Source organism: Mauremys reevesii, linkage group 1, assembly GCF_016161935.1.
Source record: "Mauremys reevesii isolate NIE-2019 linkage group 1, ASM1616193v1, whole genome shotgun sequence".
NCBI classification, from domain to species: Eukaryota; Metazoa; Chordata; order Testudines; family Geoemydidae; genus Mauremys; species Mauremys reevesii.
The window spans coordinates 357,163,851-357,224,798 of NC_052623.1; the positions used below are offsets into that span (position 1 = coordinate 357,163,851).

Below are 60,948 nucleotides of genomic sequence, written 5' to 3' on the forward strand. Positions count from 1 at the left end.
TGTTCCACTACCAATTTAGCAAGGAGGGTGGGCTCCTCAACTAGCCCCCACCCCTCCTGGTCCCTTTCCTTAGACGTTTCTTTCAAAATTGTGAAATCACCACAATATCACCCACAAAAAATACCACACTGCCCAGACTCCCATGTCCCTCAGAGTTTGGTTTAACAGAGCAAGATCTGTTTAAAGGAGGAATCTCTTGAAAATGCTTCCTCTTTGGAGTGCTTCCTTTTCAACATTGTTACACAGGTGCTCCCACTATTTGCCCCCACTCCTATGTCCTTCAGAGTTGAGTCTCACATAGAAAATACGGCCTGAACATATTTCTTTATGAATCTCTTTTACCTTTATAACTCTTCCGGGCCCACGCTCGTGCTGGGACTTACAAAACACAAAAGTTTATACCACTAAAAAGAATTCTGCCTGACAGAGTAGGAGCAGGGAATGCTAGGCCCTTCCCTATGGGGCTCAGTCCTGCTACGACCAAGGGTATATTCACCTCTGCAATTTTTCCCCGACAGACGAGTCCGAGGGAGGACTCTAATCCTCCCCCTATTGCCCAGCACTTCTCTGACCGGAGGTGTGCACACCTGAAAGATCAATCACTTTATACGTGTGGTATAACCTTTTAGCAATCTTTAGCAGTATGTTCAAAAATCACAGTGCATGTCTTCCCCTTCTCACAATTCTCCACCAAAAATCTTATGCGTATAAGAAGCACACAGGATCTTTTTCAGGGGAAAAGGCAATATGCTGTGTTTATTGGAAATACAATTAGCATATCTATTCAATCACACACACAGACACAAACACACTGTCCCGCCAGTCGATGTTATAGTTACCAGTCCAGAGTCTGGGTCAATCTAGTGGCCAGGTCGGTTGATCACGGGTAGGGAGGAGTCGGGTTCCATCGGTCGCAACACGATTCTCTGGGGAAGTCTTGGCAGGATGAACCCAAATTTTCATGGCAAGGCCCCCTGTTTATATAGTGATTTTCCTTCATTGGAACCAATAAGTTTTGCATCGTCAAGCTGTAATCAAGTGTTGTTCGACAAGTGCTTGTTTTCTTAAATTGTCCCTCTCATCTTTTATCTTGTCCTTCATCAAGTTCCTCAGGGAGTTATCCCATGCTGGTAATGATCACAGCTATCTTGTCCCCATTGATAGGGGCCTGTCTCATCTTTAGAGTAGTCAATCTGCCCTCCTCTGACATTTCAATGGGGGTGTGTTGCAGCCTTCTGGCGCCCTTGTGTCTGTCTCCAGTTCCTCCCTAGAACACCTGGTTCGGTGATGGCCTTCTTAACACACACATTCCTCATTCACACACAAAACAGAACTGATTTACACAGAACATTTTGAACAGGAACATCAAGTTGCAATGCAAAAGAAAACAATCATGGCATTCTTTTACTGATTTTAAAATGCTAAACCTACAACAAAGTGGTGACCTTAAAACATCTGTTACCGCCTTGAAATCACCCCAGACACAGATTCTGGCTGATGCATCTTTACCAAATGGCCATTAAGCCATTCCTTTTTGCTATTCAAAATGGGTGGCTGGCAGGATATGATTAAATCATACACTAATAAATTTAATACACTCTACATTATCTTATTATTCTTTATCCTTCATTCTAAATCATACAAAATACAAACATAAAATCCTATTACTACACCTCCACCAGCTGTCATGACCTTCCCAGGTGCAATTCTCAGTTCTTTCCATCAGCAAAGCAGATGGGATCCTCAGGAGCAGCTGACATTGGAGGAGGTAATGGGGGCACTTGTGACAGAGGCTTAGAATGTTATGGAGGATTATATGGTTACGGGGGTGCCTGTGGTTATGGGAGGTTATACGATTATGGGGGTCCATACGGTAAGGAGGGGCTCTATGATTACTAGGGCCCATATGATTTTGGAGGATAATATGGTCCCAGGGGTCCACATGGTGTTGGGAGAATACCAGAGTTAGGGGGAATAGTGATGGGGCCATCGGTACCTTAATGGAAACTGTGGGGCAGGCTAAACCCAGCAGGCATATCCATGGGAAAAGGATGAAGCAGGAAATGAATGGCACGATGCAGATTCATGTCTGAGTGTGTTGGCCTGACTTTGAGAAGTGTTGAGTCCACCGAACTCTTCTGCATTTAATCAGCACCTTTGCAAACATTCATCATGTTTCCCTTGTTACACTTGGTGGGTTTCCTCTATTGCCTTCCTGGCTATGGGCTTCCTCTATTATCAACCAACGGGCCTGATTCTCAACTCCACGATGGGTCTTACACTTCTCTGTAAAGTGCAAATGGAGCAGTGGACATAAGGTGGATGTTGCCAACATCTACATTGACTTCAATGCCTCTTTCCCAGGACAGACCAGTGTGAAAATACTTTAGTGTTGTTGAGACTCTCCTATCCATGAATATGGACCATTTCTTTCTGCCTTTTAACTTTCGAACACCAGCTACATAATGGAGAAGGTTTTTGAACTTCTGCTTCTATTACAGTTAGCTTTAGTTGAGTCTGACCAGGGTGAAACAAGTAATTAAAAATGGTGGGAGACAGACTTGAGTGTCAAACTCTACAGCTGCAATAAAGAAGTAAGAGATCTGTGTGAGAAATACTTCACTTTGGAGCTGGGGATAAGATACAGTTCTTCCTGAACCCATGGAAATATAGTCCTGATACTCCACTTTCTTTCTTCATTCTTAATTTTGACAATTTTCCACTCCCTTTTATTTAAAATTAAAATATATACCACATCATACTATGGGCCTTCTGGTTTAATTGCTATTTCATTCGTTATCTTTTAATATCATCAAGGCTTCCTCATTGTTTTACCAGTTTTGGATACCTCCTATGTTGGAGCACAACTCGGGAAAGCTTGTGGCCTGTTATAAGAAAATGTTGATTACAAACAGCTCCCACTAGTTCAGTGGGCATTTTGAGAACTCAACACTTCATAAAAAGGGGCCTGCAGCCTCTCATGCCAGACATATAAAATCAACGGCTTCATTGGAAAGAAGTTGGCTTAGCTGCGTCTAGAAGCGTGATGCTTGGAATTTAGCCCATGTCCAATTCTGTTAGGTCTGGAGTCTTGCATGAAATGCTCTCACTGGAATTGAAAGGATCAGAGTTGCTAGGTCTTCCAATTCAAAAATGGAAAAAGAACTAAGTAGATTGCTTAAAGTGGAAGCTTGGTGATATTTGGGCATTTGTTCTGTATGAAGCTTGTAATCTGGCAGTGAAAAGCTCATTGCTTAATGGCAAAAGGTTCATTCTTCAGCAGTTCCGGTCTTGAAATTCATTATTGACAGTTAGGAAGTTTATCTTAATATCCAACCTAAACCTTCCTACCTGCAATTTAAGCTTTTTAATTCTAATCCTGTCCTCAGAAGTTAGGGGAAACCATTTTTCTCCTTCCTCCTTCTAACAACCTTTTATGTATTTGAAAAATGTTATCATGTCCCCTCTCGGTCTTCTCTTCAGAATAAACAAACCAATTTTTTTCAATCTTCCCTCATAGGTCATGTTTTCTAGACCTTTAATCATTTTTGTTCGTCTTCTCTGGACTCCAATTTCTCCACATTTTTCCTGAAATGTGGCACCCAGAATGGGATGCAGCATTCCAGCTGAGGCATAACCTGCTCAGAGTAGAATGGAAGAATTACTTCTTGTGTCTTGCTTACAACACTCCTGCTGTTGGTACCTTTTCTCCTGTGTAGCCGTACCATAGGAGAGGGGTCTGGTAGGGTCTCCCTTGGAAGCTTGTTCCAATACTCAACAATCTTTATAGCTAGCAGGTTTTTTCCTAATATCTCACCTAAATCTCCCTTGCTGCAAATTAAGCTTGTATTGTCCAGGAGAGGCTGAGCAGTACAGGACATCTATTTATGTGGGAAATATAAGACTGGGTCTGTGCTGGCGTCACCCTGCAGTATGAACAAGGCTGGTAAGAGCTGAGCTGTGCCTGGCTGCAGATCACACACACACCAAGCTGGAAGCGGCTGACGTGCTGGAGCCTGTTGGGGAGCAGCCCAGGACTGGAGGCTACAGAAGCAGAGCAGGGTGCAGGGCACCCCAGGTTAGAGCCCGGGTGACACAGCTACTCACTAGTCTAGACTGTGCCCTGGGTCTGTCACACTCTCATGGCTTTGTCCTGTTCAGGTACCGTTACAATAGGAGACGCCCATGGGCTTTCTGACTCAGCGATTACCCCCGTTTCACCCAGGCTTTGCACCTCCTCAGGAACTTGTTTCTGCATTTCCCCTTCAGCCGGGGATGCTCTGCTAGGAGCAGGGCGGGGCCCTGAAGTTTGCCTGGAGTCTGCAATCTTGGCAGTTAAACCTGGCGAGGAAAATCCCTGGTTGTGGTGCTTCGAAAGGGCCAGCGTTTCCTGCTTTGGGGGTGGATCTAAACCCTCCCTGAACTCAGGGCTTTCCAGGGGATTCTCTGCCCTACTCTCCCAGACCAAATCCATTAAAGGGACACAGAATGTTTCTTCATCTGCACAACAGATTAAATTTACTGCCATCTCCCTTTCAGTGTATGTTTTAATCTATTGATATGCACGATTTGCACCATTCCTCTGCTGCTGAGCTTCCTTACATGATATGTGACGGCCTTCACCCCTTCAGTCTCCTTAAACGGTCCTTCCTATAATCCTGCCTTTTGTTTTCCCTCACTGTCTGCTCTGAGATAAAGCAACCGTTACTGTGGAATGCTATGTGTGAGAGAGAGAGGTGGTGGGAGTGGGAGTCTGCTGCTATCTGAACTTACAAGACAGCATGTGACATGCTCTCAGCCCCCAAAAAACCCGCTCTTTCTCCCCTCACACACACACAACACACTTTCAGTCACACTGCACCCCACCCCATCCCAATTTGAAAAGCACGTTGCAGCCACTTGCCAGCTGGGATAGGTACCACAATGCACGGCTTTCTGTGGCCATTGCAAGAGTTGCTAATGTGGCCACGCCAGTGTGCTGGCAGCTGGCAGTGTGGACAGACTACAGCACTTTCCCCATTGCGCTCTACGAAGGCTGGTTTAACTCAAAGCGCTCTACATCTGCAAGTGTAGCCATGCCCTTAGTTTTTTCCTAATATCTAACTTAAACCTCCCTTGATGCAGATTAAGCCCATTTCTTCTTGTCCTAACTTCAGTGGACATGGAGAACAATCAATCCACATCTTCTTTATAACAGCCCATAACAGATGTGAAGACTGTTCTCAGGTCCCCTCTCAATCTTCTTTTTTCTAGACTAAATGTAACCCACGTCCCTAACAGGGAGCTGTCTCTTTAAGAGCTCTCTGGTGGGGCAGGGTGGATAGGATTGAGTTGTGTCTGGGTCATTGTTGCTAGGCAGATTTCGCACTCCCCAGCCAGAAGCTTCTGGAATTGGGTGTGGTCGTTTAGGGGCTGCTCCAATAGGTTCCCTGGTGCTGGGCTCAGACCCCATGAGGGCAGCAGTCAGGGCAGCTGCTTTGCACCAGGCCCTGTGTTCTGTGCGGCAGGGAGAAGCTGGGCCCAGGAGCAGGAAACAGGCTGTTTGCCCGAACTCGGAAGCATTCACTACGTTCCATATTACCAGTCGTGTATAAAATCCCCTGGATGTACCACGGCTTGATAGTGCAGGAACTGTAGAGAAAAAGTTACATTTCCCACTACATTTTTCTTCAACATTTTTGTGGCTCTCAGTTCCCAGAAGATGAATATTTTCCACTAATCAGTTTTCTGATTTGACAACTCAAAAGGAAAAATGTATCCAGACCATCCTGACTGTTTAAGGACACAATACAATACTCAGGAGGGGAGGGGAGATTTAGCTGTCTGGCTATGGGTTTTGTGGCCACTTTTCTTTTCCTTACGTAAACCTGGTCACTTAAAGACTCACACAGACACTTACTGCGAACCATGTGATTCGGCTTTTTGAAACCAAATTAAAATGTACATACTTAAAATGAAATTCTGGCTAGTCTTTACAGGAAAAGACTATTTGCTAAACCACATAATGCAAGGAGGAATTCCACCTGGGTACTCAGGGCCTGCAGAATGCTATCAACCAATATAAGGGCTGGATTATCCTATCACACCAGGGCTTTGGAAGGTGCAACTTGAAAAGTTCCTGGTGCTGCTGCCTCCACAGTGAGGAATTTTGTCCGGTGCAATGTTTAAAAAAAGACAAAGAAACAAAGAGAACCAGAACACTGATATTATGATGCAGCAGAATTTTTAATGCAAATGAAATTGGCAGTACACAGTTACAGGAAGAAATACTACAGAGCAGAAAGAATGTATTTCCAGTGTTTCAGGAGAACTGCAGGGTCAGTGTAAACAGCCTGCGTGTAATTCAGAATGAGTCCACAAGAGAAAAAGAGAATCAACACATGGTTGGGAAAGCCTTGACAGAAAGAATCACAAAGCATAACATTAGAAATGCAGCATGGCTGTCAGCCCAAGGTGCTGAGCACACACAGCTCCCACTGAGTTCATCTGGAGCCCTGTTTGCCCAGCACTTCTGAAAGCCATGCCCAAAAGATCAGGGGTGAATCTGTATCTTGCTGTTCATTTCCTGGTTCTTCCTTCTTCCATGAATATTCCTGGCAGGTTTAACATGGCCCAAAGCTTCCACTGAGGTACCTATGGCAAGATACCCCGGAACCACATAATCCCCCATAACCATAAAGGCCCGGGTAACCACAGTATCCCCCATGGCCCAATAATCCCCTGTAACCGTAAAGACCTGGGTAACCGCAGTGTCCCCCATAGCCCAATAATCCCCCATAACCGTAAAGGCCCCCGTAACCACCTAATCTCCCTAAACCATACAATCCTCCGTAATGGCCTCCATAGCCATACAATCCTCCCAAACCGAATGAGCCTCCGAAACCGGCTCCGACCACAGGTGCTCCTACGGCTGCCACTTCGCTCTGCTGAGGGAAATTGCTGAGAATTGGTCCGGGGAGGGTCACAACAACCGGTGAGGGTCTGATCACCACTTCGGAGTCAGGGCACTGCCTAACGCACGGCTCGTTGGCGCTGCCAGTGACTGGACTGGGTCGGGCCACCCCGCATTCTGGATAGTACAGGCTGGAGAAAGTCATCTTTCTGGGGTGGAGGTAAACCTGCAACACACAACAGGGACTAGATTAAAGAGAAGGTAGAAGTGCTGGTGGAAGAAAGGCTTCAGAGCTCGGTTACAATTGTAGTGAGCTCTGCATAGGGACTAAGACAGAGAGGAGAAGCAGACTTAGTCTCTTTGTGTGTGGCCATTTATTTGTTCCTATTTCCCTTTCTACGCCTCTTGTCCACTCGCAGTAAATTTCCCTCCCAACTGGCCACTTTGATCCCCTCTCAATGACTTTGTCTGAAAAACACCGACTAGAATAAATGTAACTATTTGCATGATGGACACCTGTGATTCTGGGACCATTTTAGACATTTCTTAAAGAGAACATGTCTGGAATCATGGTAATCACTTCCTTTCGTTTGAGGATTTAACCTCTGCGTGCAAACCAGTTGAGTCTGCTACCACACTGTGACTCTTTGGTTTCCCAAACCTTGGGAGTCACCAAAACTTGCTGATGAATAAACAGAAACTTTACTTTTCTCCTAACAAATCACTAAAGACAAACTCCTCAGCTGGGGAAAAATGGTTTCAGGTCCACTGACTTCCATGGAGCGACGTGAAATTACACCATCTGAGGAGAAGCACCTTCAATGGGTATTTCTGCTCAGGAGAACATAGGAATTGCTCGACTGGAGCACATCACTTGTCAGCTTCATCCATTCTCGTGTTTCCAATAGTGAGGAGTAACAGCTGCTTCAGAATAAAATAGATGAGCACTGAACTGGCTCTTTCTGGACTAACCTGGAAAAGTTTCTTTCTAATCCACCTAAGTGAAAAGTTACTAAGGGACTTTCTATAGTTTAAAAGCCTCAATTCTTTTTCCAGTTAATAGGAAATATGTTTCCCAATTGCATATGTTGTTCTTAAAAGCTCTCCTTTAGCTTCAAATCATAAATCCAGCAGCGCCTACAACTGAATAATGACACACAATAGACAAAAATAAATAAATAAAATAAAAATAATTGTACAATTAATAAATAATAATACATATACATATAATATAGATATTATATATATATATATATATATAAATATAATTAATAAATAAATAAAAATCACAGGGAGTACACGCAAGATTCTACCGTAAATGAAAAAAAGGCCCTACTGTGAAATCTCTGGGGTTAGAAAGAGATCTTGAGTGGAATTGGACTTACCCAGTTCACCAAGGAAATGAAGTCTGAGGAAGTGTTTAGAAGAGTGCTGAGTCGAGAACACTTTTATACAGTTCCTAGGACTGCCTGGAGAATCTGCGATGCTGTTTGTGGAGGAGGTCCTAATTAGTTACCAAACAATCTTGATTGCCTTGCTAAATCCTTCTTTGCATGGAGCTGTTTTCCTCAGCGTTGGTGATTATTGGACTAATCTCAGCCTCAGAGGGCGTGACATGCACGTTGGACTCTTCATCTTTCTTTCATCTTAAAATTGTATGAGCCAACTGCATTTCTTGTGTCATTTTACTGACTTTATAGGTTCTGCAATGAGAATGACTGTCAAGGTGATTCTAAGCAGCATCAGTAGAACAAGTGGGTGTCATAAGGAATCCATTTGGGTCCTTTCAATGCATGCTGGCCATAGTTCAGGGGCATGAGGCAGTTCATTCTAAACATGCTAGGAAGCAGGGAACCATTTCTCTCCATTCTAACCACCTTCCTTCTGAGCATTTGAGATCCAATTCCCTTTTAAATCAATGGGAATCATCCATTGCCTCCAGTATGTTTCCTGTCAAGACTTTAAGACTGAACTTCACCCTTTGGCAGGAGGACAGTACAATGCCTATGAACAATGTTAGTCCCATCTTAAACTTTCAAACTTGGTCTTAGCAGGGACTTAAGTGGACTTTGTGATGGCCGTCTGCCCAGGGCTGAATCTTACCTATGGTGAGTAAAATGTGACCTAACATTGGACCTCCACTTGGGTCACCAGTGCTATTTCAAAGGGCTTCCTAGAGCAGATTTGCTCATGGGTCAAGGGGAGGGATGGCGGAGAGGGAAAGGAAGCAGTGCTCTTTTACAGAAAGATTTTGAGTTAAGTCTTGGAACCTCTACTCTACTAGAAACCATCTCTCCATCCATAAGCAGCCATGAAACTGAAGTCTTGTAAGACAATGCAGCTGACTGAACCCACTAGGAAACCCAGGAGAGATTAAAATGACACATTCTCGGTGAAGGAGGAGATGGCTGTGGGATGAGATTTGACATAAAGTCTGACCAGCCAAAGGGCATGTTGCAGAAAACATTCCTGCCTGAACCAGAATGTTGTTTCACATGTAAAAAATATCCCCACGAGTGGGTTCCATATCCAAGGAAGAGGGCAGAAGTGTTTTGCTTTGATTTTAAGGTCCTCAGCTTCTTTGAAGGTGAAGCAACTGAGCTGATTTACACCAAGGGAGCCCCTTCATTTTCCAATAAAAAAATCCCTCCAAAATTGAATGAGCCCCCAAAACCAGCTCTGACCACAGAGGCTCCTATGGTCCCACTTGGCTCTTCTGAGGGAAATTACAGAGAATTGGTCCTGCGAGGGTCACAGGAACCAGTGAGGGTCTGATCACCACTTCAGAGTCAGAGCAATGCCTAACTGTCAACTCCTTGAAGCTGCTAGCAACTGGACTGTGCCATTCTATTCCACACAGTTTTCAAGAAATACCAAATTCAAAACTACATTTGAATGAAAATGAAATAGCCCCAAATTACGTGGCCTTAAATCATGACCTGATTAAGGGAATGACACGAGAGAGCTTGGCCTCCATTTTGTATAAAGTGACTGTACGACTCAGTGCAGAGGCATCTAATCCCCACCACAATGTATTGACTACAACCCTTTGCATGTGTTAAACACCAACGAGTGTTCATGAGGGGCTTTGAAATCTTGAGTTCTAAGGACACTGAAGAACTTCCAGCCTTAACATCCTTACTCTGTCTGTTTGATAGGCCTAGAAAAAGAGGTACATTGAGGTGAAGGTCACATGGGGTCAGTTGCAGAAACAGAAATACGACCCAATACTTTTCACACATCCTGACACAGACTGAACTCTAGGTTGATCCCTGTTACACTGTGTTACAAGACAAGGTTAGTAACATGTATGGTTAAAAAAGGTTTGCATTCTTGAATCTCAGCGTCAACAATAAATAACTGGCTAATGTTTTGATCCACTTTAACTGTGGCTTTTTTATACTTGAGGATAATACTTCTCCAAAGGAATTACAAGTCTGTCAATTTTCCAAAGGTGCAGTAGCCTTGTAAATATTAAGTTGGGGCATATTTCTGACTGTGCCAATAGCTCCCTGTCTGACCTTCATCTGAATGTGCCTCGATTTACCTCTGTGGCAAACAGGTATAATTGTAACTTTCAGGGTGGATTGTCTGAGGCTTCCTCCGATCTAAGCATTTCAAAGCACTTCACAAACACTCATCAAGTGTTATGCAGCCCAAGAGATGAATTACTAAAGTAGTAATAACTTTTTACTGGGATTAGATCTTCCAACACTGAAGTTTAGATTCACTTTAAAAATGCGTGTCAAGGTCACAGATGTCATTCCAGTGGTCAGTTTGTAATTCCCAGCCTTTGAAATTGGGGCTCTTTGATTTTTGTTCCATGTACCTTTGCATTACCCTTTTATATATATATTGAAGTGTAAGGGTAGATACTGAACCAGTATAATAGGGATCAGTTTCATCAACTTCAAGTTGAAGGAATGCACTTTAGCTAGCCCGGGTTAGAGAAACCTTATTGGGAGTGCATCTCTCTGTTGGGAGTTCATCTCTCTATCCAGACTCGATACCTCAACCCCCTGGTACTCAGAGCCAGGGAGGATGCCTGAACCTCCAACCGGGAGAGGCTACCCCCTACCCCACCCCTTCCGCCAAGTGTCCTCCATTTCTGCCCGAGGCCCTGCGGGAGCCAATTCCCACCCGCCCCAAGCCAAGAGCCAGCCTCCACCACTGCGGCCACTGACCGAGTTCTGCGGCTAGCCCCCCAGACCCAAACGAGATCCAGGAGGGCGGCAGTGCGCGGCCTCAGCCTCCCAGCCACGGAGCGTGGGAGGGCAGATGGCGAGCAGCCCCAGCCCCATAACGCGGAAGGGCGGATGGCGAGCGGCCCCAGCCTCCCCAGTCCCGGAGTGCAGGAAGACAGATGGGAGCGGCCCCAGCCCCAGATCAGTAGGGGACTGGACTTGGAGCTGGGAGGACTGGAGCAGCAACTGCACTTAGGGAGTGGCAACACCTCCCCCTGCCTATGCAACCCACCACCCATACTCAAAGTCAACGTATAGGGAAACCAATGGGAAACATCAGGTACTGCATCTCCACCCATGAGCAGCCAAGAGAACTGGGTCTTGTGAGAGACTTCAGACAACGAAGAAAAGGAAGACGCACAAGAAAGACCTAGGGCATTCTGACAGTTAAGGAGCTGTGGGATGAGACGAGATTAATTGCAATTCTGACCATCCTAGGCCATTCTGCAAGCCCTGTTTCCCACACAAAGCTTTTCAGCCACAATTAGAACAATTTTTGAAGTGGAAAATACACCCCCACCAGGATTTCATCTAACCCGAGCAGCATTAAACGCCTTCCCTCAGTTGTAAGGCACCGAACATCACTGAAGTCTGGGGAACTCTAGTGACATCCGCTGGCTCAGTATCTGCCTCTTGAGCTTTGTAAAGGAATGTTCACTAAAGAAAGGGAAATTCAAAGCTTTATTGAATGAAAATCAAACAGCCCCAAATTCAGAGCCTGGCAATCATCCACTGACTATTGGTTTGACATCAAAAACCTTAACATGGATTTGTAACATTCATTTAATCCAGTGTTTCTCTAATGAGGCCACCAGCAGATTTTTTTGCAGCTACGTCAGCCTCAAAAGCATGGGCGAGATTGTGGGGGTGCAAAGCAGGAGCCCCTTCTGGCAGCGCCCACCTGTTCCTGCTGAGTAGCTGTTACCAAAGGCAGCGAGATGCGCCGCATTGGTGTTTGCAGTGGCATTGCCAGCAGGGGTTGGGGTCCTGCACCTCACAGCCCCCTCGGGGGCTCCGGGCAGCACCTCTGGAGATGTGGGGCCAGTGTCCATGGCACGTGAGGCAGCTCTTGTTGGTGGAGGAGGGTGCAGCATCTGGTGGCCGGGCTGCTCCCTGGCTCCAGCCTGGATGGGACACGGGGAGCCTGGGACTCTGCAGGCAGCCTGTGAGTTCCCAACCCACCCTCCCCAGGGCAGGCTCTTGGTGAAGGCCACCAAAAAAATTGTTGTGAGAACCCTTGAATCCTAATCCATAATTTGGGAGCATGTAATCCCACAAAAAAAATCTGCTATTAAAATAATACAACTCTGTGTATACCCTCAACTTTAATGAGCCTGCAGTGCTTTGAAGTCCTTTGATTTGAGGAACCCTCTGATCATCAAGCATAATATCACTATGAGATCTGGTTTATGTGGAGGTGAACAGGCACATTAAGGTCAAGGTTACACAGGGAGAAAGTGGCAAAGTCAGCAATAAAACCAGTCATAGTGATTACTCACCCCATGCTCACCACTGCTCCTGACACGCACTAATTTAGGACAAAATATTGCACAGACACTGTGATTCTGACGTGTGGAAAGGGTTTGGGTTTTTTTTTCAATTTTTTTCTCTTATCAAGATGCAGGCCTTGGTATCTTCGTGCGTTAGAAGTGAAGGCCTGGATTTTCAGAGCAAGACATGCACTGGGGACACTAGAGCCTATTCATTTTAGTTGGAACTCGAGCATTGCAATCCCTTTGGGAAATCTGAAAAATCTCACCTCCAATTTTTCATTTAGGGTTTATGAAGAAACCCCCCAAGTTTCCTCCATAAAGGGCTAATTCATTGCTCTTCTGCAGTCTTCTGAAGCAGCCGGTGAGTGACACTCATTGAGACAGGATACTGCATTAGATTGGCCACTCCTCTCTTCCAGCCTGGCAACTGTTACATTCTCATGTGAAGCAGTAATTCTAGGTGCAGATCCTCGTCCAGCCTCACGTAGTGTAGCTCCAGTGAAGCCAGTGGAACAGAGCAGATTTACACCATGGGAGGGTTGTGTTTTGTTTTGATTTAAAAACCCTGGCTTTGTTCATTCATCAGCAAGGGTTGTTGACTCGCTGAGGTTTACAAACCAGAGCATCATCTTGTCATGCTGGACTGCACTCGTTTGTCAGTAGATGTCAGGGAATTGTTGGCCACTTACTACAACTTAGTGAGTTTTATTCATGGCCCGCTCCCAGTACCAAAAGAAAGGGGAAGGACCACTGAGAAATCAGGATTCTGAGACTGACAGTCCCCAGGGCCAGAGCCCAACACTGCGGGTCAGCCTGATCGACAGGGCAAGCAGGCCAATGAAGGAGTCAGGAGCCTGGGGTCCCGTCCTCCGTGTGAGCTGGAGCTGCCTCAGTGGGAAGTCAAACTAAGGTGAGAGCAGCGGCCAGAGCTGAGCGGAGCAGAGCCTCAGCAGCCTGACGGGGAGGGAGGAGTTGAGAAGTGTCTTTGGGGACCCGCACAGAATGGTGCTCGCAGCACTCTGGAGGAAATGGAGACTGAGATGGATTTACTGCATTTCTTCAAGTTTGGCAAGGGTATAAACCTTCAAGTCAGCGGGACTGCTCTGGTACCCGCATGGCCCCTCGGTATGCCATCATAGAAGATGCATTATCTTGGCCTCCCAGAGCCCTTCACCGAGAACCTGTCCTGGGGAGGGTAGGTTTGAAGTCACCGGCTGCCTGCAGAGTCCCAGGCTCCCCGTGTCCCATCCAGTCGAGAGCGGGAGAGCGGTCAGGTGACCAAATGATGCAGCCACCTCAGCTTTGTGGGAGAGACTTGAGATCAGCACTCACCAGGTCCCTTCTCTTGGCCAAGGCCAGCCAGACACTGCTGTCTCCTGGGTCTCATCCTATCAGCTGGGGGAACTATTTACCCACATGAAGCACTTTGAGTGCACCTCTGGCCCAGGGGCTGCTAGCTCTGCTGCTGCCTGGCGGGGCGGGGAGGGGTGGTGGTTTTCTAACTCGCTCAGGCTTTCAGCTGCTCAGCCTGAGGGGGCCTTTGAGAAACTCATTAAAGAGTGTGAATGGGGTGGGGCAGACAGAGCAATCCAGCCAGCTCGCCGGCTCCCAGCCCACACAATGGGGAATTGACATTGCCCAGGGGAGAGAGGAGCTGCTGATCCAGCTCCTCCGGGACAGAGGTATCAACTTCTTGCTCAGGGAGAAGTAAAAGCCTGCTCTGCCCTGGAAACAGGCCACTTTTACCTGCCGCGGGAGCCGGTTAGAAACTCCAGCCACACGCGCCTCATCTCAGCCCCGGAGCCAGCGAGCGAGCAGGCTGGGGTGGGGCGGCGCGGAGCCGAGAGCGAACCAGCGGCCGCATGCAAAACCCGGCTCCAGACTCCGAGTCCGGAGCCCTGTGTTGGCTGCGCAGAAAAGCGCCGCTTTTGGAAAATGTGCTGAGGGGAAGCGGCTGCTTCCCCTGCACCTCCCCTAGCTATGCTCCTGGCCACACCTGCTCTGTGGTCCCACTGCTGCCCCTCCTATTCCCCAAAGCCCAGCACCCCAGACCAAACCAAAGGTGGAGACAGGACAGGGAGCCCGGCCCCCCCATCTGCCACATCCCCTAAAATCTAAATCTAGAAAAAAGAAAAGAAAAGACGAGTGGTAGCCCTTCGGCAGCAGCTCAATCGCGCTGCTTCTTTGGCGGTAATTCGGTGGCGAGTCCTTCACTCCCTCTCTTCCTCTTCTGCAGCACTTTGGCAGCAGCTCAAAGTGGAAGAGAGGGAATGATGGACCTGCTGCCGAATTCCCACCGAAGACATGGATGTGCCGCCTCAATACCGGACGGAGTGCCACCCCTTTGTATTGGCTGCCCATAGAACCTGCTTCCTATGCTGGTATCTGGAGCTGGCCCTGTGCAGTACTCTGGAAGCACTGTGCTTCCAGAGCACTGCAAGTGTCTAGGAATCCTTCTGACTGTGCCCGTATCATCCTTAACTACAGAACGTTCAGAAGACTTAATGATCTGGAGGATGGCGTGGACTGCACTCTCAGCAAGCTTGCAGATGACACTAAACTTGGAGGAGTGGTAGATACACTGGAGGGTAGGGATTAGATAAATTAGAGGACTGGGCCAAAAGAAACCTGATGAGGTTCAACAAGGACAAGTGCAGAGTCCTGCACTTAGGACGGAAGAATCCCATGCACTGCTACAGACTAGGGACCGAATGGCTAGGAAGCAGTTCTGCAGAAAAGGACCTAGAGGTTACAGTGGACGAGAAGCTGGATATGAGTCAACAGTGTGCCCTTGCTGCCAAGAAGGCTAATGGCATTTTGGACTGCATAAGTAGGGACATTGCCAGCAGATCGAGGGATGTGATCATTCCCCTCTATTCAAGATTGGTGAGGCCTCATCTGGAGTACTGTGTCCAGTTTTGGGCCCCACATTACAAGAAGGATGTGGAAAAATTGGAAAGAGTCCAGCAGAGGGCAACAAAAATGATTAGGGGGCTGGAACACATGACTTATGAGGAGAGGCTGAGGAAACTGGGATTGTTTAGTCTGCAGAAGAGAAGAATGAGGGGGGATTTGATAGCTGCTTTCAACTACCTGAAAGGGGGTTCCAAAGAAGATGAATCTAGACTTTAAACTGGGACATTAATAAAGACAGGTTGTACGTGCTTGCAATGATTTTAATATACAACAGTTCATGATAATGTAATTATGTAGTTCATAACAATTTAATCATTATCAAAATAGTAAAGATACCAATGACAGACACATATTCAACAATTAGAAAATGAAAGAAGTGTAGAAATATGCTGAAAATAGCCTATCCCCAAAATTGTCCTGACCCCCTCTCCAAACACACGCAACTCTTCAAAAGAACCCACTGGCAAAAACAAAAGTCAGTGCATCTGCTTGACACTTCTTTTGCATTAACTTTGGAATGCTGGAGATGAGCTTATAAAATCTAGGGCAATGCGGCAGAAGTGGTTCAGCTTCATACTGAGATTTTGGATTTCATTGCACCAATAAAACTCAGTTAAATTAATCTTCTCATTCTATACCCTCATGTGTTTATCAACTGGACAGCAGCAATGTCCATTCCTTGGTCAAATGGCATGAACAAAAGTTGATTTCACAAGAATGTTGCCAACACACCTGACTGAGTCTGTTCTGCCCATATAGACAAATTACACTACGCCAACGTCATCTGCAGGAGTCAGGAATCTCACGTGTGATATGAGGAGATTCGTGCCCAGACCATTCATTCCGTACAAGAATCTCATGGGTTTTGAGGTAACTGTGACTCACTGTGCTCCATATTTTCAGCTGCTTTGCACCAGGCCTGGTGCTCTGTGCAGGCTGGGAGAAGCTGGGCCACAGAAACAGGCTGTTTGCCCAAACTCTGAAGCGCTCACTGCACTCCATATTACCAGTCTTCTATAAAATCCCCTGGATGTACCTTGACTCGATATTGCAAAAACTGCAGATAAAAAAAAGGACATTTCCCAATATATTTTTCTTCAATATTTTTGTGACTCTCAGTTCCCAGATGATGAACATTTTACACTAATCAGTTTTTTGATTTGACAACACAAAAGTAAAATTTTAGCCAGACCTTCCTGCCTGTTTAAGGACATGATACACAGGGGAGGTTTAGCCATCTGGCTATGGGTTTTGGGTAAAAGCAATACAGCTCTACTCTTCAATATCAGACCCTACTCATGGACCCCTGTTTGGAATGGAAGAACATTGCTACAGAAGATCAGGCCCCTCTCCCACAGCAGTCAGTACCAGATGCTTCACAGGGAGGTGCAAGAAACCAGGCAGAGCACAGTTCTTCTGGGATCACCTGCCCATAGAGGAACTTTTATTCTATCCCTTGTCAATCAGATCTGTCTCCAGTATTGGATAATACCCTGGAGCACAAGAGTTTATACCCTTGCCAAACTTGAAGAAATGCAGCAAAACCATCTCAGTCTCCATTTGCTCCAAAGTGCTGCAAGCACCATTCTGTGTGCGTCCCCAGCAGACACGTCTCAACTCCTCCTTCCCCTTTGAGATATACCAGGATCAATAACGAATTTAAGGCTGCAGCATAAAAGATCTAAACTGGAGTGGAATAAGCCTTTCTCCACCAGATCACAAGCTTCATTGAGAACAAATGCCCAAATATCGCCAAGGTTCCTCTCTAAAATATCTACTTAGTTCTTTTCTTTTCTTTTCTTTTCTTTTCAACTGCTAGCTCTGAACCTTTGTATTCCAGTGAGAGGAGCTCATGGAAGACTAAGACTTAACAGAATGGGGGCTGGGCTAAATCAGCAGCTACTCCAATGATCTTGCTCGCGGAAGCAGCTAAGCCAGCCTCTTTCCAAAGGAACCATTGATTTTAGATGCCTGATAAGAGAGGCTACAGGTCCATTTTTCTGAAGTACTGAGTACTCAACACTCCCATTGAAGCAAATTGGAACAGTTTATGCTCAAGATTTCTTGATAATGGGCCACAAGGTTTCCTGAGTTGTGCACCACATTGATGGTATCCAAACGTGGAGGACACTTTTGGCCAAGAGATGTGGAAGCCTTTCGTGATATGAAGAGATAATGAATGCAAAAGAAATTAAACCTGAAGACCACTAGTATGAGGTAGTACATATTTGAATTTGAAATAAAGTGGAGTCAAAAATTGTTAAATAATAATTAAAAAAGAATAAGGAAAAAGAATCAGAGTAGCAGGACTACATTTCCATGGTTTCATGAAGGGCCATAACCTATCCCCAGCTCCAAAGTGCTGTATTTCTCACACAGTTCTCTTACTTTTTTATTACACTTGTAGAGTTTGACAATCAAGTCTGTCTGCCATCATTTTTAATTACTTATTTCACTCTGGTTAGACCCTGGCTGTGCTGCAGGGACGCTGCGGGTCGGACACTTGCTCTGGCGGTTCCCACACGCCCTCAGGCTCTAGGTGGCAGGACCCTTCTTCCCAGCGTCAGGCCCCATGTCGGGGTTCTGATCCCCGTCTTCGCTAGTAACATCTCCCTGTGCTGGACCCTCTGCCCAGGGTCCCCCCCACTCTCCCCAACTGCTCATCGCACCCGGCTCCGGACAGCTCCAGCCCCATCCCCAGCTCCAGCCCCAGCTCCACTCTGCCTCAGCATGGCTGCGGCTCTGCCTCCAGCTCAGCTCTGCTCTCTGGGCTGCTCCTCTGGCCCGTCAGGCTGCTGCAGCTCTGCTCAGCTCAGCTCTGGCTGCTGCTCTCCCCCCTGAGCTGGGCCCCCCGCTGGCTCAGTCAGCTCCAGCTCACACGGAGGATGGGACCCCGCATTCCTGACTCCCTCATTGGCCTGCCTGCCCTGTCAATCAGGCTGACCTGCAGGAGTTAGTCTCAGGATCCTGATTTCTCTTTGGTCCTTCCCCTTTCTGTTGATATGGGGAGAGGGCCATGAAAAATACCCACTGAGCTTTAGTAAGGGGCCAACAGTCCCCTGACATCTACTGACAGACACACGAGTTCAGTCCAGCATGACAAGATGATGCTTTGGTTGTAAACCTCAGCAAGTCACCAACACTGGCTGATGAATAAACAAAAATGTTTTTTTTTAAATCAAAACCAAACCAAACCCCCATCTCCTCCCCTGGTGTAAATCTGCTCTGATCCGCTGGCTTCACTGCAGTTACACTAAGTTAGACCAGACAAGGATCTGCACCTAGAATTACTTCTGCACGTGAGAACGTAGCAGTTGCCAGGCTGGAAGAGACGAGTAGCCCATCTATTGCAGTATCCTGTCTCAATGAGTGTCACTCCCCATCTGCTTCAGAAGACCGCAAAAGAACAATGAATTAGTTCTTTATGGAGGAAACTTGGGGAGTTTCTTCATAAGCCCTAAATGAAAAATTGGAGGTCAGATTTTTCAGATTTCCCAAAGGGATCTGAATGCTCAAGTTCCAACTAAAGTTAATAGGCTCTCGTGTCCCCAATGCATGTCTTGCTCTGAAAATCCAGGCCTTCCCTTCTAACGCATGAAGATACCAAGGCCTGCACCTCGATATGAGAAAAAAATTGACCCACCCCCCAACCCTTTCTACTCTTCAGAATCACAGAGTGTCTGTGCAATATTCAGTCCTAAATTAGTGCGTGTCAGGAGCAGTGGTGAGCATGGGGTGAGTAATCACTATGACTGGTTTTATTGCTGACTTTGCCACTTTCTCCCTGTGTAACCTTGACCTTAATGTGCCTGTTCACCTCCACATAAACCAGATCTCATAGTGATATTATGCTTGATGATCAGAGGGTTCCTCAAATCAAAGGACTTCAAAGCACTGCAGGTTTATTAAAGTTGTATGTGGGCACAGGGTTCTATTATTATAAAAGCAGATTTTTTTTTGGTGGGATTAGATGGCCCCAATTAAGGATTAGGATTCAAGCGTTCTCACAACAATTTTTTTCGTGGCCTTTGACAAATCCGTCTCTCCGTCCTGCCTCCCAGAGCCCTTCAGCGAGAGCCTGTCCTGGGGAGGGTAGGTTTGAAGTCACTGGCTGTCTGCAGAGTCCCAGGCTCCCCGTGTCCCATCCAGTCGAGAGTGGGAGAGTGGTCAGGTGACTAAATGACGCAGCCGCCTCCACTGACAAGAGCTGTCTCATGTACCATGCACAGCGGCCCCACATGTCTCCAGAGGTGCTGGCCGGAGTCCCCGAGGGGGCTGTGAAGTGCAGGACTCTGCCCCTACTGGCAATGCCACTGCAAACACCAAAGAGGCGCATCTCGCAGCCTTTGGCAACAGCTACTCAGCAGCAACAGGTGGGCACTGCCAGAAGCAGGGCCGGCTCTACACCCCAGCGCGCCAAGCGCGTCCGTGGGGCGGCATTTTGCCGGGAGGGCGGCAGGCGGCTCCAGCGGACCTTCCGCAGTCATGCCTGCGGGACATCCACCGGAGCCGCGGGACAAGCGGACCTCCTGCAGGCATGACTGCGGAGGGAGTGCTGGTTCCGCGGCACCGGTGGAGCATCCGCAGACCTGCCTGCAGAAGCTCCACTGGAGCCGCGGCCCCTCCGCAGGCACGTCTGCAAGAGGACACCAGGAGCTGCGGGACCGGCGCCCGGTAGCGCGCCCCCTGCGGCATGCCGCCCTGCTTGGGGTGGCCAAATGCTTAGAGCCGCCCCTGGCAAGAAGGGGCTGCTGCTTTGCACCCCCACAATCCATGTCCATGATTTTGAGGCTGAGGTAGCCTGTCCTTTCATGACACTCACTTTTGCTACTGATGTCACCTTCACATTCATTCTCATTGCAGCCACAAGAAAGTCATTGGAATAACACAAGAAATGTATTGGGCAGAAACAATTTTAAGATGAAAGACAACTGAAGTGTTCAATGTGTATGTCACACCCTCTGATGCTGAGATTAGTCCCTTAATCACCAACGCTGAGGAAAACAGCTCCATCCAAAGGAGGACTTACAAAGGCAATCAAGGTTGTTTGGTAACTAATTAGGACCACCTCCACAAACAGCATCCCAGATCCTCCAGGCAACCCTAGGAACCGTATAAAAGTCCTTACGACTCAGTACGCTTCTAAACACTTCTCTGGACTTCATCTCCTCGGTGAACCGGGTAAGTCCAATTCAACTCAATCTCTTTCTAACCCCAGAAATATCATAGTAGGGCCTCTTTTCATTTAAGGTGGAATCTTGCACGTACTCACTGTGATATTTATCAGGGATCAAGGTGTTCTTCCATAACTATCTTGCGTCATTATTCAGTTGTAGGCACTGGTGGATTCATGATCTGAAGCTAAAGGAAGGACTTTAAGAGCAACATATACAATTGGGAAACACATTTCCTATTAACTGGAAAAAGAACGAGGGCATTTAAATCTTTTCAGTAAATTAGAAAGTCCCTTAACCATTTTTCACTTAGCTGGATTAGGAAGAAACTTTCCCAGGTTAGTCCAAAAAAGGCCAATTTGGTTTTTTTTTTTTCTTTATTCAAAAGCAGCTGTTACTCCTCACTATTGGAGAAAAGAGAATAGATGAATTTGACAAGTGGTGTGCTCCAGTCGAACAATTTCTATATTCTCCTGAGTAGAAATAGCCATTGAAGGTGCTTCTCCTCAGATGATGTAATTTCATGTTGCTCCATTGAAGTCAGTGGACCTGAAACCATTTTACCCCAGCTGAGGAGTTTGTCTTTAGTGATTTGTGTGGAGAAAAGCAAAGTTTCTGTTTCTTCATCAGCAAGTTCTGGTGACTCCCAAGGTCTGGAAAACCAAAGAGTCACACTGTGATACTGGCTTTGGGGCCCGGGGCTGGGGCAAATTGCCCCACTTGCTCCCCGCCCCCGGCGGCCCTGACGTAGAGACTAAGTGCACTTCTTCTCTCTCTCTTGGGCCCCATGCAGAGCTCACTAGAATTGTAACCGAACTTTGAAGCCTTTCTTCCACCGGCACTTCTACCTTCTCTTTACTCTAGTGCCTGTTGTGTGTTGCAGGTTTTCCTCCACCCCAGAAAGATGACATTCTCCAGCCTGTCCTATCCAGAATGTGGGGTGGCCCGACCCAGTCCAGTCACTGGCAGCGCCAACGAGCCGTGCGTTAGGCAGTGCCCTGACTCCGAAGTGGTGATCAGACCCTCACCGGTTGTCGTGACCCTCCCCGGACCAATTCTCAGCAATTTCCCTCAGCAGAGTGACGTGGCAGCCGTAGGAGCACCTGTGGTCGGAGCTGGTTTTGGAGGCTCATTCGGTTTGGGGGGATTGTACGGCTATGGAGGCCATTACGGAGGATTGTATGGTTTAGGGAGATTAGGTGGTTACGGGGGCCTTTACGGTTACAGGGGATTATTGGGCCATGGGGGATACTATGGTTACCCCGGCCTTTACGGTTATGGAGGATTATTGGGCTATGGGGGACACTGCGGTTACCCGGGCCTTTATGGTTATGGGGGATTATGTGGTTCCGGGATATCTTCCCATAGGTACCTCAATGGAAGCTTTGGGCCATGTTAAACCTGCCAGGAATATTCGTGGAAGAAGGAAGAACCAGGAAATGAACAGCCAGATACAGATTCACCCCTGATCTTTTGGGCATGGCTTTCAGAAGTGCTGGGCAAACAGGGCTCCAGCTGAACTCAGTGGAGCTGTGTGTGCTCAGCACCTTGAGCTGATAGCCATGCTGCATTCCTAATGTTACGCTTTGTGACTCTTTCCGCCAAAGCTTTCTCAACCATGTGCTGATGCTTTTATTTACATGTGGACTCATTCTGAATTACACGCATTCTTTCTGCTCTGTAGTATTTCTTCCTGTAATTGTGTACTGCCAATTTCATTTGCATTAAAAACTCTGCTGCATCATAATACTGGTCTTCTGGTTCTGCTTCTTCCTCCCTCCTTGCTTAAAAATTAGGTTCGGATGAAATTCCTCCTTGTGTAACTGGCACTTCTTCAGTGGTAATTTTCAAAGCCCTGGGTATATAGAGTCTTTTCCTGCAAAGACTTAGTGACAGATTTTCACTTCATGTACGTTTTCCCTTTAGTTTCAAGAAAAGTGGCCACCAGATCACATAATTGACTGTAGGCCAACGATGACAGATTCTTCCTGATAGTGGGAGGGCCACGAGGCCGCACCCAGTGGCGTAGCCAAGTTCTAACATCAGAGGAAGCAAACACATAAAAAAAGATGCCGTTCCAACCCCTGCCCCAAATCCCCGGCCCCGCTTCCTCCCTGGGCGTGCCGCATTTCCCCTTCACCACCACCCCCCAGGCTTTCACGCAGGATGCCTGGGAGGGAGGCGGGAGCAGCAGCACGCTCAGAGGTGGAGGAGACGGTCATGGGTTCTGACTTTTGGTTTTGCCGGTGGGTGCCCCACCTGGTCCTGCCCCTTTCCTGAGGCCCCGCCCTACTCTGCCCAAGGCCCCATCCCCACTCTGCCTCTCTCTGCTCCCCGTCCTGGTGGCTCAGTCTAGCACCTGACTCCACCCACTCACTCAAAGTGACACAGGAGGTTCCCTTCCTCAGGGTAGGAAAGGTTGCCTACTGGTTAAAGCACAGGCCTAGGGCTCAGGTGTTCTGAGGTTGAGTCTCTGCTCTGCCACAGACTCCCTGCTTAGTCTCAGGAAAGTCACTTCATCTCTCAGTGCCCTAGATTCCCCCCTTTCAAATGGGGCTAATGATTCCCTGCCTCCTAGGCTAAATCCATTCATGCCTGTGTGATGATGGGGGCAATGGAGGTACCAAGGTTTTGACATTCACAGCATCACCTGGCAATGAGTTCCACGGGTTGACTATGTATTGTGGGAAGAAATACTTCCTTGTATTTCAGAGTAGCAGCCGTGTTAGTCTGTATCCGGAATACTTGTGGCACCTTAAAGACTAACAACTTTATTTTAGCATGAGCTTTCATGAGCTGCAGCTCACTTCTTCAGATGCATAGAATGGAACACACAGACAGGGGATATTTATACATACAGAGATCATGAAAAGGTGGAAGTATGCATACCAACAGGCAGAGTCTAATCAATTGAGATGAGCTATCGTTAGCAGGAGGAAAAAAACTTTTTGAAGTGATAATTAAGATGGCCCATAGAAGGTGTGAGGAGAACTTAACATAGGGAAATAGATTCAATTGGTGTAATGACCCAACCATTCCCAGTCTTTGTTTAGGCCACAGTTAATAGTATCTAGTTTGCATATTAATTCAAGTTCAGCAGTTTCTCTTTGGAGTCTGTTTTTGAAGTTTTTTTGTTGCAAAATTGCCACCTTCAAGTCTGTCACTGAGTGGTTAGAGAGGTTGAAGTGTTCTCCCACTGGTTTTTGAATGTTATGATTCCTGATGTCAGATTTGTGTCCATTTATTCTTTTGCGTAGAGACTGTCTGGTTTAAGACGCCTGAGGGTGTATTTCCAGTAGATACAAATGTTATCATCTTTTTCCAATGGCAGTGTGCTTTCTTTTCCTATTAAATTACTCAGCAATTAGAAATAAAGTCTTAAAAACATTGTAACCTGTTTATTTGATATTTCTCCAGCACAAATGAAAACACAATCCAGTTCAAGGTATTAAAAGGTATAAAGATTCAAAACATAAAAAGAAATTTAAAAATTCAACTTGCATTTACAAATGACTGATCTAAAAGACTGTTTTAGCTCTGGAAACAGTTATAATAAGAAATCCTGGGTATGTATCTACAGTGACTGGACTGGATGATTCTTAACTGTGTCTAAATGAAAATACAATATGACACTATATGTCTTAAATGTTAAGAACATTTGACCTCTAAGGAAAGTTACTAAAGAGACCTTTTCAAAGGCTGTAACAATCAGAGAAAATTAAGAGCACTCCGGGAGGTGGGTTTTTATTATTATCAGCGAGTCACCAATCCTTGCTGATGAATAAACAAAACCAGGGTTTTTAAATCAAACAAAACACAAACCTCCTCCCCTGGTGTAAATCTGCTCTGTTCCACTGGCTTCACTGGAGCTACACTGAGGCCTGGTCTACACTACGAGTTTATATTGAATTTAGCAGCGTTAAATCGCATTAACCCTGTACCCATCCACAAAAGGAAGCCCTTTATATCGATATAAAGGGCTCTTAATATCGATATCTACTCCTCTCCGACGAGGGGAGTAGGGCTGAAATCGGTATTGCCATCTCGGATTAGGTTTTCTGTGGCCGCAATTTGACGGTATTGGCCTCCGGGCGCTATCCCACAGTGCACCATTGTGACTGCTCTGGACAGCAATCTGAACTCGGATGCACTGGCCAGGTAGAAAGGAAAAGCCCTGCGAACTTTTGAATTTCATTTCCTGTTTGCCCAGCGTGGAATGACGATCATCACAGGTGACCATGCAGTCCCAGAATTAAAAAAGAGCTCCAGCATGGACCGTACGGGAGATACTGAAGCTGATCTCTGTATGGGGGAATGAATCTGTTCTATCAGAGCTCCGTTCCAAAAGATGAAATGCCAAAGTATTTGAAAAAATCTCCAAGGCTATGATAGACAAAGGCTACAATAGGGACTCAACACAGTGCTGTGTGAAACTTAAGGAGCTGAGACAAGCGTAATGGAAAGCCAAAGAATCAAATGGACGCTCGCAGAGGGAGAGAGGGGGGACTGAAGACTCTAGCTATCCCACAGTTCCCGCAGTCTCCGAAAACCATTTGCATTCTTGGCTGAGCTCCCAAAACATGAAGGGTCAAAAACATTGTCTCGGGTGGTTCAGGGTATATGTTGTGAGCCCCCAACCCCTGCTCCATGAAAGAAAAGGGAAAAGAATAATTTCTCGACTTTTTTCAATGTCACCGTATGTCTACTGGATGCTGGTGGCAGACGCGGTGCTGCAGTGCTACACTGCAACATTCCCTTCCCTTCCCTTCCTGATGACAGACGGTACAGTAGGACTGATATCCGTCATCATCATCCCGTGAGTGCTCCTGGCTGGCCTCGGTGAGGTCGGCTGGGGGTGTCTGGGCAAAAATGGGAATGACTCCCTGTCATTCCCTTCTTTAAGCTTTGTCTAATGGAGATTCAGTCCTGCCTGGAATATCATAGCAGCTGGAGGCTGCCTCCCCCCCCTCCTTTTATCTCTGCTTGCAGAGGCAATAAAGTCAGTGTTGTTTCTTATTCATGGATTCTTTATGACTTCATCACACAAATGGGGGGATAACTGCATCGGTATCCCAGGAGGGGTAGGGGAGGAGGGAAGCAACGAGTGGGGTTGTTGCAGGGGCACCCCCTAGAATAGCATGCAGCTCATCATTTCTGCGGGATGTCTGGGGCTCTGACCCAGAGTGGCTGTTTGCCTCTCTATTTCTTTAGTAGGCTTGCCTGATATTCTAGGCAGGACTGACTCTCCATTAGACAAAACTTAAAGACGGGAATGACCTGGGGAGTCATTCCCATTTTTGTTCATGTGCCCCCGGCCAACCTCACCGAGGCCAGCCAGGAGCACCTATGACAGCAGCAGACGGTACAATATGACTGGTAACCGTCATTATCAACTTGAAAGACAGCAGACAGTACAGTAGGGCTGGTAACCGTCTCTGCTATGTTGCAAAGGCAAGGGGATGCTGCTGTGTAGCACTGCAGTACCACGTCTGTCAGCGACATACGGTGACAGTGAAAAAAGGCTGAACGGGCTCCATGGTTGCCGTGCTATGGCATCTGCCCGGGCAATCCAGGGAAAAAGGCGCGAAATAATTGTCTGCTGTTGCTTTCACGGAGGGAGGACTGACTGACGACAAGACTTTCATCAGTATGGACATTGCTGCTGACCAGTTGATAAACACATGAGGGTATAGAATGAGAAGATTAATTTAACTGAGTTGTATTGGTGCAATGAAATACAAAATCTCTATATGAAGCTGAACCATTTCTGTCCCATTGCTCTAGATTTTATAAGCTCATCTCCAGCATTGCAAAGTTAATGCAAAGGAGGTGTCAAGCGAATGCACTGACTTTTGTCTTTGCCAGTGGGTTCTTTTGAAGAGTTGTGTGTGTTTGGGGGGGTGCGAGGGGCAATTGTGGGGATAGGCTATTTTCAGCGTCATTATACACTTCTTTCATATTCTAATTGTTGAATATGTGTCTATCATTGGTATCTTTAGTATTTTAATAATGATTAAATTATTATGAACTACCTAATTAAATTATCATGAATTGTTGTATATTAAAAACATTGCAATCACATACAAGCTGTCTTTATTAATGTCCCAGTTTAAAGACATTTCATCTCACTGTAGCTTTCTGGATGAAACTGTCAACAATCTTATTTACATGTAGTTCCCTGGTATGGTCTTGATGCACGTTCAGGCCAGCTACTTACTCTGTGTCTGTCCCATTGATGACTGGAGATAATTTGTAAGTCTTCTGAGCGTTCCGCAGTTCAGGATGAAAGAGGCATAGTGAGAAGGATTCCTAGACACTTGCAGTGCTCTGGAAGCACAGTGCTTCCAGAGTACTGCACAGGGCCAGCTCCAGACACTAGCATAGGAAGCAGGTGCTATGAGCAGCCAATACAAAGGGGTGGCACTCCGTCCAGTATCGAGTCGGCAGGTCCGGGTCTTCGGCGGGAATTCGGCGGCAGGTCCCTCATTCCCTGTCTTCCTCTTTGAGCTGTCGCCGAAGTGCCACCGAAGAGGAATGGAGGGAGTGAAGGACTCGCCACCGAATTGCTGCCGAAGAAATGGGACGATCGAGCTGCTGCCGAAGTGCCGCCGCTCGTCTTTTCTTTTCTTTTTTTTTTTTTTTTTTTTTTTTTTTGCCTTTTGGGGCAGCAGAAAAGCTGGAGCCGGCCCTGGTACTGCAAATGACTCCAAGATCTCTTTTTTGATGGGTAACAGCTAATTTAGACCCCATCATTTTGTGGATACAATTGGGATTATATTTCGCCATGTGCATTACTTTGCATTTAACATTGAATGTCATCTGCCATTTCGTTGCCAAGTCACTCAGTTTTGTGAGAGTCCTCTGCAGTCAGCTTTGGACTTAACTATCTTGAGTAATTTTGTTTCATCTGCAAATTATGCCACGTCACGAGTTACCCCTTTTTCTAGATCATTTATGAATATGTTCATCCTTGTACACCTCCCTGGAGGACAGCACTTTTTCATTCCCATTCTGAAAATGGACCATTTATTCCAACCTTTGGTTTCCTGTCTTTTTACTGGCTTGCCTGGCAATGCTTTCAGAATCATCTAAGGAACCTTTATTTAATTTACGGACAAACCGTTTATTATCTTCAGCACCCTGCCTCTGTTTATAAACAAACTCCCTGCCCCAAGGGCAGAAGCTGGGAGCAGGACAGAACTTATCACAGTCCACACTCAATCTCTCTCTAGGGCTAGGGCCTGTGATGTGATCGGACTCCTGGTACAAAATACGGTGGTGGGGGGGAACGGGAAGGGGAAAGGGGGCCAGGAACCACTATGGGTCGGGTCCACTTTTTATGTGGGCCTGAGCCCCTGCCCTTCCTCTTAATCATGAGACTCTACCATCGTCTTGGCAAGAAGCAGGAGCAGGGTCACATTAAGAACCACGCAAGCAGCTGTGGGGAACCTTGGGCCCGCCATCTGCCATGGATAGGGGATACAGGCTGGGGTCTGCTCTTGAGAGCCCCAACTCTGGCAGACGGTGGGGCTGGGCTCCCAGTCCTGGCTCCAGCTTTGGTTTGGTCTAGGGTACTGAGCTTTGGGGAATAGGAGGGGCAGGAGTGGGACAACACAAGGAGGAATTTCATCCGAACCTAATTTTTAAGCAAGGAGGGAGGAAGAAGGAGAACCAGAAAACCGATATTATGATGCAGCAGAGTTTTTAATGCAAATGAAATTGGCAGTACACAGTTAGAGGAAGAAATACTACAGAGCAGAAAGAATGTGTGTAATTCAGAATGAGTCCATATGTAAATAAAAGCATCAGCACATGGTTGAGAAAGCTTTGGCGGACAGACTCATAAAGCGTAACATTAGAAATGCAGCATGGCTATCAGCCCAAGGTGCTGAGCACACACAGCTCCACTGAGCTCAGCTGGAGCCCTGTTTGCAAAGCACTTCTGAAAGCCATGCCCAAAAGGTCAGGCGTGAATCTGTATCTGGCTGTTCATTTCCTGGTTCTTGGATGTTCCTTGGCAGGTTTAACATGGCCCAAAGCTTCCATTGAGGTACCTATGGGAAGATATTCCGGAACCACATAATCCCCCATAACCATAAAGGCCCGGGTAACCGCAGTGTCCCCCATAGCCCAATAATCCCCCATAACCGTAAAGGCTGGGGTAACCATAGTATCCCCCATGGCCCAATAATCCCCCGTAACCGTAAAGGCCCCCGTAACCACCTAATCTCCCTAAACCATACAATCCTCCGTAATGGCCTCCATAGCCATACAATCCTCCCAATCCGAATGAGCCTCCAAAACCAGCTCCAACCACAGGTGCTCCTACGGCTGCTACTTCACTCTGCTGAGGGAAATTGCTGAGAATTGGTCCAGGGAGGGTCACGACAACCGGTGAGGGTCTGATCACCACTTCGGAGTCAGGGCACTGCCTAACGCATGGCTCGTTGGAGCTGCCAGTCACTGGACTGGGTCGGGCCACCCCGCATTCTGGATAGGACAGGCTGGAGAAAGTCATCTTTCTGGGGTGGAGGTAAACCTGCAACACACAACAGGCACTAGAGTAAAGAGAAGGTAGAAGTGCCGGTGGAAAAAAGGCTTCAAAGCTCGGTTACAATTCTAGTGAGCTCTGCATGGGGCCAAGAGAGAGAGGAGAAGTGGACTTAGTCTCTAGGTTAGGGCTGCCGGGGGGGAGGGCAAGTGGGGCAATTTGCCCTAGGCCCCGGGCCCCAAAGGGGCCTCCACAAGAATATAGTGTTCTATAGTATTGCAACATTTTTTATGGAAGGGGCCCCCAAAATTGCTTTGCCCCAGGCCCCCTAACTCCTCTGGGCAACCCTGCTGTAGGTGTGTGATCATGTCATTGTTCCTGTTCTCTCTTTCTATGCCTCTTGTCCACTCGCAGTAAACTTCCCTCCCAACCAGATCCTTTCATCCCCTCTCAATGACTTTGTCTGAAAAACACAGACTAGAATAAGTGTAACCATTTCCATGATGGACACCTGGGATTCTAGAACCATTTAAAACATTTCTCAAAGAGAACGTGGCTGGGATCATGGTAATCATCTATTTTCATTTCAGGAATTAACCCCCGCATGCAAACCAGTTATGACCAGTATCACAGTGTGACTCTTTGGTTTTCCAAACCTTGGGAGTCATCAAAACTTGCTGATGAATAAACAGAAACTTTACATTTCTCCACACAAATCACTAAAGACAGACTCCTCAGCTTGGGTAAAATGGTTTCAGCTCCACTGACTTCCATGGAGAGACATGAAATTACATCATCTGAGGAGAAGCACCTTCATGGATATTTCTGCTCAGGAGAACATAGGAATTGTTCGACTGGAGCACACCACTTGTCAAATTAATCTATTCTCTTTTCTCCAATAGTGAGGAGTAACAGCTGCTTTTGAATAAAAAAAAACCCAAATTGGCCTTTTCTGGACTAACCTGGGAAAGTTTCTTCCTAATCCAGCTAAGTGAAAAATGGTTAAGGGACTTTCTAAACTTACTGAAAAGATTTCAATACCCTCCTTCTTTTTCCAGTTAATAGAAAATGTGTTTCCCAATTGTATATGTTGCTCTCAAAGTCCCTCCTTTAGCTTCAGATCATGAATCCACCAGTGCCTACAACTGAATAATGACACAAGATAGTTATGGAAGAACACCTTGACCCCTGATAAATATCACCGTGAGTCCGTGCAAGATTCCACCTTAAATGAAAAGAGGCCCTACTGTGACGTCTCTGGCGTTAGAAAGAGATTGAGTTGAATTGGACTTACCCTGTTCACCGAGGAGATGAAGTCCAGAGAAGTGTTCAGAAGCGTACTGAGTCGTGAGGACTTTTATATGGTTCCTAGGGTTGCCTGGAGGATCTGCGATGCTGTTTGTGGAGGTGGTCCTAATTAGTTACCAAACAACCTTGATTGCCTTTGTAAGTCCTCCTTTGGATGGAGCTGTTTTCCTCAGCGTTGGTGATTAAGGGACTAATCTCAGCATCAGAGGGTGTGACATACACATTGAACACTTCAGTTGTCTTTCATCTTAAAATTGTTTCTGCCCAATACATTTCTTGTGTTATTCCAATGACTTTCTAGTGGCTGCAATGAGAATGACTGTCAAGGTGACATTAGTAGCAAAAGTGGGTGTCATGAAAGGACAGGCTACCTCACCCTCAAAATCATGGACAGGGATTGTGGGGGTGCAAAGCAGCAGCCCCTTCTGGCAGTGCCCACCTGTTGCTGCTGAGTACCTGTTACCAAAGACAGCGAGATGCACCTCTTTGGTGTTTGCAGTGGCATTGCCAGTAGGGGCAGGGTCCTGCACTTCACAGCCTCCTCGGGGGCTCCGGCCAGCACCTCTGGAGACATGTGGGGCCGCTGTCCATGGTACATGAGACAGCTCTTGTCAGTGGAGGCGGCTGCGTCATTTGGTCACATGACCGCTCTCCCGCTCCCGACTGGATGGGACACGGGGAGCCTGGGACTCTGCAGGCAGCCAGTGATTTCAAACCTACCCTCCCCAGGACAGGCTCTTGGTGAAGGGCTCTGGGAGGCCAAGTTAATGCATCTTCTATGATGGCATACTGAGGGGCCATGCGGGTACCAGAGCCGTCCCACTGACTTGAAGGTTTATACCCTTGCCAAACTTGAAGAAATGCAGTAAATCCATCTCAGTCTCCATTTCCTCCAGAGTGCTGCGAGCACCATTCTGTGTGTGTCCCCAACAGACACTTCTCAACTCCTCCCTCCCCGTCAGGCTGCTGAGGCTCTGCTCTGCTCAGCTCTGGCTGCTGCTCTCACCTTAGTTTGGCTTCCCACTGAGGCAGCTCCAGCTCACACGGAGGATGGGACCCCGGGCTCCTGACTCCCTCATTGGCCTGCCTGCCTGTCAATCAGGCTGACCCGCAGTGTTGGGCTCTTGCCATTGGCCCTAGGGACTGTCAGTCTCAGGATCCTGATTTATGATTGGATCTTCCCCTTTCTTTTGGTGCTGGGAGAGGGCCATGAATAAAACCCACTAAGTTGTAGTAAGTGGCCAACAATCCCCTGACATCTACTGACAAACGAGTGCAGTCCAGCATGACAAGATGATGCTCTGGTTTGTAAACCTCAGCGAGTCAACAACCCTTGCTGATTAATTAAAAAAACAGGGTTTTTTAATCAAAACAAAACACAAACCTCCTCCCATGGTGTAAATCTGCTCTGTTCCACTGCCTTCACTGGAGCTGCACTACGTGAGGCTGGACGAGGATCTGCACCTAGAATTACTGCTTCACATGAGAACGTAGCAGTTGCCAGGCTAGAAGAGAGGAGTGACCAATCTAATGCAGTATTCTGTCTCAATGACTGTCACGCACCAGCTGCTTCAGAAGACTGCAGAAGAACAATGAATTAGCCCTTTATGGAGGAAATTTGGGGGGTTTCTTCATAAACCCTAAATGAAAAATTGGAGGTGAGATTTTTCAGAATTTCCCAAGGGATTGGAATGCTCAAGTTCCAACTAAAATGAATAGGCTCTAGTGTCCCTAATGCATGTCTTGCTCTGAAAATCCAGGCCTTCACTTCTAACGCATGAAGATACCAAGACCTGCACCTCGATAAGAGAAAAAAATTGAAACCCCCCCAAACCCTTTCCACACATCAGAATCACAGAGTCTGTGCAATATTCAGTCCTAAATTAGAGCACTTCAGGAGCAGTGGTGAGCACGGGGATGACTAATCACTATGACTGGCTTTATTGCTGACTCTGCCACTTCCTCCTGGTATAACCTTGACCTCAATGTGCTTGTTCACCTCCACTAAAACCAGATCTCATAGTGATATTATGCTCGATGATCAGAGACTTCCTCAAATCAAAGGACTTCAAAGCACAGCAGGTTTATTAAAGTTGTGTGTGTGCACAGGGTTCTATTATTTTAAAAGCAGATTTTTTTGGTGGGATTAGATGCCCCCAAATTATGGATTAGGATTCAAGGGTTCTCACAACAATTTTTTCGTGGCCTTTGACAAACCTGTCTCCCTGTCCTGCCTCCCAGAGCCCTTCAGCGAGAGCCTGTCCTGGGGAGGGGAGATTTGAAGTCACTGGCTGCCTGCAGAGTCCCAGGTTCCCCGTGTCCCATCCAGTCGAGAGCGGGAGAGCGGTCAGGTGACCAAATGACGCAGCCGCCTCCACTGACAAGAGCTGTCTCATGTGCCATGCACAGCGGCCCCACATGTCTCCAGAGGTGCTGGCCGGAGCCCCCGAGGAGGCTTTGAAGTGCAGGACCCTGCCCCTACTGGCAATGCCACTGCAAACACCAAAGAGGCGCATCTCGCTGCCTTTGGTAACAGCGAACTCAGCAGCAACAGGTGGGTGCTGCCAGAAGGGGCTGCTGCTTTGCACCCCCACAATCCCTGTCCATGATTTGGAGGCTGAGGTAGCCTGTCCTTTCATGACACCCACTTTTGCTACTGATGTCACCTTGACATTCATTCTCATTGCAGCCACAAGAAAGTCATTGGAGTAACACAAGAAATGTACTGGGCCTAAACAAATTTAAGATGAAAGACAACCGAAGTGTTCAATGTGTATGTCACGCCCTCTGATGCTGAGATTAGTCCCTTAATCACCAACGCTGAGGAAAACAGCTCCATCCAAAGGAGGACTTACAAAGGCAATCCAGGTTGTTTGGTAACTAATTAGGACCACCTCCACAAACAGCATCGCAGATCCTCCAGGCAACCCTAGGAACAGTATAAAAGTCCTCACGACTCAGTACGCTTCTAAACACTTCTCTGGACTTCATCTCCTCGGTGAACCGGGTAAGTCCAATTCAACTCAATCTCTTTCTAACGCCAGAGATGTCACAGTAGGGCCTCTTTTCATTTAAGGTGGAATCTTGCACATACTCACTCTGATTTTTATCAGGGATCAAGGTGTTCTTCCATAACTATCTTGTGTCATTATTCATTTGTAGGCACTGGTGGATTCATGATCTGAAGCTAAAGGAGGGACTTTAAGAGCAACATATACAATTGGGAACACATTTCCTATTAATTGGAAAAAAAATTAGGGCATTGAAATTTTTCAGTAACTTTAGAAAGTCCCTTAACCATTTTTCACTTAGGGTAGGTCCATACTTACCGCACGGGTTGACGCGGTGAGTTCGACTTCTTGGAGTTCGAACTATCGCGTCTAATCAAGGCTTCCAAATTTGGTTACAATTCTAGTGATCTTTGCATGGGGCCCAAGAGAGAGAGAAGTGCACTTAGTCTCTACGTCAGGGCCACCGGGGGAAGGGAGCAAGTGGGGGGGAGTTCGGCCCCGCCGCGTCTGGACGGGTAAGTCAGTCGAACTAAGGTAGTTCAACTTCAGCTACGCTATTCGTGTAGCTTAAGTCGTGTACCTTAGTTCGACCCCCCCCACCCCGTAGTGTAGACCAGACCTTAGCTGGATTAGGAAGAAACTTTCCCAGGTTAGTCCAGAAAAGGCAAATTTGGTTGTTTTTTTTCTTTATTCAAAACCAGCTGTTTCTCCTCACTATTGGAGAAAAGAGAATAGATGAAGTTGACAAGTGGTGTGCTCCAGTAGAACAATTCCTATATTCTCCTGAGTAGAAATATCCATTGAAGGTGCTTCTCCTCAATGATGTACTTTCATGTCGCTCCATGGAATTCAGTGGACCGAGGAGTTTGTCTTTAGTGATTTGTGTGGAGAAAAACAAAGTTTCTGTTTATTCATCAGCAAGTTTTGGTGACTCCCAAGGTCTGGAAAACCAAAGAGTCACAGTGTGATACTGGCTTTGGGGCCCGGGGCTGGGGCATATTGCCCCACTTGCTCCCCGGCCCCGGTGGCCCTGACGTAGAGACTAAGTGCACTTCTCCTCTCTCTCTTGGGCCCCATGCAAAGATCACTAGAATTGTAACCAAATTTGGAAGCCTTTCTTCCACCGGCACTTCTAACGTCTCTTTACTCTAGTTCCTGTTGTGTGTTGCAGGTTTACCGCCACGCCAGAAAGATGACTTTCCCCAGCCTGTCCTATCCAGAATGTGGAGTGGCCCAACCCAGTCCAGTTACTGGCAGCGCCAACGAGCCATGCGTTAGGCAGTGCCCTGACTCCGAAGTGGTGATCAGACCCTCACCGGTTGTCGTGACCCTCCCTGGACCAATTCTCAGCAATTTCCCTCAGCAGAGTGACGTGGCAGCCGTAGGAGCACCTGTGGTTGGAGCTGGTTTCGGAGGCTCATTCGGTTTGGGGGGATTGTACGGCTATGGAGGCCATTACGGAGGATTGTATGGTTTAGGGAGATTAGGTGGTTACGGGGGCCTTTACGGTTACAGGGGATTATTGGGCCATGGGGGATACTATGGTTACGGGGGCCTTTACGGTTATGGGGGATTATTGGGCTATGGGGGACACTGCGGTTACCCAGGCCTTTACGGTTATGGGGGATTATGTGGTTCCGGCATATCTTCCCATAGGTACCTCAGTGGAAGCTTTGGGCCATGTTAAACCTGCCAGGAATATTCGTGGAAGAAGGAAGAACCAGGAAATGAACAGCCATATACAGATTCACCCCTGATCTTTTGGGCATGGCTTTCAGAAGTGCTGGGCAAACAGGGCTCCAGCTGAACTCAGTGGAGCTGTGTGTGCTCAGCACCTTGAGCTGATAGCCATGCTGCATTTCTAATGTTACGCTTTATGAGTCTTTCCGCCAAAGCTTTCTCAACCATATGCTGATGCTTTTATTTACATGTGGACCCATTCTGAATTACACACATACTTTCTGCTCTGTAGTATTTCTTCCTCTAACTGTGTACTGCCAATTTCATTTGCATTAAAATCTCTGCTGCATCATAATATCGGTCTTCTGGTTCTCCTTCTTCCTCCCTCCTTGCTTAAAAATTAGGTTCGGATAAAATTCCTCCTTGTGTAACTGGCACTTCTTCAGTGGTAATTTTCAAAGCCCTGGGTAGATAGAGTCTTTTCCTGCAAAGACTTAGTGACAGATTTTCACTTCATGTACGTTTTCCCTTTAGTTTCAAGAAGAGTGGCCACCAGAGCACATACTTGACTGTAGGCCAACGATGACAGATTCTTCCTAATAGTGGGAGGGCTACGAGGCCGCACCCAGTGGCGTAGCCAGGTTCTAACATCAGGGGGAGCAAACACATAAAAAAAGGTACCGTTCCAACCCCTGCCCCAAATCCCCGGCCCCGCTTCCTCCCTGGGCTTGCCGCATTTCCCCTTCACCACCACCCCCAAGGCTTTCATGCGGGAAGACTGGGAGGGAGGCGGGAGCAGCAGCATGCTCAGGGGTGGAGGAGACGTTTGGTTTTGCCGGTGGGTGTCCCACCTGGTCCTGCCCCTTCCCTGAGGCCCCTCCCTACTCTGCCCAAGGCTCCATCCCCACTCTGCCTCTCTCTGCTCCCCATCCTGGTGGCTCAGTCTAGCACCTGACTCCACCCACTCACTCAAAGTGACACAGGAGGTTCCCTTCCTCAGGGTAGGAAAGGTTGCCTACTGGTTAAAGCACTGGCCTTGGGCTCAGGTGTTCTGAGGTTGAGTCTCTGCTCTGCCACAGACTCCTTGCTTAGTCTCAGGAAAGTCACTTCATCTCTCAGTGCCCTAGATTCCCACCCTTTCAAATGGGGCTCATGATTCCCTGCCTCCTAGGCTAAATCCATTTGTGCCTGTGTGATGATGGGGGCAATGGAGGTACCAAGGTTTTGACATTCACAGCATCCCCAGGATCCATTGACTCTTTCTAGAAAAAAGATTGAGAAGTGGAGGTATGTACAATAATACTTCCTCTAATTTCCATCAAAAGCAATTGAAATGTCTCAGGGAAGCACTGACTGTGACACTGAAACTAAAACCGCTCAGCTTTGTGGGAGAGACTTGAGATCAGCACTCACCAGGTCCCTACTCTTGGCCAAGGCCAGCCAGACACTGCTGTCTCCTGGGTCTCATCCTATCAGCTGGGGGAACTATTTACCCACATGAAGCACTTTGAGTGCACCTCTGGCCCAGGGGCTGCTAGCTCTGCTGCTGGCTGGCGGGGCGGGGAGGGGTGGTGGTTTTCTAACTCGCTCAGGCTTTCAGCCACTCAGCCTGAGGGGGCCTTTGAGAAACTCATTAAAGAGTGTGAATGGGGTGGGGCAGACAGAGCAATCCAGCCAGCTCGCCGGCTCCCCGCCCACACAATGGGGAATTGACATTGCCCAGGGGAGAGAGGAGCTGCTGATCCAGCTCCTCCGGGACAGAGGTATCAACTTCTTACTCAGGGAGAAGTAAAAGCCTGCTCTGCCCTGGAAACGGGCCACTTTTACCTGCCGTGGGAGCCAATTAGAAACTGCAGCCACACACTCCTCATCTCAGCCCCGGAGCCAGCGAGCGAGCAGGCTGGGGTGGGGCGGTGCGGATCCGAGAGCGAGCCGGCGGCCGCATGCAAAACCCGGCTCCAGACTCCGAGTCCGGAGCCCTGTGCTGGCTGCGCAGAAAAGCGCCACGTTTGGAAAATGTGCTGAGGGGAAGCGGCTGCTTCCCCTGCACCTCCCCTAGCTATGCTTCTGGCTACACCTGCTCTGTGGTCCCACTCCTGCCCCTCCTATTCCCCAAAGCTCAGCACCCCAGACCAAACCAAAGCTGGAGCCGGGACTGGGAGCTCAGCCCCCCCATCTGCCAGATTTGGGGCTCTCAAGAGCAGACCCCAGCCTGTATCCCCTATCCATGGCAGATGGCGGACCCAAGGTTCCCCACAGCTGCTTGTGTGGTTCTTAATGTGACCCTGCTCCTGCTTCTTGCCAAGTCGAGGGTAGAGTCTCATGATTAAGAGGAAGAGCGGGGGCTCAGGCCCACATAAAAAGTGGACCCGACCCATAGTGGTTCCTGGCCCCCTTTCCCCTTCCCGTTCCCCACCACCACCGTATTTTGTTCCAGGAGTCTGTTCACATCGCAGGCCCTAGCCCTAGAGAGAGATTGAGTGTGGACTGTGATAAGTTCTGTCCTGCTCCCAGCTTCTGCCCTTGGGGCAGGGAGTTTGTTTATAAACAGAGGCAGGGTGCTGAAGATAATAAACGGTTTGTCCGTAAATTATATAAAGGCTCCTTAGATGATTCTGAAAGCATTGCCAGGCAAGCCAGTAAAAAGACAGGAAACCAAAGGTTGGAATAAATGGTCCATTTTCAGAATGGGAATGAAAAAGTGCTGTCCTCCAGGGAGGTGTACAAGGATGAACATATTCATAAATGATCTAGAAAAGGGGTAACTCATGAGGTGACATAATTTGCAGATGAAACAAAATTACTCAAGATAGTTAAGTCCAAAGCTGACTGCAGAGGACTCTCACAAAACTGAGTGACTTGGCAACGAAACGGCAGAGGACATTCAATGTTAAATGCAAAGTAATGCACATGGCAAAATATAATCCCAATTATACCCACAAAATGATGGGATCTAAATTAGAGGTTACCCATCAAAAAAGAGATCTTGGAGTCATTTGCAGTACCAGGGCCGGCTCCAGCTTTTCTGCTGCCCCAAACGGAAAAAAAAAAAAGAAAGAAAGAAAGAAAAGAAAAGACGAGCGGCGGCACTTCGGCAGCAGCTCAATCGTCCCATTTCTTCGGCAGCAATTCAGTGGCGAGTCCTTCACTCCCTCCATTCCTCTTCGGTGGCACTTCAGCGACAGCTCAAAGAGGAAGAAAGGGAATGAGGGACCTGCCGCCGAATTCCCACCAAAGACCCGGACCTGCCGACTCGACACCGGACGGAGTGCCACCCCTTTGTATTGGCTGCCCATAGCACCTGCTTCCTATGCTGGTGTCTGGAGCTGGCCCTGTGCAGTACTCTGGAAGCACTGTGCTTCCAGAGCACTGCAAGTGTCTAGGAATCCTTCTCACTATGCCTCTTTCATCCTGAACTGCGGAACGCTCAGAAGACTTACAAATTATCTCCAGTCATCAATGGGACAGACACAGAGTAAGTAGCTGGCCTGAACGTGCATCAAGACCATACCAGGGAACTACATGTAAATAAGATTGTTGACAGTTTCATCCAGAAAGCTACAGTGAGATGAAATGTCTTTAAACTGGGACATTAATAAAGACAGCTTGTATGTGATTGCAATGATTTTAATATACAACAATTCATGATAATTTAATTAGGTAGTTCATAACAATTTAATCATGAAAATACTAAAGATACCAATGATAGACACATATTCAACAGTTAGAATATGAAAGGAGTGTATAAATATGCTGAAAATAGCCTATCCCCACAATTCCCCTCCCACCCCCCAAACACACGCAACTCTTCAAAAGAAGCCACTGGCAAAGACAAAAGTCAGTGCATCCGCTTGACACCTCCTTTGCATTAACTTTGCAATGCTGGAGATGAGCTTAAAAATCTAGGGCAATGGGGCAGAAATGGTTCAGCTTCATATTGAGATTTTGTATTTCATTGCACCAATACAACTCAATTAAATTAATCTTCTCATTCTATACCCTCATGTGTTTATCAACTGGTCAGCAGCAATGTCCATTCCTTCGTCAAATGACATGAACAAAAGTTGATTTCACAAGGATGTTGCCAACACACCTGACTGAGTCTGTTCTGCCCATATAGACAAGGGAGGTTTAGGTTGGACATTAAGAAAAAGTTCCTAACTGTCAGGGTGGTTAACCCATTCCAGTTCTTCACCACCCTACTAGTGAAAAAGTTTTTCCTAATGTGCAACCTAAACCTCCCCCTCTGCAACTTGAGACCATTACTCCTTGTTCTGTCATCTTCTACCACTGAGAACAGTCTAGATCCATCCACTTTGGAACCCCCTTTCAGGTAGTTGAAAGCAGCTATCAAATCCCCCCTCATTCTTCTCTTTTAGTCCTAGAATCTATGAATTTATGAATCTTAGAGAGACTAACAAATTTATTTGGGCATAAGCTTTCGTCGGCTAGAACCTATGCATGAAGTAAAAAATGCAGGAGTAGGTATAAATACATAAAAGGATGGGGGTTGTTTTACTACAGGTGAGGTCTGTCTAACGAGATAAATCAATTGACAGCAGGATACCAAAGGAGGAAAAGCAATAAAGAATCCTGTGGCACCTTATAGACTAACAGACGTTCTGCAGCATGAGCTTTCGTGGGTGAATACCCACTTCTTCAGATGCAAGATGTATTCACCCACGAAAGCTCATGCTGCAGAACGTCTGTTAGTCTATAAGGTGCCACAGGATTCTTTATTGCTTTTACAGATCCAGACTAACACGGCTACCCCTCTGACAAAGGAGGAAAATAACTTTTGAAGTGGTAAGAGAGTGACCCATTACATACAGTTGACAAGAAGGTGTGAGTAATGGTAGGGAGAAATTAGTATAGGGGAAATTAAGTTTAAGTTTTGTAATTATCCATCACTCCCAGTCTTTATTCAGGCTTAATCTGATGGTATCCAGTTTGCAAATTAATTCCAGTTCTGCAGCTTCACATTGGAGTCTGTTTTTGAAGTTTTTTTGTTGAAGAATTTCCACTTTGAGGTGTGTTATTGAGTGACTAGAGAGATTAAAGTGTTCTCCTACTGGTTTTTAAATGTCGTGATTCCTGATGTCAGATTTGTGTCCATTTATTCTTTGGCTTAGAGACTCTCCGGTCTGGCCAATGTACATGGCAGAGGGGCATTGCTGGCACATGATGGCATATATCACATTGGTAGATGTGCTGGTGACTGAGCCCAAGACGGTGTGGCTGATGTGATTAGGTCCTATGATGGTGTCCCTTGAATAGATAAATGGACAGAGTTGGCACCGTTGTTTGTAGCAGGGTTTGGTTCCTGGGTTGGTGTTTTTCTTGCTGTTTCTTGGTTCCAGCTGTTGGTGACAGCTAGTGGCCTTCTGTTATTTCTTTGTTGGTTCTGTCTTGTAGTAGGTGACTTCTCAATACCCTTCTGGCTCTGTCAATCTGGTTCTTCACTTCATCAGGTGGGTATTGCAGTTTGAAGAACGCTTGGTAGAGATTCTGTAGGTGTTTGTCTCTGTCTGAGGGATCGGAGCAAATGTGGTTGTATTTTAGAGCTTGGCTGTAGACAGTGGATTTTGTGATGTGGTTGGATGGAAGCTGGAGGCATGTAGGTAAGTATAGCGGTCAGTAGGTTTCTGGTATAGGGTGGTGTTTATGTGACCATCGCGTATTAGCACTGCAGTGTCTAAGAAGTGGATTTCTTGTGTGGACTGGTCCAGGCTGAGGTTGATGGTAGGTTGGAAATTGTTGAAATCTTGGTGGAATTCCTCAACGGCTTCCTTCCCATGGATCCAGATAATAAAGATGTCATCAATGTAGCGCAAGTAGAGTAGGGCTTAAGGAGATGAGAAACGAGCAAATGTTGTGCTAAGTCGGCCATAAAATGTTGACATACTGAGGCGCCATGCGGGTACCAGCGAGTCACCAATCCTTGCTGATGAATAAACAAAACCAGGGTTTTTAAATCAAACAAAACACAAACCTCCTCCCCTGATGTAAATCTGCTCTGTTCCACTGGCTTCACTGGAGCTACACTGAGGCCTGGTCTACACTACGAGTTTATATAGAATTTAGCAGCATTAAATCGCATTAACCCTGTACCCGTCCACAAAACGAAGCCCTTTATATCGATATAAAGGGCTCTTAATATCGATATCTACTCCTCTCCGACGAGGGGAGTAGGGCTGAAATCGATATTGCCATCTCAGATTAGGTTTTCTGTGGCCGCAATATGACGGTATTGGCCTCCGGGCGCTATCCCACAGTGCACCATTGTGACTGCTCTGGACAGCAATCTGAACTCGGATGCACTAGCCAGGTAGAAAGGAAAAGCCCTGCGAACTTTTGAATTTCATTTCCTGTTTGCCCAGCGTGGAATGACGATCATACAAAATACGGTGGGGGGGGGGAACGGGAAGGGGAAAGGGGGCCAGGAACCACTATGGGTCGGGTCCACTTTTTATGTGGGCCTGAGCCCCTGCCCTTCCTCTTAATCATGAGACTCTACCATCGTCTTGGCAAGAAGCAGGAGCAGGGTCACATTAAGAACCACGCAAGCAGCTGTGGGGAACCTTGGGCCTGCCATCTGCCATGGATAGGGGATACAGGCTGGGGTCTGCGCTTGAGAGCCCCAACTCTGGCAGACGGTGGGGCTGGGCTCCCAGTCCTGGCTCCAGCTTTGGTTTGGTCTAGAGTACTGGGCTTTGGGGAATAGGAGGGGCAGGAGTGGGACCACACAAGGAGGAATTTCATCCGAACCTAATTTTTAAGCAAGGAGGGAGGAAGAAGGAGAACCAGAAGACCGATATTATGATGCAGCAGAGTTTTTAATGCAAATGAAATTGGCAGTACACAGTTAGAGGAAGAAATACTACAGAGCAGAAAGAATGCGTGTAATTCAGAATGAGTCCACATGTAAATAAAAGCATCAGCACATGGTTGAGAAAGCTTTGGCGGACAGACTCATAAAGCGTAACATTAGAAATGCAGCATGGCTATCAGCTCAAGGTGCTGAGCACACACAGCTCCACTGAGCTCAGCTGCAGCCCTGTTTGCAAAGCACTTCTGAAAGCCATGCCCAAAAGATCAGGGGTGAATCTGTATCTGGCTGTTCATTTCCTGGTTCTTGGATGTTCCTTGGAAGGTTTAACATGGCCCAAAGCTTCCATTGAGGTACCTATGGGAAGATATCCCGGAACCACATAATCCCCCATAACCATAAAGGGCCGGGTAACCGCAGTATCCCCCATAGCCCAATAATCCCCCATAACCGTAAAGGCCCACGTAACCATAGTATCCCCCATGGCCCAATAATCCCCCGTAACCGTAAAGGCCCCCGTAACCACCTAATCTCCCTAAACCATACAATCCTCCGTAATGGCCTCCATAGCCGTACAATCCTCCCAATCCGAATGAGCCTCCAAAACCAGCTCCAACCACAGGTGCTCCTACGGCTGCCACTTCGCTCTGCTGAGGGAAATTGCTGAGAATTGGTCCAGGGAGGGTCATGACAACCGGTGAGGGTCTGATCACCACTTCGGAGTCAGGGCACTGCCTAACGCACGGCTCGTTGGCGCTGCCAGTGACTGGACTGGGTCGGGCCACCCCACATTCTGGATAGCACAGGCTGGAGAAAGTCATCTTTCTGGGACGGAGGTAAACCTGCAACACACAACAGGCACTAGAGTAAAGAGAAGGTAGAAGTGCCGGTGGAAAAAAGGCTTCAAAGCTCAGTTACAATTCTAGTGAGCTCTGCATGGGGCCCAAGAGAGAGAGGAGACGTGGACTTAGTCTCTAGGTTAGGGCTGCCGGGGGGGAGGGCAAGTGGGGCAATTTGCCCTAGGCCCCGGGCCCCAAAGGGGCCTCCACAAGAATATAGTGTTCTATAGTATTGCAATATTTTTTATGGAAGGGGCCCCCAAAATTGCTTTGCCCCAGGCCCCCTAACTCCTCTGGGCAACCCTGCTGTAGGTGTGTGATCATGTCGTTGTTCCTGTTCTCTCTTTCTATGCCTCTTGTCCACTCGCAGTAAACTTCCCTCCCAACCAGATCCTTTCATCCCCTCTCAATGACTTTGTCTGAAAAACACAGACTAGAATAAGTGTAACCATTTCCATGATGGACACCTGGGATTCTAGAACCATTTAAAACATTTCTCAAAGAGAACGTGGCTGGGATCATGGTAATCATTTATTTTCATTTCAGGAATTAACCCCCGCATGCAAACCAGTTATGACCAGTATCACAGTGTGACTCTTTGGTTTTCCAAACCTTGGGAGTCATCAAAACTTGCTGATGAATAAACAGAAACTTTACATTTCTCCACACAAATCACTAAAGACAAACTCCTCAGCTGGGGTAAAATGGTTTCAGGTCCACTGACATCCTTGGAGAGACATGAAATTACATCATCTGAGGAGAAGCACCTTCATGGATATTTCTGCTCAGGAGAACATAGGAATTGTTCGACTGGAGCACACCACTTGTCAACTTCATCTATTCTCTTTTCTCCAATAGTGAGGAGTAACAGCTGCTTTTGAATTAAAAAAAAAAACAACCAAATTGGCCTTTTCTGTACTAACCTGGGAAAGTTTCTTCCTAATCCAGCTAAGTGAAAAATGGTTAAGGGACTTTCTAAAGTTACTGAAAAGATTTCAATACCCTCCTTCTTTTGCCAGTTAATAGAAAATGTGTTTCCCAGTTGTATATGTTGCTCTTAAAGTCCCTCCTTTAGCTTCAGATCATGAATCCACCAGTGCCTACAACTGAATAATGACACAAGATAGTTATGGAAGAACACCTTGACCCCTGATAAATATCACCGTGAGTCCGTGCAAGATTCCACCTTAAATTAAAAGAGGCCCTACTGTGACATCTCTGGCGTTAGAAAGAGATTGAGTTGAATTGGACTTACCCGGTTCACCGAGGAGATGAAGTCCAGAGAAGTGTTCAGAAGCATACTGAGTCGTGAGGACTTTGATACGGTTCCTAGGTTGCCTGGAGGATCTGCGATGCTGTTTGTGGAGGTGGTCCTAATTAGTTACCAAACAACCTTGATTGCCTTTGTAAGTCCTCCTTTGGATGGAGCTGTTTTCCTCAGCGTTGGTGATTAAGGGACTAATCTCAGCATCAGAGGGTGTGACATACACATTGAACACTTCAGTTGTCTTTCATCTTAAAATTGTTTCTGCCCAGTACATTTCTTGTGTTATTCCAATGACTTTCTAGTGGCTGCAATGAGAATGACTGTCAAGGTGACATTAGTAGCAAAAGTGGGTGTCATGAAAGGACAGGCTACCTCAGCCTCAAAATCATGGACAGGGATTGTGGGGGTGCAAAGCAGCAGCCCCTTCTGGCAGCGCCCACCTGTTGCTGCTGAGTACCTGTTACCAAAGACAGCGAGATGCACCTCTTTGGTGTTTGCAGTGGCATTGCCTGTAGGGGCAGGGTCCTGCACTTCACAGCCCCCTCGGGGGCTCCGGCCAGCACCTCTGGAGACATGTGGGGCCGCTGTCCATGGTACATGAGACAGCTCTTGTCAGTGGAGGCGGCTGCGTCATTTGGTCACCTGACCGCTCTCCCGCTCTCGACTGGATGGGACACGGGGAGCCTGGGATTCTGCAGGCAGCCGGTGACTTCAAACCTACCCTCCCCAGGACAGGCTCTCGGTGAAGGGCTCTGGGAGGCCAAGTTAATGCATCTTCTATGATGGCATACTGAGGGGCCATGCGGGTACCAGAGCCGTCCCACTGACTTGAAGGTTTATACCCTTGCCAAACTTGAAGAAATGCAATAAATCCAACTCAGTCTCCATTTCCTCCAGAGTGCTGCGAGCACCATTCTGTGCGGGTCCCCAAAGACACTTCTCAACTCCTCCCTCCCCGTCAGGCTGCTGAGGCTCTGCTCCGCTCAGCTCTGGCTGCTGCTCTCACCTTAGTTTGGCTTCCCACTGAGGCAGCTCCAGCTCACACGGAGGACGGGACCCCGGGCTCCTGACTTCTTCATTGGCCTGCTTGCCCTGTCGATCAGGCTGACCCGCAGTGTTGGGTTCTTGCCATTGGCCCTGGGGACTGTCAGTCTCAGGATCCTGATTTCTCAGTGATCCTTCCCCTTTCTTTTGGTACTGGGAGAGGGCCATGAATAAAACTCACTAAGTTGTAGTAAGTGGCCAACAATCCCCTGACATCTACTGACAAACGAGTGCAGTCCAGCATGACAAGATGATGCTCTGGTTTGTAAACCTCAGCGAGTCAACAACCCTTGCTGATGAATGAACAAAGCCAGGGTTTTTAAATCAAAACAAAACACAAACCTCCTCCGCTGGTGTAAATCTGCTCTGTTCCACTGGCTTCACTGGAGCTACACTACGTGAGGCTGGACGAAGATCTGCACCTAGAATTACTGCTTCACATGGGAACGTAACAGTTGCCAGGCTGGAAGAGAGGAGTGGCCAATCTAATGCAGTATCCTGTCTCAATGACTGTCACTCACCAGCTGCTTCAGAGGACTGCAGAAGAGCAATGAATTAGCCCTTTATGGAGGAAACTTGGGGGGTTTCTTCATAAACCCTAAATGAAAAATTGGAGGTGAGATTTTTCAGATTTCCCCAAGAGATTGGAATGCTCAAGTTCCAACTAAAATGAATAGGCTCTAATGTCCCTAATGCATGTCTTGCTCTGAAAATCCAGGCCTTCACTTCTAACGCATGAAGATACCAAGACTTGCACCTCGATAAGAGAAAAAAATTGAAAAAAAACCCAAACCCTTTCCACACGTCAGAATCACAGAGAGTCTGTGCAATATTTAGTCCTAAATTAGTGCAGTTCAGGAGCAGTGGTGAGCTTGGGGATGAGTAATCACTATGACTGGCTTTATTGCTGACTCTGCCACTTGCTCCTGGTATAACCTTGACCTCAATGTGCTTGTTCACCTCCGCAAAAACCAGATCTCATAGTGATATTATGCTCGATGATCAGAGACTTCCTCAAATCAAAGGACTTCAAAGCACTGCAGGCTTATTAAAGTTGTATGTGGGCACAGGGTTCTATTATTTTAAAAGGAGAATTATTTTTGGTGGGATTAGATGGCCTCAATTATGGATTAGGATTCAAGGGTTCTCACAACATTTTTTTTCGTGGCCTTTGACAAACCTGTCTCTCTGTCCTGTCTCCCAGAGCCCTTCACCGAGAGCCTGTCCTGGGGAGGGTAGGTTTGAAGTCACTGGCTGCCAGCAGAGTCCCAGGCTCCCCATGTCTCATCCAGTCGAGAGCGGGAGAGCGGTCAGGTGACCAAATAACGCAACCGCCTCCACTGACAAGAGCTGTCTCATGTACCATGCACAGCAGCCCCACATGTCTCCAGAGGTGCTGGCCGGAGCCCCCGAGGGGGCTGTGAAGTGCAGGACCCTGCCCCTGCTGGCAATGCCACTGCAAACACCAAAGAGGCGCATCTCGTGTCTTTGGTAACAGCTACTCAGCAGCAACAGGTGGGCGCTGCCAGAAGGGGCTGCTGCTTTGCACCCCCACAATCCCTGTCCATGATTTTGAGGGTGAGGTAGCCTGTCCTTTCATGACACCCACTTTTGCTACTGATGTCACCTTGACAGTCATTCTCATTGCAGCCACTAGAAAGTCATTGGAATAACACAAGAAATGTATTGGGCAGAAACAATTTTAAGATGAAAGACAACTGAAGTGTTCAATGTGTATGTCACGCCCTCTGATGCTGAGATTAGTCCCTTAATAACCGACGCTGAGGAAAACAGCTCCATCCAAAGGAGGACTTACAAAGGCAATCAAGGTTGTTTGGTAACTAATTAGGACCACCTCCACAAACAGCATCCCAGATCCTCCAGGCAACCCTAGGAACCATATAAAAGTCCTCACGACTCAGTACGCTTCTAAACACTTCTCTGGACTTCATCTCCTCGGTGAACTGGGTAAGTCCAATTACACTCAATCTCTTTCTAATGCCAGAGATGTCACAGTAGGGCCTCTTTTCATTATGGTGGAATCTTGCACGTACTCACTGTGATATTTATCAGGGATCAAGGTGTTCTTCCATAACTATCTTCTGTCATTATTCAGTTGTAGGAACTGGTGGATTCATGATCTAAAGCAAAAGGAGGGACTTTAAGAGCAACATATACAATTGGGAAACATATTTCCTATTAACTGGAAAAAGAATGAGGGCATTTAAATCTATTCAGTAAATTTAGAAAGTTCCTTAACCATTTTTCTCTTAGCTGGATTAGGAAGAAACTTTCCCAGGTTAGTCAAGAAACAGCCAATTTGGTTGTTTTTTTCTTTATTCAAAAGCCGCTGTTACTCCTCACTATTGGAGACAAGAGACTAGATGAAGTTGACTAGTCATGTGCTCCAGTCGAACAATTCCTATGTTCTCCTGAGCAGAAATACCCATTGAAGGTGCTTCTCCTCAGATGATGTAATTTCATGTCTCTCCATGGAAGTCAGTGGACCTGAAACCATTTTACCCCAGCTGGGGAGTTTGTCTTTACTGATTTGCGTGGAGTAAAGCAAAGTTTCTGTTTATTCATCAGCAAGTTTTGATGACTCCCAAGGTCTGGAAAACCAAAGAGTCACACTGTGATACTGGTCGCCACTGGTTGCATGCAGGGGTTAATTCCTGAAATGAAAATAGATGATTACCATGATCCCAGCCACGTTCTCTTTGAGAAATGTTTAAAATGGTTCCAGAATCCCAGGTGTCCATCACGGAAATGGTTACACATATTCTAGTCTGTGTTTTGCAGAAAATGTCATCGAGAGGGGATGAAAGGATCCGGTTGGGAGCGCGGTTTACTACAAGTGGACAAGAGGCATAGAAAGAGACAACAGGAACAACAACATGATCACACACTACAGCAGGGCCGCCCAGAGGAGTTAGGGGGCCTGGGGCAAAGCTATTTCAGGGGCCCCTTCCATAAAAAAAATTAGGGGGGAGGGATAGCTCAGTGGTTTGCGCATTGGCTTCCTCAACGCAGGATTGTGAGTTCAATTCTTGAGGGGGCCATTTAGGAAACTAGGGTGAAAATCTAGCTGGGGATTGGTCCTGCTTTGAGCAAGAAGTTAGACTAGATATTACTTAAGGTCCCTTCCAACCCTAACCTTCTATGAAAAAGTTGCAATACTATAGAATGCTATATTCTTGTGGAGTCCCCTTTGGAGCCTGGGGCAAATTGCACCACTCCCTCCTCTTCCCTGGCAATCCTGACATAGAGACTAAGTCCACCTCTCCTCTCTCTCTTGGGCCCCATGCAGAGCTCACTACAATTGTAGCCAAGCTTTGAAGCCTTTCTTCCACCAGCACTTCTACCTTCTCTTTACTCTAGTCCCTGTTGTGTGTTTCAGGTTTACCTCCATCCCAGAAAGATGACTTTCTCCAGCCTGTCCTATCCAGAATGCGGGGTGGCCCGACCCAGTCCAGTGACTGGCAGCTCCAACGAGCCGTGCGTTAGGCAGTGCCCTGACTCCGAAGTGGTGATCAGCCCCTCACCGGTTGTCGTGACCCTCCCCGGACCAATTCTCAGCAATTTCCCTCAGCAGAGTGACGTGGCAGCCGTAGGAGCACCTGTGGTTGGAGCTGGTTTCGGAGGCTCATTCGGTTTGGGGGGATTGTACGGCTATGGAGGCCATTACGGAGGATTGTATGGTTTAGGGAGATTAGGTGGTTACGGGGGCCTTTACGGTTACGGGGGATTATTGGGCCATGGGGGATACTATGGTTACCCCGGCCTTTACGGTTATGGGGGATTATTGGGCTATGAGGGACACTGTGGTTATCCAGGCCTTTATGGTTATGGGGGATTATGTGGTTCCGGAATATCTTCCCATAGGTACCTCAGTGGAAGCTTTGGGCCATGTTAAACCTTCCAGGAATATTCATGGAAGAAGGAAGAATCAGGAAATGAACAGCCAGATACAGATTCACCCTTGATCTTTTGGGCATGGCTTTCAGAAGTGCTGGGCAAACAGGGATCCAGCTGAACTCAGTGGAGCTGTGTGTGCTCAGCACCTTGGGCTGACAGCCATGCTGCATTTCTAATGTTACGCTTTGTGACTCTTTCTGCCAAGGCTTTCCCACCCGTGTGCTGATTCTCGCTTTCACCTGTGGACTCATTCTGAGTTACACACAAGCTGTTTCTACTGACCCTGCAGTGTGAAGGGAACAGCAGCCTTAAAATAGGCAGCGTTTATGTTTATTATCACTTTAAGTCCCTTTTAGGCACCACATTTTCTACCTTTCCATCAGTATTTACCTTTAGTGCCTCGCTTTGATCTTTGCTATGGGCAGATGTCAAATGGAGAAGCTGCCTAGTCTCTGCTTCTATTTTGCTTTGTCTCATTTCCCACCAATTGGGATAAAACAAAGAACTTATAATGGTTACAAAAGGGACTTGTTTGTCAACCTCTGCAGCTGCAACAAAGCAAACAGAACATCTTGTCTGAAATGATCCCCACTGAGGCATGTGATTGGTCGCAACTCTTCTTGAAACACTGGAAATACATTCTTTCTGCTCTGTAGTATTTCTTCCTGTAACTGTGTACTGCCAATTTCATTTGCATTAAAATCTCTGCTGCATCATAATATCGGTCTTCTGGTTCTCCTTGTTCCTCCCTCCTTGCTTGAAAATTGTGTTGGATGAAATTCCTATTTGTGTAGCTGGCACTTCTCCAGTTGTAATTTTCAAAGCCCTGGGTAGATACAGTCTTTCCCTGCAAAGACTTAGTGATAGATTTTCATTTCATGTACGTTTTCCCTTTAGTTTCAAGAAGAACAATCATATGGTTTGCGTTAAGAGTCTAGAAGAGTCTTTGCAGGTTTTCATAAGGAAAAGAAAAGTGGCCACCAGATCACATACTTGACTGTAGGCCAACGATGACAGATTCTTCCTAATAGTGGGATGGCCATGAGGCTGCACCCCCTCTGTGGTCCCATTCCTCCCCCCGCTATTCCCCAAAGCCTCGCACCCCAGACCAAACCAAAGCTGGAGCCAGGACAGGCAGCCCGCCCCCACCCCGTTTGCCGGAGTTGGGGGGCTCGAGAGCAGACTCCAGCATGTATCCCCGGATCCCGCACCCCATCCATGGCAGATGGTGGGCCCAAGGTTCCCCACAGCTGCCTGTGTGGTTCTTACTCTGACCCTGCTCCTGCTTCTGGCCCAGACGAGGGTAGAGTCTCATGGTTAAGAGGAGGGGCAGGGAGTTGGGCCCACATAAAAAGTGGATCTGACCCATAGTGGTTCCTGGCCCCCCCTTCCCCTTCCCATCCCCTGTTCCCCCGTACACATGCAACTCTTCAAAAGAACCCACTGGCAAAGACAAAAGTCAGTGCATCCACTTGACACCTCCTTTGCATTAACTTTGCAATGCTGGAGATGAGCTTAAAAATCTAGGGCAATGGGGCAGAAATGGTTCAGCTTCATATTGAATTTTTTGATTTCATTGCACCAATAAAACTCAGTAAAATTAATCTTATAATAATAGGTTATATACCTACCTCCTAGAGCTGGAAGGGACCTTGACAGGTCATTGAGTCCAGCCCCCTATCTTCACTAGCAGGACCAATTTTTGCCCCCGATCCCTAAGTGGTTCTCTCAAGGATTGAACTCACAAGCCTGGGTTTAGCAGGCCAATGCTCAAACCACTGAGCTATCCCTCCCTTCTCATGCTATACTCTCATGTGTTTATCAATGGTCAGCAGCAATGTCCATTCCTTGGTCAAATGACATGAACAAAAGTTGATTTCACAAGGATGTTGCTAACACACCTGACTGAGTCTGTTCAGCCCATATAGTCAAATTACACTATGCCAACGTCATCTGCAGGAGTCAGGAATCTCACGTGTGATACGAAGAGATTCGTGCCCAGACCATTCATTCCGTACAAATATCTCATGGCTTTTGAAGTAACTGTCGCTCACTGTGCTCCATATTACCAGTCTTGTAGAAAATCCCCTGGATGTACCATGACTTGATATTGCAGGAACTGCAGAGAAAAAAATTACATTACATTTCCTACTCCATTTTTCTTCAATATTTTTGTGGCTCTCAGTTCCCAGAAGATGAACATTTTCCACTAATCCATTTTTTGATGTGAGAACAGGAAAGTAAAAAATGTATCCAGACCTTCCTGACTGTTTGAGGACATAATAAAATACTCCGGTGGGGAGGGGAAATTCAGCCATCTGGCTATGGGTTTTGTGTAAAAACAATACAGCTCTAGGGAACTGTCAGGCTGGAAGGAGATTACTAGTGGAGTTCCTCAGGGATCGGTTTTGGGACCAATCTTATTTAATCTTTTTTTTACTGATCTTGGCACAAAAAGTGAGAATGTGCTAATAAAGTTTGCGGATGACACAAAGCTGGGAGGTATTGCTAACACAGAGAAGGACCAGGATATTATACAGGAAAATCTGGATGACCTTGTAAACTGGAGTAATAGTAATAGAATGAAATTTAATAGTGAAAAGTGCAAGATCATGCATTTAAGGATTAATAACAAGAATTTTAGTTATAAATTGGGGACACATCAGTTGGAAGTAACAGAGGAGGAGAAGGACCTCAGAGTATTAGTTGATCACAGGATGACTATGAGCCGTCAATGTGATATGGCTGTTAAAATGCTAATGCAGTTTTAGGATGAATCAGGCGAGGTATTTCCAGCAAAGATAAGGAAGTGTTAGTACCGTTATACAAGGCACTGGTGAGACCTCATCTGGAATACTGTGTGCAGTTCTGGTCTCCCATGTTTAAGAATGATGAATTCAACTGGAACAGGTTCAGAGATGGGCTACTAGGATGAGCCGAGGAATGGAAAACCTGTCTTATGAAAGGAGACTGAAAGAGTTTGACTTGTTTAGCCTAACCAAAAGAAGGTTGAGGGGGAAATAGGATTGCTCTTTATAAATATATCAGAGGGATAAATATTAGGGATGGAGAGGAATTATTTAAGCTTAGTACCAATGTGGACACAAGAACAAATGGAGATAAACTGGACCCTAGGAAGTTTAGACTTGAAATTAGATGAAGGTTTCTAACCATTAGAGGAGTGAAGTTCCGGAACAGCCTTCCAAGGGGAGTAGTGGGTGCAAAAGACATATCTGGCTTTAAGACTAAGCTTGATAAATTTATGGAGGGGATGGTATGATGGGATAGCCTTATTTTGGCAATTCATTTGGCAATTGATCTTTGATTATCAGCAGGTAAGTATGCCCAGTGGTCTGTGATGGGATGTTAGATGGGTTGGGATCTGAGTTACTACAGAGAATTCTTTCCTGGGTGCTGTCTGGTGAGTCTTGCCCACATGCTCAGGGTTTAACTGATCACCATATTTGGGGTCGGGAAGGAATTTTCCTCCAGGGCAGATTGGCAGAGGCCCTGGAGGTTTTTCACCTTCCTCTGCAGCATGGGGCACGGGTCACTTGCTGGAGGATTCTCTGCAGCTTGAAGTCTTCAAACCACAATTCGAGGACTTCAATAACTCAGACATAGGTTAGGAGTTTGTTATAGAAGTGAGTGGGTGAGATTCTGTGGCCTGCATTGTGCAGGAGGTCAGACTGGATGATCATAATGGTCCCTTCTGACCTTAAAGTCTATGAGTCTATGAATCTTCAATATCAGACCATACCCATAGACCCCAGCTTGGAATGGAAGAACATAGGCATTGATACAGAAGATCAGGCCTCATCTTTCTGCCTCAGCAGTCAGTCAGGAGCGTAGCTATGGGAGGTGCAGGGGAAGCAGCCACTTCCCCTCAGCACATTTTCCAAAAGCGGCGCCTTTCTGCGCAGCCAGCACTGGGCTTCGGACTCGGAGTCTGGAGCCGGGTTTTGCATGCGGCCGCCAGCTCGCTTTCGGCTCCGCACCGCCCCACCCCAGCCTGCTCGCTCGCTGGCTCCAGGGCTGGGATGAGGCGCGTGTGGCTGCAGGTTCTAACCGGCTCCCACGGCAGGTAAAAGTGGCCCGTTTCCAGGGCAGAGCAGGCTTTTACTTCTCCCTGAGCAAGAAGTTGATACCTCTGTCCCGGAGGAGCTGGATCAGCAGCTCCTCTCTCCCCTGGGCAATGTCAATTCCCCATTGTGTGGGCTGGGAGCCAGCGAGCTGGCTGGATTGCTCTGTCCGCCCCACCCCATTCACACTCTTTAATGAGTTTCTCAAAGGCCCCCTCAGGCTGAGCGGCTGAAAGCCTGAGCGAGTTAGAAAACCACCACCCCTCCCCGCCCCGCCAGGCAGCAGCAGAGCTAGCAGCCCCTGGGCCAGAGGTGCACTCAAAGCACTTCATGTGGGTAAATAGTTCTCCCAGCTGATAGGATGAGACCCAGGAGACAGCAGTGTCTGGCTGGCCTTGGCCAAGAGTAGGGACCTGGTGAGTGCTGATCTCAAGTCTCTCCCACAAAGCTGAGCGGTTTTATTTTCAGTGTCACAGTCAGGGCTTCCCTGAGACATTTCAATTGCTCTTGATGGAAATTAGAGGAAGTATTATTGTACATACCTCCACTTCTCAATCTTTTTTCTAGAAAGAGTCAATGGATCCTGGGGACTTTTGTTAATAATAATAATAAAAAACCCTCCCGGAATGCTCTTAATTTTCTCTGGTTGTTAGAGCCTTTGAAAAGGTCTCTTTAGTAACTTCCTTAACATTTGATTATCCCTTGAAAATGACATTATTTAGAGGGCAAATGTTCTTAACATTTAAGACATATAGTGTCATATTGTATTTTCATTTAGACACAGTTAAGAATCATCCAATCCAGTCACTGTAGATACATACCCAGGATTTCTTATTACATTGTAAAACTGAACGATTTCCAGAGCTAAAACAGGCTTTTAGATCAGTCATTTGTAAATGTAAGTTCAATTTTTAAATTTGTTTTTGTGTTTTGAATCTTTATACCTTTTAATATCTTGAACTGGATTGTGTTTTCATTTGTGCTGGAGAAATATCAAATGCATTGTATAAATAGATTACAATGTTTTTAAGACTTTATTTCTAATTGCCGAGTAACTTAATAGGAAAAGAAAGCACACTGCCATTGGAAAAAGATGATAACATTTGTATCTACTGGAAATACACCCTCAGGCGTCTTAAAGCTGCTAGGTAACAAACACAAGGAATTATTTCTTCCCACAATACATAGTCAACCCGTGGAACTCATTGTCAGGGGATGCTGTGAATGTCAAAACCTTGGTACCTCCATTGCCCCCATCATCACACAGGCATGAATGGATTTAGCCTAGGAGGCAGGGAATCATTAGTCCCATTTGAAAGGGGGTAATCTAGGGCACTGAAGGATGAAGTGACTTTCCTGAGACTAAGCAGGGAGTCTGTGGCAGAGCAGAGACTCAACCTCAGAACACCTGAGCCCTAGGCCTGTGCTTTAACCAGTAGGCAACCTTTCCTACCCTGAGGAGGGGAACCTCCTGTGTCACTTTGAGTGAGTGGGTGGAGTCAGGTGCTAGACTGAGCCACCAGGTTGGGGAGCAGAGAGAGGCAGAGTGGGGATGGGGCATTGAGCAGAGTGGGGCAGGGCCTCAGGGAAGGGGCAGGGCCAGGTGGGGCACCCTCTGGCAAAACCAAAAGTCAGCACCTATGACCGTCTCCTCCACCCCTAAGCGTGCTGCCGCTCCCACCTCCCTCCCAGGCTTCCTGCATGAAAGCCTGGGAGGGAGGGGGGTGATGGGGAAATGTGGCATACCCGGGGAGGAGACGGGGCCAGGGATTTGGGGAAGGGGTTGGAATGGCACCTTTTTTATGTGTTTGCTTCCCCTGATGTTAGAACCTGGCTACACCACAGGGTGCGGCCTCAAGGTGCCGGTGGAAGAAAGGCTTCAAAGCTCGGTTACTATTGTAGTGAGGTCAGCATAGGGCCCCAGAGATAGAGGAGGAGTTGACTTACTCTCTTTGTATTTGTTCCTATTTGGTCTTTCTACCCCTCTTGTCCACTTGCAGTAAGCTTCCCTCCCAACCAGTCCCTTTGAGCCCCTCTCAATGAATTTGTCTGTAAAACACAGACTGGAATAAGAGCGACATAAAATTACACCATCTGAGGAGAAGCACCTTCAATTGGTATTTCTGCTCGGGAGAACATAGGAATCACTCAACTGGAGCACTCCACTTGTCAGCTTCATACGTTCTCTTGTCTCCAATACTGAGGAGTAACAGCTGCTACAGAATAAAGTAGAAGACTACTGAACTGGCCATTTCTGGACTAACCTGGGAAAGTTTCTTCTTAATCCACCTAAGTGAAAAATGGCTACGGGATTTTCTAAAGTTACTGAAAAGATTTCAATGCCCTAAATCTATTTCCAATGAATAGGAAATATGTTTCCCCAATGGCATCTGTTGTTCTTAAAGTCCCTCCTTTAGCTTTAGTTCATGAATCCACCAGCGCCTGCAACTTAATGATGACACAAGATAGTTATGGAAGAACACTGTGATCTCTGATAAAAATCAAAGCAAGTACATGCAAGATTCCATCTTAAATGAAACGCGGCCCTACTGTGATATTTCTGGGGTTAGAAAGAGATTGAGTTGAATTGGATTTACCCAGTTCACCGAGGAGATGAAGTCCGGAGAAGTGTTTAGAAGAGCTCTGAGTTGTGAGCACTTATATACAGTTCCTAGGACTTTCTGGAGGATCTGCAATGCTGTTTTGGGAGGAGGTCCTAATTACTTATATTGTTTTCCTCAGTGTTGGTGATTATTGGGCTAATCTCAGCCTCAGAGGGTGTGACATCCATGTTGCATTCTTCATTTGTCTTTCATCTTAAAATTGTTTAGGCCAACTGCATTTCTTGTGTCATTCCACTGACTTTATTGGTGCTACAATGAGAATGAATGTCAAGGCGACTCTGAGCAGCATCAATAGCACAAGTGGCTGTGATGAAAGGAATCCAGTTTGGTCCTTTAAATTCATGCTAGTAGTGATTCGAGGCATGGGGCAGTTCATTCTAAATATGCTAGGAAGCAGGGAACCATTTTTATCCATTCTCACCACCTCCATTCCCAACAGGTCAGATCCAATCCCCTTTGAAATCAATGGGAATCATTCCATTTCCTCCAGTATGTTTCCTGTCAGGCCTTTAAATCTGAAATTCACCCTTTAGCAGGGGGACAGTACAATGCCTATGAACAATGTTAGTCCCATCTTAAACTTTCAAACTGGGTCTTAGCAGGGACTTAAGTGGAGCATGGGCCTTTGTGATGGTCCTCTGCCCAGGGGTGAATCTTACCCTATGGTGAGTAAAACATTGGACTGTCACTTGGGTCACCAATTCTGTCTCAAAGGGCTACCTAGAGCAGATTTGCTCATGGGTCAAGGGGAGGGATGGCGGAGAGGGAAAGGAAGCAGTGCTCTTTTACAGAAAGATTTTGAGTTAAGCCTTGGAACCTCTGCACTACCAGAAACCATCTCTCCATCCTTGAACAGCCAAGGAACTGAGGTCTTGTAAGACAATGCAGCTGAGTGAGCCCAGCAAGAAATCCAGGAGAGAGGAAAATGACACATCTTGGTGAAGGAGGAGATGGCTGTGGGATGAGATTCGACATAAAGTCTGATCAGCCAAAGGGCATTGTAGTAAGATGAGGCCCTGAAACATGAACCCTTATCAGAGGCCCGATATGAGGCCTGAGGCCTTAACTAAAATAATGGTCAAGACATGGGTAACATAAAGCAAAGTGAAGCTGTGAGCCAGAGGCAGGCCCTGCTCAGAGAAGCTGGCAAGAAAAGGGCTGAGGCTGCAAAAAGAGACATACCTAAAGGTACTGGACACCAGATATCAGAACATTCGCATACTTGCACATTCCTTACAGATAACAAGGAACAGGCTGACCCATCCTAAAGACAGGGTCAAAAGGAACAAAGAATCCTGTGGCACCTTATAGACTAACAGACGTTTTGCAGCATGAGCTTTCGTGGGTGAATACCCACTTCTTCAGATGCAAGTGGTGGAAATTTCCAGGGGCAGGTTTATATATGCAAGCAAGAAGCAAGCTAGAGATAACGAGGTTAGTTCAATCAGGGAGGATGAGGCCCTGTTCTAGCAGTTGAGGTGTGAAAACCAAGGGAGGAGAAACTGGTTCTGTAATTGGCAAGCCATTCACAGTCTTTGTTTAATCCTGAGCTGATGGTGTCAAATTTGCAGATGAACTGGAGCTCAGCAGTTTCTCTTTGAAGTCTGGTCCTGAAGTTTTTTTGCTGCAGGATGGCCACCTTAAGATCTGCTATTGTGTGGCCAGGGAGGTTGAAGTGTTCTCCTACAGGTTTTTGTATATTGCCATTCCTAATATCTGATTTGTGTCCATTTATCCTTTTCCTTAGAGACTGTCCAGTTTGGCCGATGTACATAGCAGAGGGGCATTGCTGGCATATGATGGCATATATTACATTGGTGGACGTGCAGGTGAATGAACCGGTGATGGTGTGGCTGATCTGGTTAGGTCCTGTGATGGTGTTGCTGGTGTAGATATGTGGGCAGAGTTGGCATCGAGGGGGCACAGTTCATCTGCAAATTTGACACCATCAGCTCAGGATTAAACAAAGACTGTGAATGGCTTGCCAATTACAGAACCAGTTTCTCCTCCCTTGGTTTTCACACCTCAACTGCTAGAACAGGGCCTCATCCTCCCTGATTGAACTAACCTCGTTATCTCTAGCTTGCTTCTTGCTTGCATATATAAACCTGCCCCTGGAAATTTCCACCACTTGCATCTGAAGAAGTGGGTATTCACCCACGAAAGCTCATGCTGCAAAACGTCTATTAGTCTATAAGGTGCCACAGGATTCTTTGTTGCTTTTACAGATCCAGACTAACACGGCTACCCCTCTGATACTTGACAGGGTCAAACGGGTAATATGGTGGCTCGAGTTGTTTTGTTCAAACCAACATGTACAAGGTGAGAGGTGGCACCTTACCATGTGGGAGGGGGTTGCACCTTAATACGTCAGGAGTGATGTGTAACTTGGTTGTACCTGTGTGTAAGAATGCATCCCTGGGGCAGTGTATTTGTCTGGCCTAGGGGGGAGTGGAAAGTCCCATCACTGACGGATCCAGTCCATTCTCAGGGGGCACAAATTCGTAGTATGTCCTGTAGAGTCTGCGGGAAACCATTATTGTGCTTCGTTTGACAATAACCTAGCCGGGTGCCTCCGTACCTTAGCAGAGTCTGTGGTCATTGGGGGTTCTCTCTGGGTCTGCTGTGCCAGTGATCTGTGCAGAGCCGGGGCAGCACACAGAGGGAACATGCACACGCAGCCGACTATTATCATCGTTGAACTATAGTAGAGCACCACATCGGTAGCGTCTGATGACAGGCACGTTGCAGAAAACATTCCCCCAGAATCAGAATGTTGTTTAACATATAAAAAATATCCCCAAGAATGGGTTTCACATCCATGGAAGAGAGCAGAAGTGTCTTGCTTTGATTTTAAGGTCCTCTGCCTCTTTGAAGGTGAAGCAACCATACTAATTTACCTCAAGAGAGCACCTTCATTTTCCAATAAAAAATCCTTCCAAAATTGAATGAGCCCCCAAAACCAGCTCTGACCACAGGGGCTCCTCTGGTCCCACTTGGCTCTTCTGGGGGAAATTACAGAGAATTGGTCCTGAGAGGGTCAAAAGAACTGGTGAGAGTCTGATCACCTCTTCAGAGTCAGGGCACTGCCCTCCTACCCCTCACAGATTTAAAAAAATACTAAATTCAAAACTACATTTGAATGAAAATAAAATAACCCCAAATTGTGTGGCTCTAAATCACGATCTGATTAAGGGAATGACGCCAGAGACCTTGACCTCCATTTTGTTTAAAGTGATTGTATGACTCAGTACAGAGGCATCTAACCCCAACAACAATTGAAACAGAAATACCACCCAATACTTCTGACTCCTCTTTCCACAGGCTGAGCTCTAGGTTGATCCCTGTTATACTGTGTTACAAGACAAGTTTAGTAACATGTCTGGTTACAAAATGTTTGCATCCTTGGATCTAAACATCAACAATAAAACACTAGCTAATGTTGTGATCCACTTTAACTACGGCTTCCTTATAGCTGAGGTTAATACTGCTCCAAAGGAATTCCAAGTCTGTCAATTTTCCAAGAGTGTGGTAGGCTTATAAATATAAAGCTGGAATTCAGGCTTTAAAAATTTGCTTTAACTCCTAGCACCCATGGCAATGAAGTCATCAAGTGCACTCTGTGCACTACTTTTTTTCTCCTTGGAAACACACAATGGTAATGAATTCTTCCAGGTTCGTGAAACGACGCACAGGAGAGGTTAGCTCCGTAATGTTGCCTTCTTTAGACTTGAGGTCTATATAGGTCCAAAGGAAATACAAGTGTGTACATTTCAAGCTTGTTCATGTGCAGTGTAGAAATAAAAATCTCAATATACGATTGAAGCTGGGACAAATTTTGGTACAAGAGAATTTAATTTTTCTCAAGGGTAAATACCTACCACTGAGACTGAGGTAAATACCCACCACTGAGACTGTACGCGTGTGGAGCCAGGGCTCGACCCTCTCCGTGGGAGGAGGGGAGCCACGCCGGCTCACTCCACACTGGTTGGTCCGGAAAAATAGCCCGGCAGTCCTTGCGGCAATTGCCTGCCCAGTGGGACAAGGAGCTCAGGTCCTTCGGCAGGGCTGAGCCGTAACACCCGCTATGGGCCTGGTCCTAGGTCGGGGCGGGCAGCAAACACTGAGTCAGTAAGCTCGGGCCTTGGGTCAGGGCTGAGCAACAGTAACAGTTTTAAGGCCCAGCCCTAGGTCAGGGCGGGGCAGCAAACACTGAGTCAGTAGGCTCAGGCCTTTGGTCAGGGCTGAACAACAGTAACAGTTATCGGCCTCCTCAGGCCTGGGAGAAGGGGAGTCTGCCACCCCGGAGTGGGGTGGCAGGGGGGACACAGGCCCTCCCACTCCACTGCATCCCAGCCCGGGGCCCTAACAGCGGCTGTCACTCCGCTGTTCAGTCAGTGGGGATCCTGGCCGCAACACACTGACATAGGCTCCTGTAACACCGCAGCCTGACTGGGGTCGGCTGCCCCAGGGCTGCTTCCATACTCCCCCCTCAGGACCTACCTGCGTCCTGACGTCGGCCTCTGGAGGGTCCACGAGCATCGGCTCATCGCGGCCGGGGCTGGGTGGTAGGCCCGGGAATTCCGCGGGATAGTCGGCCCAGGGTAGCTCTGGCGGCTCCTCCGGGTAGCAGCAGGCGCAGGGAAGCTCCGGCGGCTCCTCCGGGTAGCAGCAGGCGCGGGGAAGCTCTGGCAGCTCCTCCAGGTAGCAAGCGTGAGGGAGCTCCGGTGGCTCCTCCAGGTAGCGGGCACGGGGGAGCTCTGGCAGCTCCTCCAGGTAGCGGGTGCAGAGGAGCTCAAGCCAGTCTGAGCAGCTGCCCTTGGTCACCAGAGTCTCTCAGTCTGGGGGACGTCTGCTCTCTCCGGCTGCTGGGGCCTGACTGAGCTCTGAGGGCCGGCTTTTATAGTTCCAGGTCGCCACCTGACCCTTTGAGGGGCGGGCTCAGAGCTCCGTAGCTCCACCCACTCTGGCCTCTGGCTGGGCTCTCCCTCCTGTGAGCTGGAGGGGAGCCATGCCAATTCACTACAGAGACAATAACTACAAATAAAGGGAGTTAAGGCGCATTGCAAGACTCTCAATGGTTGATCGTTGTTCACACTTAGATGAGAAGATATTTCACCCAAAAGTTCCCCTCAA

The 60,948-nt window shown here is 47.2% G+C and overlaps 6 protein-coding genes across 6 annotated transcripts; 3 read left to right on the top strand and 3 right to left on the bottom strand.

Annotated features, from left to right (window-relative positions):
- Positions 1-6,599: 6,599 nt before the first annotated feature.
- LOC120389349 (claw keratin-like) lies at positions 6,600-8,393 on the bottom strand. The gene is made up of 2 exons (XM_039511863.1): positions 8,278-8,393; positions 6,600-7,118 (listed from the first exon to the last, which is right to left on the bottom strand). The coding sequence occupies exon 2, from the start codon at positions 7,095-7,097 to the stop codon at positions 6,603-6,605; it is 495 nt and encodes a 164-aa protein (XP_039367797.1). The 5' UTR covers positions 7,098-7,118; positions 8,278-8,393; the 3' UTR covers positions 6,600-6,602.
- Positions 8,394-21,613: 13,220 nt separating this feature from the next.
- Positions 21,614-22,118, top strand: LOC120390830 (claw keratin-like). Its single transcript, XM_039513737.1, has one exon. It carries the CDS (start codon positions 21,624-21,626, stop codon positions 22,116-22,118), a length of 495 nt encoding a protein of 164 aa, XP_039369671.1. The 5' UTR covers positions 21,614-21,623.
- A 6,376-nt stretch (positions 22,119-28,494) lies between these two features.
- On the bottom strand, positions 28,495-31,529 carry LOC120386905 (scale keratin-like). The gene is made up of 2 exons (XM_039506919.1): positions 30,505-31,529; positions 28,495-29,258 (listed from the first exon to the last, which is right to left on the bottom strand). Exon 2 carries the CDS (start codon positions 29,235-29,237, stop codon positions 28,743-28,745), a length of 495 nt encoding a protein of 164 aa, XP_039362853.1. The 5' UTR covers positions 29,238-29,258; positions 30,505-31,529; the 3' UTR covers positions 28,495-28,742.
- A 1,922-nt stretch (positions 31,530-33,451) lies between these two features.
- Positions 33,452-35,216, top strand: LOC120374301 (claw keratin-like). The gene is made up of 2 exons (XM_039493718.1): positions 33,452-33,525; positions 34,682-35,216. Exon 2 carries the CDS (start codon positions 34,722-34,724, stop codon positions 35,214-35,216), a length of 495 nt encoding a protein of 164 aa, XP_039349652.1. The 5' UTR covers positions 33,452-33,525; positions 34,682-34,721.
- A 7,148-nt stretch (positions 35,217-42,364) lies between these two features.
- Positions 42,365-42,883, bottom strand: LOC120374291 (claw keratin-like). The gene has a single exon (XM_039493712.1). The coding sequence runs from the start codon at positions 42,857-42,859 to the stop codon at positions 42,365-42,367; it is 495 nt and encodes a 164-aa protein (XP_039349646.1). The 5' UTR covers positions 42,860-42,883.
- A 5,726-nt stretch (positions 42,884-48,609) lies between these two features.
- LOC120374308 (scale keratin-like) lies at positions 48,610-49,104 on the top strand. Its single transcript, XM_039493730.1, has one exon. It carries the CDS (start codon positions 48,610-48,612, stop codon positions 49,102-49,104), a length of 495 nt encoding a protein of 164 aa, XP_039349664.1.
- The last annotated feature ends 11,844 nt before the right edge of the window (positions 49,105-60,948 follow it).

Bases quoted from the DNA above. Each gene is read 5' to 3' on its own strand.
- LOC120389349 (XM_039511863.1), bottom strand. From the start codon at position 7,097: ATGACTTTCTCCAGCCTGTACTATCCAGAATGCGGGGTGGCCCGACCC.
- LOC120390830 (XM_039513737.1), top strand. From the start codon at position 21,624: ATGACATTCTCCAGCCTGTCCTATCCAGAATGTGGGGTGGCCCGACCC.
- LOC120386905 (XM_039506919.1), bottom strand. From the start codon at position 29,237: ATGACTTTCTCCAGCCTGTCCTATCCAGAATGCGGGGTGGCCCGACCC.
- LOC120374301 (XM_039493718.1), top strand. From the start codon at position 34,722: ATGACTTTCCCCAGCCTGTCCTATCCAGAATGTGGAGTGGCCCAACCC.
- LOC120374291 (XM_039493712.1), bottom strand. From the start codon at position 42,859: ATGACTTTCTCCAGCCTGTGCTATCCAGAATGTGGGGTGGCCCGACCC.
- LOC120374308 (XM_039493730.1), top strand. From the start codon at position 48,610: ATGACTTTCTCCAGCCTGTCCTATCCAGAATGCGGGGTGGCCCGACCC.